The following is a 72,089-nucleotide window of genomic DNA, read 5'->3' as shown; positions in this document are numbered from 1 at the left end:
AAACTAAGGTGTAGTCCCAAGAGGGGGGTGAATTCGGGTTTAAAAGTTTCTTTTAACTCTTTTTATAGATTCACAACTTATTGTAAGTTGAGTATTCATACAAGGATGATTTGAATTACAATATCAACTAAAAATCAATGTTCACTTTTAAAACTTTAAGAATGAGTAAATTGATCTTGCAGCAAAGTCAATTAACACCCGACCAAAGATTTTGATTCAATAAAGACAAACCAATGATTCAAAAATATAATACTCTCAGCTTTTGAATAATTTAATCAATAAATGAATTAAAAACAAAATACTTAACCAATTGTAAGAGCTGCAGTACTTCCTTGATTCAACGTTTGGAAAAACTCAGCTTAGAGTTTAAATAAAGCCCTGTATGAATGAATATTGGTGCACTTCTTTTAACCAATATTTCTGCAAACGATTAATCAACGTACTCCCTTTGAGGTTTTTACAAAAGATTGATCAATGTACTTTCTTAAATTAAAAGTTTTCCCAATCTCAAAATTTCAGCTTCCTACACTTGAATACACAACCACACAATTTATAAATGCAAAAAAATTAAAGGGAAAGGGTCGAGCCCCCTCTCTAAGCGATACCCTACGCTCGGTTACAACGATCCAATAAACCTGAACCATCAAGAAAACAAAGAAACAAGAAAAGATTCTTGTGTTCAAGAGATGCTCTTAGAAAGAGTTGGTTAGTACAATTTATAGCACTAATATACTTCAAAGTAAATATAAAAAAAATGAGATTTGAAGCTCAAGAATGTTTCACCTGAATTCTTCTCTTGATATGACTCAGTAACTTAGAGGTTTGAGCTCAGAGAAGAGTGATCAAAGACTCAATATATCTCAAAAATTATCAGTAAGAACGTGTGAGCAAAAGAGCTTTGAGAGAGAAAGAGCAATATGGCTTGAAAACATATTTTCAATTCATGGTACTGATTTGATTTGAGAAATCATATATTTATAGGCTCAAAAAGTGTTTAATTCGTGTTGCCCAAGTTGCTTGGAGTTTTTCCTAAGTTTATGTGAAGTTTGGGGCTTAAGTAATATAAATTTGAATTTTATAAACTTTAAAAATAATAGACGTTAACGAGGGTCAGGCGCCTGACAATTCAGAGGTTAGTTACCTAGACCTACACTGCTTGTTCAAAATTAGTTTAGAAAAATCTTCAGGCGCCTAGGGTCTAAAGTTTAGTCCCCTAAACAGTTATAAAATATTTTTTTTTTTCAATTTATTTTCAAAACTCTTAGCCATCTTGCTTTGTTACTTTTTAAAATATTTTTTCAGGGTTTTCAAAATAAGGTTTCTAAGTCCATATCAACCGCTATTGAGTTTCAAAGCATTTTAAAATGATATTTATAATGAAGTACTTACATAAGTCATCCTAAAGACATAAAATCTCTCTAAGCTTGAAGTCTTCATAACTTTGAATCCTCTTAGACTTAAGCTTCAATACTCTTTAAGTTGTTGCATGCTTTGAACATCTTTGTCCTTTTGAGCTTTCTTTTGATCGCTTTGTTGAAGAAGTATGACTTTATGGTACTTGTGATATTGAACTTTCATTTCTTTGATCCTTTTGAACTTTGTCATACAAGGTTTCTTGAAATATCATCACTTAAACAACAACTTGTTAAATTAACCTTTAATTATTATCATCAAAACAAGATTCGAAAGTCATGTTAGGCCAACAATCTTCTCCTTTCTGATGATGACAAATAAGGAGCAAAGATGAGAGAACCTTGATAAGGCTCCCCCTTACAATAAGCATGCCTTTTAACAAATATGAAAAATGATGATTTCAAATATAAGTAAGTTCAAAACTCAATAAGTCACAATCAAGTATATTATGTTATAATGCATTATAGCTCATGTCAACATATATGCTTATGGTCTCATTCTTCTTATGTTCTCATTTTTTTCATTATGGCTTTTGCTCCCCCATGCTATATCTCATGCCAAGATTATGTGTTTTACATATTTACCACGCTCTCATGTTCTCTCAGTTGGTCTCTAAGATACTCTCTTCTCATGTTTGCTCTCCAAAATATCTCTCCCCCTTTGAAATCAATCAAAAAGAAATGAGGAGCATAGTCACAAGGAGTCTTAGGATAGCACATAAAGAGTATAGTCATATAATCATTAAAAATGACAAAAAGTCATAAGCAAGGGAGTTTCAAGCCAAACTAAAAGAAAAGAACGAGCAAACAAAGCAACAAAATGACTAAGTCAATACATAGAGAAGATTGTAATACAACACAAATTAGATCAAGCATCAGCATCATCATCATTATCTTCATAAGCTTCATCTTCTTCTTCATCACCCACCTCACTACCTTCTTCAGATTCTTCATTCGATGAAGCATCACTATGAGGGGCAGAGCTGGTATCCATAAGATCAACACTCTGAGATGAGCTAGCCCTATACTGCTCTATGCGAGTTAGGCACTAATCAAGTGAAGAACAAGTAGTGTGAAGTGAGAATACATTCTCCTGAAGGGATTGAAGACTTGAATGCATATCTCTGCTGAATGTAGAAAACTCATGGTGAAAAGGTACAAACCAGGAAGGCGTATCAGCAATAGGTCCTTGTTGTTGTTCTAGAGGAGGAGGTACAATTATTCGCCTTTGAGGTCATCCTCCTTTCAAAAACCAACCCTGAACATGATTTTCATATCCCATTTGCTTGAGGGTTGTGGAAGTGAAAAGGTCGTACTGTGTACCCTTTATGAACAATTCAGTAGAGGTAGTAACATTGAGTTGAGCAAAGATAGGGTTTAGAACACCACCATAGGGAAAAGTGACTTGACTAGCTTCTAATTTTGCCCACATCCACTTCAGAATTAAGCTAGATAGATCGAGTTTATTCCCTTTCAACATGCACCATAACACAAAATAGTCGACGTTGGAGAGGTGATCATATGAACCAGCTTTTGGTAGGATGTTGTTTGTGATAATTTTCTAAAGTATTTGAGCTTGAAGATTCAGCTGCTTGTACATTGGAGGATGGCCAAAGTAAACAGGTTCCTCTACCATAATCAGTGGCAAAAATTTTTCGGGGGTGAAACCTTACTCTAAAATCTATGTTTAAGCAAAAATGGACATTAAAATTGACCCGGGGTAATATGAAAAATAGGAGCCAAGGTTTGTGGAGTTAAGACTATCTTCTTTCCTCTAACCTCAGTGGTTAGGATATTTTCTCCATGTATCATATTTGCATAAAATTTTTTTACTAAGTTAGGATACAATCCTTTGGATTGATAAACTACAAAATTCTTCCAACCGATATTCCTAAACATAGGTAGGATTTCCGAAAATTCTAAATCAAAGGAGGTATCTATGACCTTACTAAAAATTGGTTCCGTAGAAAGAAGAGGAGAACGGTATTGATGTTTTGATTAAGGAGTTATGAGCCATTGTTCGATGTTATTATCATCTCTCCCTGAAGAAGGTCCTCGACTTGTTGTAGTTTGGTGCGAGACATTTTTTATTTTGGAGGATGAAACAAATAAGCCAAGTGAAACCCTAGAATCCATGGGAAAAGGTGTAGGAGAGTGATTGTGAGCTTTGATTCGAGGGATTTTAAGCTAGGAGTCGAGGGAAATCAAGAGTAGGAGCCTCGGGTGAGTGATGGAGTAGGGTTTAGTAGTATGGAATATGAAAAGTTAGGGTTTTTCGCGCTAAAAATATATAGAACCTGCGAGGTCGAGCGCCTGTAGATTTGGCTCAATCGCCTAACAATTTATGAAATTAATTTTTCAGTAGGTAGCAGCACCTCAGTCACCTAAGGTTTGATGGATCAGGCACCCGAGCCTCCAATTTACACTATTCAGTTGCCTGAGCTTCCAAGCTTAGTCGCCTGACTCCCTTAATCTTTTAAAAATTCTCTTTTTACTCAACATTAAGTCTTCTTAAACAACTCCCTACTATGTAACAAACCTAGTTCTCTTCTTATGGATATAAATCTGTCTTTGGGAAGGGGTTTTGTGAAAATGTCCGCTCATTGGTCATTTGTATTTATAAATTCAAGTAATATGTCTTCTTTTTGTACATAATCTCTTAGAAAATGGTGTCTTATGTCAATGTGTTTAGTTCTTGAGTGTGATATTGGATTTTTAGAGATTTTTATTACACTTGTGTTATCACACTTAATTGGTATGGCTTAATATTCTAGATTATAGTCCTTTAATTGTTGTTTCATGTATAAGGTTTATGCACAACAACTTCCAGTTGCTTCATACTCAGCTTTAGCGGTGGATAAGGCTACAGAGTTTTGTTTCTTAGAAAACCAAGATACTAGGGATCATTCTAGAAAGTGACAAGTCCGGCTTGTACTTTTTCTATCAATCTTACAGCCTGCATAATCGGCATCCGAATAACTAATCATTTCGAATTCGGTGTCCTTAAGATACCAAAGTCCTAAATCTATTGTACCTATCAAGTACCTTAGAATTCTTTTCACAACTATTTGATGTGATTCTTTGGGTGCTAATTGAAATTGTGCACACATAAATACGCTAAATATTATGTCCGGCCTACTAGCTGTTAGGCATAACAAACTTCCTGTCATACCTCTATAATATATCATATCCACTAGTTTTTGTTTTTTCATCTTTACCGAGGCTTATGGAAGTACTCATGGGGGTACCTATGGGCTTACTACTTTCCATATCGAATTTCTTAAGTATATCTTTTATATATTTGGATTAATTTGTAAAAGTTCCATTCTTTGCTTGTTTGATTTGTAATCCTAGGACGTAGTACAATTCTGCTATCATGCTCATTTCAAATTCCTTTTACATACATTTAGCAAATTCTTTACATAGATCATCATTAGTTGCACCAAATACGATATCATCTACATAAATTTGAATTATAAGCATGTCATCTTTCTTAGTTTTGATAAATAAGGTACAATCAACATTTCCTCTAGAAAACCCCTTTTCTAGTAAGAATCCACTAAATCTTTCATACCAAGCCCTAGGGGCTTGTTTCAAACAATATAAAGCCATAGTTAACTTGTACACATATTCAGGTTTTTGAATGTCCTCAAAGCCTGGTGGTTGTGCTACATATACCTCTTCATTTATAAAATCATTTACAAAGGCACTTTTTACATCCATTTGATACAATTTGAATTCCTTATGAGATGCATAAGCTAAAAGCATTCTTATTGCTTCCATTCTAGCTACGGAAGCAAATGTCTCACCATAATCTATTCCATCTTCTTGGTTGTATCCTTGAGCTATAAGTCTAACTTTATTTCTTATCACAATTCCATTTTCATCCTTTTTATTTCTAAATACCCACTTAGTTCCAATGATTGAATAGTTATCTAGTTTGGAACTAATTTTCATACTTTATTTCTTTCAAATTGATTTAATTCTTCTTATGTGGCTATTATCCATCCGTCATCAATTAGAGCTTCTTCAACATTCTTTGGTTCATCTTCAGATAAGAAAGCATAATGATTACATAGATTTTTTAAAGAAGATCTTGTAGTTATACCTCGTGATGGTTCTCCTATTATTTGATCTTTCGGATGATTTCTTACATATTTCCATTCTTTGGGTAATTCAGTATTTTCAACAACATAATTATTTGATTTTACTTCATTTTATTCTTCTTTTGCTTCTACTATGTCTAAGTCTTCTGGTTTTTGAGTAGTTTGAACTTTGTCACCTTTTATTGATTTATTGAAAGGATTTTCTTCATCAAATGTTACATGAGTTGATTCCAAGATTGAACGAGTTCTTTTATTGTATATTTTAAAAGATTTTCTCTTTAATGCATACCCTAAGAATATACCTTCATCAGATTTTGCATCAAATTTACCTAAATCATCTTTATCATTTAATGCAAAACATTTGTATCCAAAAACATGAAAGTAAGAAATGTTAGGCCTTCTACCTTTCCAAAGTTCATAGGGATTTTTATTTAAACTTGATTATATTGAAACTCTATTTATCATATAGCATGTGGTATTTACCGCTTCAACCCAAAAGTATTTTGGTAGAATATGTTCATTTAGCATCATTTTTTCCATTTCTTGAAGAGTTCTATTCTTTCTTTCAACAACTCCATTTGGTTGTGAAGTTCTAGGTGCTGAAAAATTTTGATTAATTCCATATTCATTACAAAATTTTTCAACTTCTTTGTTATTGAATTCTCTTACTTGATCACTCCTTATGTTTGAAACACTATATCCTTTTTCATTTTGAAGTTTCTTGCATAAATTCATTAACATGTTACAAGCTTCATCTTTGGAGGCTAAAAATAATACCCAAGTAAACCTAAAGTAGTCATCAACTATGACAAAGGCATATTGCTTACCTCCTATGCTTTGAGTTCTAGTAGGACCAAACAAATCTAAATGAATAAGTTCTAAGGGTCTACTAGTAGAAATATGTTTCTTCTTTTTAAATCTTGTTTTAATTTCCTTCCCAAGTTGGCAAGCGTCATAGATTTTGTATTTTATGAACTTTGTGCTTGGTTACCTTTGACTAGCTTCTTCTTAGATAAGTTTGATAATAGATTCATGCTTGCATGTCCTAGTCTTCTATGCCAAAGCCAACTGACTTCATTCATGGCAGCCAAGCATGTTACATCTTGAGAGATTAGATTTTCTAGGTTTATACAATATACATTGTTGACTCAATAAGCTGTAAATAGAATTTCATGTTTTGTTGGATTTTGAACTATGCACTTACCTTGCTTAAAGACTATGTCAAATCCTTTATCACTAAGTTGACTTATGCTTAAAAGGTTATGTTTTAATCCATCCACTAATAAAACATCATCAATTGTAAGGGAGGGTTCTTTAACAATTTTACCAATTTCGACAATTTTACCTTTAGCGTTGTCACTGAAGGTTACATACCCTCCATCTTTATTAATTAAGGTGGTGAACTTTGTTCTATCCCCGATCATGTATCTTGAACATCCGTTGTCCAAGTACCATTTTTCCTTTGATGGAGTAGTCCTAAAGCATACCTACAAGGAAGGATTCATGGTATTACTTTTGGAACCCAAACCTTTTTAATTCTTTTTAAGTCATATCTAGTTTTAGTGTTCACTTTCCATTCATTCTTGATGGACAATTATACTTTATGTAACCCTTATTCCTACACAAGTAACAAGTCATGTTTTCATGTATATTTTTAGATGATGTATTTGCATAGTATTTTGCTTCTTTTACAAAGTATCTCATAAATAAGTTCTTCTTCCTTTTGTTTTCAATTCCATTGTAACCAATTCCTTTTTTATTACTATTCATCCTTTGTTGTCCAACCATCTTTTCAAAATTTTCTTTTCCTCTAGTAAAATTGTAAATGATCTTATCTTTGTCTTCAATTTTAATTCTAAGTTCACTTACTTTTAAGTCTTTCTTGCTTTTATCGTTTACTTGCAGTTTGATCAATTCTTGAGACATGCTGTTTATTTTCTTCATTAAGTCATCAATATGAGATTCTTTTTATTTTTTAGCCGATTTAGAAGATTCTAGCTGATTTTTAATATTTTCATTTTGTTCTTTCAAAACTATAGTCCTTTTAGTTACTTTAATGAATCTATTATGTAAGGTAAATAGTTCAACTTGAATTTCTTTGTATGAGGGCATACTATCACATGAATCATTACAAGACTCTCCACTAGATTCTTCCGATGAACTATAGTAAGAGTTTACCTCAACATTTTGCACCATGAAGCACATGTTGGCAACTTCTTGTTCTCTTGATTCATTCTCCGATTCGTTAGAGCCTGTATCATCCCATATGGCTTTCATTGCCTTCTTTTTCTTCTTTTTGTTTTTCTTTAACTATGGGCAATCAGGTTTAATTTGTCTGACCATTTTGTAATTATAACACGTAGGAGGTTCATTCTTGCTTTCTTTCACGTTTGTTTCTCCTTTGTCAGTTTTTTATCCTTTAAATTTCCAAGGAAATTTCCTATTCTTTTTGAAAAATTTTCCAAGTCTTTTGGTAATAAAGGCTAGTTCTTCATCATCTAATTTGTTGTCTTCATTTTCATCGCTAAAACTTTCTTTAGCAGCCTTAAAAGCTATTAATTTTTTATTTTTATTATTGTTTTTCAAATTTCTTTCATTTATTGCCATCTCATATGTGAGAAGGGATCCAATTAATTCATCAAGGGAGGTATTTTTCAGATTTCATCCTTCCATGATTGCCATGGCATTTGGTTCCCATATCGGAGGGAGTCTTCTAAGTATTTTTCTAGTAATTTCATATGTTGAATAATTTTTTCCTAAAGCATTTAAGGAATTTATTATATGAGTAAATCTAGTATGCATGCTAGTGATAGTTTCATCTAGATTCATCCTAAAGGCCTCATACTCACTAGTGAGCAAGTCTATTCTACTATCTCTAACATCTATAGTTCCTTCATAGGTTACCTCTAACTTGTCCCAAATTTTTTTGGCTGACTTACATGCCATGACCCTAGTTAACTCATTTACATCTAAGGCACAATACAATGCGGTCATGGCTATTGAATTTATGTGCATCATTTTATAGTCATTATCATTCAAGTCTCATTCTTTAGGAACTTCTTTACCATCTAATAATTTAGTAGGAATGTAGTCACCATGTTTGACAACTTTCCATGCTTTCCAATCCATGGTTTGAATATATATTCTTATTCTTTGTTTCCAAAAGGTGTAGTTTACACCGCAGAAAATAGGGGGTCTAATTGAGGATTGTCCTTCAGCCAAAGGGGATACACCTAGGTGTGCCATCTAGACCTTTATATAGCTTCTAATTAAGATTTGATATAACTTAACTCTGATACCAATTGAAAACTAAGGTATAGTCCTAAGAGAGGGCGGGTGAATTGGGTTTTAAAAGTTTCTTTTAACTCTTTTTATAGATTCACAACTTATTGTAAGTTAAGTATTCAAACAAGGATGATTTGAATTACAATATCAACTAAAAATCAATATTCACTTTTAAAACTTTAAGAATGAGTAAATTGATCTTACAACAATGTTAATTAACACCCAACCAAAGATTTTGATTCAATCAACATAAACCAATGATACAAAATGTAATACTCACAGCTTTTGAATAATTCAATCAATCAATCAATCAATCAAGCACAAGATACTTAACCAATTGTAGAAACTGCATCACTTCCTTGATTTAGCGTTTGCAAAAACTCAACTTAGAGTTTAAATAAAGCCTTGTATGAATGAATATTGGTGCACTTATTTTAACCTAGATTTTCGCAAACAATTAATCAACGTACTCCCTTTAAGGTTTTTGCAAAAGATTAATCAACGTACTTTCTTAAATTAAAAGTTTTCCCAATCTCAAACTTTCAGCTTCCTGTAATTGAATACACAACCGCACAATTTATAAATGCAGAAAAATTAAAGAGAAAAGGTAGAGAGTGACACTGAGTTTTTACGAGGTTTGGCTTATACCCAACTTACGTCCTCGCCTTAGGTAGGACCACCTAAGGATTCCACTATTGTGTTCCTTTGCAGGCAGAGCAAACCATTACTATCCCTCCTTTAGGGTGGATCCCCCTCTCCAAGCGATACCCCACGCTCGTTTACAATGATCCAATAAACCTGAACCGTCAAGAAAATAAAGAAACAAGAAAAGATTCTTGTCTACAAGAGATGCTCTCAAATAGAGCTGGTTAGTACAATTTATAGCACTAATATACTTCAAAGTAAATATCAAAGAGAATGAGATTTGAAGCTCAAGAATGTATCACCCGAATTCTTCTCTAGATATGAATCAGTAACTCAGAGGTTTGAGCTCAGAGAAAAGTGATCAGAGACTCAGTATATCTTAGAAATTATTAGTAAGAATGTGTAAAGAGAGCTTTGAGAGAGAAAGAGCAATATTGCTCGAAAACAGATTTTCAATTCTTGGTACAATTTGATTTGAGAAAGCATGTATTTATAGGCTCAAAAAGTGTTTAATTCGTGTTGCCCAAGTTACATTGAGTGTTTCCCAAGTTTATATGAAGTTTGGGGCTCAAACAATAAAAATTTGAATTTTAAAAACTTTTAAAATAGTAGCCGTTAATGAGGGTTGGGTGCTTAAAGCTTCGGGGTCAGTCACCTAATCCTTCTAAACACAGTATAAATTTTTCATTTAAAACAGGGTCAAGCGCCTGAGGATTCAAGGGGTAGTCGCCTGGACCTACACTGCCTGTTCAAAATCAATTCAGGAGAATCTTCAGGCACCTGAGGTCTAAAGTTTAGTCGCCTGAACAATTATAAAATGTTTTTTTTTTTTTCAGTTTAGTTTCAAAACTCTTAGCCATCTTGCTTTGTTACTTTTAAAAAACTTTTTCTGAGGTTTTTAAAATAAGGTCTCTAAGTCCATATCAACCCCTCATGAACTTCAAAGCATTTCAAAATGATATTTATAATGAAGTACTTATATAAGTCATCCTAAAGACATAAAATATCTCTAAGCTTGAAGTTTTCATATCTTTGTTTCAAATCCTCTTAGACTTAAGCTTCAATACTCTTTAAGCTTTCACATGTTTTGAACATCTTAGTCCTTTTGAGCTTTCTTTTGATCACTTTGGTGATGGAGTATGGCTTTATGGTACTTGCGATCTTGAACTTTCATTTCTTTGATCCTTTTGAACTTTATCATAAAAGGTTTCCTGAAATATCATCACTTAAAAAACAACTTGTTAAATTAACCTTTATTTGTTATTATCAAAACAAGATTCAAAATCCATGTTAGGTGAACACACCCCACTCAGTTAGGACCTCGTATGCCTGAATTGTAAGCTAAGTGCTTAAAATGAACTAAGTTTACTAAGTTTGTTTGTATTCTACCTTTACTTTTAAGTGGAAAAAAGCTCTTGGGGAGGAGATTTTAGGCACCGTCAGCTTCAACATGTCCAGGTTAATGTAACAGACAATAGACATGTCAGAACTGAACACATTTAGTTTTGACCTCGTATGCCTGAATTGGACACCTGGGTGCAAAACCGTGAGCTAATGTTCCTATGTTTGTATTCTATCTTTGGTTCTAAGTGGGGAAAAAGCTCTCGGGGAGGATTTTTTGGGCACCATCAGATTCGACACGTCTAGGTCACTGTGACAGACATGTCAGGATTGACCACACTCGGTTTAGACCTTGTCTGCTTAACTTGGACACCTGAGTGCTTAAAATGAAATGAGTTTACTGAGTTTGTTTGTATTCTAACTTTGCTTCTAAGTGGGGAAAAAGATCTCGAGGAGGAGGTTTTGGGTACCACAAGATCCAGCACGTCCAGTTCGATGTGACAGGCATTTTGGGACTGACCCAACTCAGTTTGGACCTCGTATGTCCAAATTGGACACTTGGGTGGTTAACTTCAACTAAGTGTACTATGTCTGCCTCTAAGCACATAGTTTTTTTTTTTTTTTTTTTAATATAGAATATTTTAGCATCGTTAGCTCCAGTACATCGAGTTCAATGTCACAGAGGTGTCGAGACTAACCGCACTCAGTTTGGCCCTCGTTTGCTTGACTTGGACACCTAAGTGCTTAAAATGAACTAAGTTTGTTTGTATTTTAACTTTACTTCTAAGTGGGAAAAAAGCTCCCGGGGAGGAAGTTTGGGGCACCGTCAAATCCAACATGTATAGTTTGATGTGATAGACGTGTCAAGACTGACCCAAATCAGTTTGGACCTCGTATGCCCAAATTGGACACTTGGGTGGTTAAATTCAACTATGTTTACTAAGTTCACCTCTAAGCACATAATTTTCAATTGGCAAGGAATTTTTGGGCACCGTCAGCTCTAGCACATCGAGCTCAATGTCACGGATGTGTCATGACTACCCATACTTGATTTGAACCTTATATGCCTAACTTGGACACCTGAGTGTTATAAATGAACTAAGTTTACTAATTAAGTTTGTTTGTATTCTAATTTTACTTCTAAGTGGTGAAAAAGCTTCTGGGGAGGATTTTTTGGGCACCGTCAGATCGGACACATCCAGTTTGATGTGATGGATGTGTTGGGACTGACCCAACTCAATTTGGACCACGTATGCCTAAATTGGACATTTGGGTCATTAAATTCAACTAAGTTTACTAAGTTCGCCACTAAGCGCATAATTTTCAATTGACATGGAATTTTTGTGCACCGTTAGCTTTGGCACGAGCTCAATGTCATAGATGTGTTGGGACTTGCCACACTTGGTTTGGACCTCATATGCCCAACTTGGACACTTGAGTGCTTAAAATAAACTAAGTTTATTCATTTTGTTTGTATTCTAACTTTGCTTCTAAGTGGGAAAAAGCTCTCAGGGAGGAATTTTTTGGGAACCATCAGCTTTGGCACGTCTGGGTCAATGTGACGGACGTGTCAGGATTGATCCCTCCTTGCATGCGCACATGGGTGGATTGCTTGTGAAGAGGATTACATTTTAGCAGGGTCACTAGGAGACTATCTTCATAGCAGTGGACAGATAAAAACAATTGCTAATATTATTTAAGAAGCAAAACTGGATATATATCAGGTGATGTTGTGGCAAACCTCGCTAGTGTGCTTGACACCACAAATGAGAGTCTGGATGAGTTGAAGATAAAACACAAAGAGCAACCCATATCCCTTTAAGTAGAATGCTTGAAGAGAAAGGTATGAAGACTAAGGTGTAGTCCCAAGAGGGGGGGTGAATTGGGTTTATAAAAGTTTCTTTTAACTCTTTTTACAAATTCACAACCTTTAGTAAATTTAGAAAACACACAAGAAGTGTTCCAATTTTAATTCTGAATTTGATCAACCTAATAATTCAATATCAACGCAATACAATGACAATCAACCAACCAAACAATCAATTAATCAACCAATGTATAAGCTACAACACTTTGCAATACTCAGCATTTGCAAAAACTCAAAGTAGAGTTTGAACGAAAGCCCTATATTGATTTGGATTAAAGCCCTGTTTAAAATTTTGTTTTCTTCCTTTCAACTAAGGTTTCCGCAAATGATTAATCAACATACTCCCTTTAAGGTTTTCGCAAAATATTAATCAACGTACTCCTCTAAATTAAAACCCTTCTCAATCTTAGCTTTTAGCTTCCTGCACTTAAATACATACCACATAATTTATGTATACAGAAATTTAAAGAGAAAGGGTAGAGAGTGAGACCGAGATTTTTATGAGGTTCGGGGTTATACCCAACCTACATCCTCGCCTGAGGCAAGACCACCTAAGGATTCCACTATACCGTTCCTTTTCTGAGCGGAACAAACCGTTTACAATCTCTTTAAGGGTAGAGCCCCCTCTCCAAGCGATACCCCACGCTTGGTACAATAATCTAACCAACCTTGAACTGTCAAAGAACTACAAGAAACAAGAACAAATTCTTGGTGTACAAAGACACTCTCAAAACAGAGCTGATTAGTACAAGTTAGAGCACTAATACACTTCAAATCAAATGCTGATTGTATTTCTTGGTGTCTAAAAATCCTTGGGTTTAGGGAGTCTTTATAGAGTTTTATAAAGTAATTTCTTGTTTCCCAAGTTTTTACAACATTTAGAATTCAAAAATTTATTTTTGGAAATTTCCCATTGCTGTTTAAATTTTGAAACTTTTGCTGGTCAGTCAATTAGGGCCTATTCTGTTTGAGGGTCAGTTGTCTGGGTCAGTCGACTGGGTCCATTTTGTTTGAGTAGAAATTCAGTTAAAAAAATTGTCAATCGACTGGACTTTGTGGTTTGTCGGCTAAGTTGTCAAATTTTCACAATTTTCAATTTTTCAATGCTTTGAATCCTTAATTTTTGAAAAACTCAAATGTAACTTTAAAAATATTTTTTCGGGGTTTTCAAAAATTGTTCTCTAAGTCTATAATGTATCCTAGAGAGTTTCATATATCCGTATTGATATTGAATGAAGAACTTGCCTAAGACTTCTTAAACGTAAACACTTTAAGCACTAAGTCTTCATGCTTTTTCCATTTCCTTGAGTCCATCTTGACTTTATGTCTCAATATGCTTCAAGCTTCATTAGAGTTGTCTATCTTTGAATCCAAGCTTCAATATTCATTTGAGCTTTCATCTCTCTTTAAATCCAAGCTTCAATATCTGGTAAGCTTTCATTTGATTGTCTTTGAAGTATAAGCTTTCTCCTTTTGTTGGAATTAATGTGATCCCAAGAGGGCGGGGTGAATTGGGTTTTAAAATAATTTTGGCTAATTTAAACAATTCACTGATTCACCACAGTATCATATCCCATTCAACATGTATACGTGTATGTAAAGCGAGTTTAACAATAAAAACAAACATAGACGTGTGCAGTATCTTATTTAACTCAAATGTGCGTATGAGAATAATTTCGACATTAAATAAACATTCATACACATGCTGAAATTAAAGTGCAGTAATTTAAATAAGATAGAAAAAGCAACACTAGATTTGTTATCGAGATTCGGTTAAACCAGCCTACATCCCCGTCTTGGGCTTACCCCCAAGGATTCCACTATACCTGCTCACTTAACCGGGCAGAGCAAAAGCCTTTTACATCCTCTCCTTACGGGGCGAGGAAACCCAACCTAATTACTAGGCTGAGCCAAACTAGTCTGACTTGCGGGGCTGAGAACCTGGGGTTTTGCTCTTTCAATGATTTTTGCACAACTATAATGTGTGTGAAAAATGAGTACTATGTTCTCCAACAAAGATCTATGCAAATGAAAACTACTGGGAGAATCTAGGAGTTAAGCCCAAGAAAAGTATTTGTGCAATAAATTATTTTCTCCCAAAAGAATATTTATCAAAGAAATAATCTAGGAGAAACCAAAGTTGTGCTCTCAAGAAAGTGATTTTCAAAGACGAATAATATGTGAGAGTGTAAGCATGTATATATAAAAATGAATGCCCAAAATGAATATGCTCTCTTCCAAAATGATTTTGAAATAAGTAGATGGAAAGAGAGTTTGAGAGTTTAGTTTGAAAGCTTTTACCCCAAAGAAGAAAGTTTTGCAATAAAAATGGATTGGGAGAACTTTGATTAACAAATGATTAGAGAGAAACTTAGAGTTAATCAAAATTACTAATCTGGAGTAATGAGGGCGTATTTATAGAGTTTGTGGAAAATATGACCATTGGGGACACGCTCGGTATTTTGGAAAAGTTTAATTAAGTTTAATGACGTTTTAAACACTTAAAAAATATTCCAACCCAAGAGCACCGGTCGACCAGGAGACTTTCGGTCGACCGAAGTTCATATGGCTCAGTCGACTAGGCCAATTTTGAACTTCAGGGTCGGTCGAGGGCGATTTTTCCAAATTAGCGCGGTTTGGTCGACCGGAGGAGGTGATTTTTCAAAACAGTGAGGTTCAGTCGACCGGGACATTTTGAACTGAGAAGTTCGGTCAACCAGGTTATTGGGGCATTTCCCGAGGACCCTCGGTCAACCAGAGCGTTGGAGTACATTTTGGGCTCGGTCAACCAGGTGGTCAAAAAGTTGACTCCAAGGGAGTTTGGTTGACCGGGGCCTAAATGAACTACACAATTCGGTCGACCGGACTATGGTCAACTAGTTGACCTAGTCCACGTTCGGACGACCGAGGCATTTTGTACATGGTAGTTCGATCGACCGAGTGTGCACATTTTGTGCATTTTAGTCCTATTTAAGCCAACGATCACCCTATTTCAAATGGCCAAGTATGGGTATGCATAAGTGAGTGTCCTAAGATCATTTCTAGGTCCTTTTTGAAGACACCGAAATAATCCGGTGTCGGTCAACCAAAGGTTGACCAAAGTTTTTTTAAACTTCGTTTTAGCCCCGATTTTGACCCTAAAGCTATTCCAAAAGCTTTGTATGATTTTAGTCTTTTTAGCAAAAGGTTTTTGGTGAGATGTGCTGGTCCCTAAGGTCTATCTATGGTCATTCTGAGCATTCAAACACATCATGCAGATGCATGCAATATTACAGGCCAAAGATAAAAAAATAAATGCATATACAAATTAAAAACAAATGTCTTCATCTTTTTGCTCTTCTGACTTCACGGAATGTGCTTGATCATATAGTCTTTAAGTCTTGCAAGCTTTCATCGTCGTTGCCTTATGTTTGTGTTAAATTAATGGACCTATTCACATGCTAAGTACACACATAAGAAACATATGCATTGTCAACATTAAAACAGGGATTAGACTCAAAAAGTCAACACCTTTGATAAGGCTTGTGAGTATTTTGAACATTTAATCTTGAACTTATATGTTTTTTTCCTAAAACAATATCACTTTAACAAACACATGTTAAATTCCCTTGATTTCTTATCATCAAAATAAGATTCGTAAGCCTTACTAGGCCAACTATCTCCCCCTTTTTGTTGATGACAAATAAGGAGTAAAAAATGAGTGAACCATGATAAGGCTCCCCCTTACAACAAGCATACTCGTAACAATGTCAATTATATATCAAAAATCATATCTCATAGCTTCATATGATATCTCAGTGTTATTTTCATCTCATAGCTTCATATTTTATCTCATACAATATATCTCAATGTATATTATATTCATTTTTACTCAAGACTTTTCTCCCCCTCTTAACATCAGTCAAAAAATATCAAAGTAAAGTCAAATGCAAACACTTGAAAGCACAAAAGAGATAAGCATATTCATCCGGGTGCATACAAAAGTGTCAAAAAAAACCATCGGGAGATATAAAAGAAATAAAACATAGAAACATAGTATCATGAAACTGAAATGCAAAGCATAAAAAGCAATAAAAAATCAATCATATGCAGCATTATCATCATCATTAGTTGCATCTTCTTCATCTTCTCCAGTGCCTTAATCATCACCTTCTTCCTCTTCTTCAGTTGTGTCTTCTTCTCCATCACTTGCATCATGACTTGTAGGAGCAGAGCTAATATCCATAGGATCTATACTGCGTGAAGAACTAGCCAAATGCTTTTCAATATGACCAAGTTGCTGATCAAATGATGAATAGTTGGCCTGAAGAGAAGAAAAATTCTCTTGAAGAGATTGGAGTTGAAATTTCATGTCACTGCTAAAGGTGGTGAATTGATGATAAAAAGGACTAAACCAAATAGGGGTAGCATCAACTAGAGGTTGTTGTTTAGGAGCTTGCCTTTGCCCTCCACTACCCTTTAGAAACCAGTCGTGCTCATGTTTTTCATATCCCATTTTCTTGAGCGTAGTATAATTAAAAATATCATAATGGGTATGTTTGATAAAGAAATCAGTAGGTGAGGAAACATGCAGATGAGCGAAGATCATATTCAAAGTTCCTCCATAAGGAAGAATGACCCTGCGAGCTTCAATACGGGATATCATCCACTTAAGAACTAAGCTTGATAAATCAAGTTTCTTGCGTTTAAGCAAACACCGTAGCACAAAGTAGTCCAGGTACGAGATATAAGCATGAGAACCAGCCTAAGGGAGGATATTGTATGTAATGATCTTTTGGAGTATCTGGGCTTGGAGGTTTAAATGTTTGTATAATAGAGGATTTACAAACAAAACAGGTTCGTTAACCATAATTAATGGAAGAAATTCTTCAGGAGTAAATCCTTGTTTTATTATCCATGATGATCCAAAGTGAGGACATTTGAAATCTCCTTAGCTTATTTTGAAGATAGTGGCCAGGGTTTCAGGTGTAAGAGCAATTGACTTGCCCATTACTTCGGTAGTAATTACGGAGTCTTCTTTACCCAAATTTGCATAGAAAATTTTCACAAGTTTGGACAAGTGGTCTTTGGCTTGATAGGTAACAAAATTTTCCCAACCTAGATCATTGAACATGGATAGAGTGTGGGGAAAATTTGCTGTGAAAAAGGACATATCAAGAATTTTACCCAAAATCCGATATACTGCACGAAGATGATTTCTGCAGAGACTCTTGGTATTTGAAGTGAAGAGCCATTGTTATTGACTTTTTGAGTATGATTCTTGTTTTGATGCTAACAAAGTACATATATCTTATGTGTGTGTCTAGTGTTTTGAACAAGTTTAAAATTCAGAATGTACACACAGAAGAGGAAGATGGAAGCCAGAAAGCTCACATCAACTGGTATTTTCCACGAAAAATAGAAGAGAAAAGAAGAAGACATTTGTTTTGTAATTGTATTGCATTTAATTTTTTTCTTTGGTCTTTAATAGTGCATGCATCTACATTATATGGATTATATGCTTAGTTGGTCATAGTTTGACCATAGGGAACCGAATGACCGTAGGGCACGATTGACCGGCGCCAGATTTTTAGGGTTATATCTCAAAGGCCTTAAACTGACCTTAGGACCCTGAATATTGCATAAAAATGTCCCTCATAGTCTTGAAAATAAACATCATATAATTAGGGACAATTTAATAAAGGGAAAAGGACCGAATTTCCCAAGCATGGCATGTTCGGTCGACCGAACTCCCACTAGGTCAACAAGTTGACCTCTTGGTCGACTGACCAGAAACATGTAGTAACATCCTGGTCGACCGAACCTCCATCGGGTCAACAAGTTGACCTCTTGGTTGACCGACCAGAAACATATGGGCAACACCCTGATCGACTCAACCCCCACGTGGGAATTTCCAACGACCCGGTTGACCGAACCTCCTATGGAACAAAAATGGGGTAGAAAAAGGTAAGAGAATCAAAGAATGATAATATAAATTAACAAAGGGATTCTCCAACATTTTCAAGGTGTTTAAGGCTTGTATTTATGGGCAAATATCACATATAGCCATTATGTAGCCGTTGGGGGAGTTAAAATATTATAATATTTTGAAAACTAGCTGTTTTTGACCCTAAAGTTATATTAAAACCTTTGTAAGATTTTATCCTTTTCTGAAAAAGGTTTTGTATGAGTGTAGGTACCCTAAGGTCAGTGTACGGGCATCTGAGCAAGCAATTCATATCATGTAGATGCATGCATTATTATCGACCAAAATAATAAAAATTAAATGTATGTACAACTTAAATTAAGTGTCTTCTTCTTTTTCTCTTCTAGTGTCATGGAAAACGCTTGAGTGTGTGATCTTTACGTTCCTTCTAGCTGCCATATCCATTACCTCATATGTGTGCTGAATCATGAACCTGTTCAAAAACGCTAAATGCACACATAAGATACAAGTGCTCTATTAGCATCAAAACAGATATCAGACTCAAAAAATCAACAATTTCCCCTTATGATATTACTAATAAGTTATGGAGATTATGCTTGCTAAAAAATAAAATTTAACATGAAAGTTCAAGCAAGCTTTGTTTTTTGGGTATACATTTAAGCATAGAATATTTCACAACATAACCAAAAAAACCAAAAACAAAATTAAAGAAATTATGGAAAAACAACATATTATCACTTAAGATTTTCAACAAAATCATTAAACTTTAATGCTCATAAGCCACAAAGTATGCAATATAGATCTAAGCAAAAATATGGTGAGCGCAAGGATATAATTTTAAGTTTGAACGCTCCCCTTTCGATTTAAATACATGATTAGATACATTGGAGTGCTTATATTGATTTTAATTAGGAAAAATTCATTACAAGAGTATAGGCAACATGTTTAAATCATTAAAAAAATTACTGATTATAAATCAAGTAGTTTAATCAACTAGTAAAATCCCTATAGAATTCACATGCATTGGATAATTGAAATTAAGTCCTACAATAACATTCATACATCCTAGAACAATCCATATCATAGTATGATTCTATGACAGACAGGATATGATGTTCATGGGTCCATAAAAGATTAGGATTCCAAAACAAAAACAATAATATATATGAATCTACAAGAATAATAAGTTTAAGCTTTTATTTTCTTTTAAAACGATGGGGCTTGCCTCCCCGACATAGTCTCAAGCACACATAAGTGCATTTGCATTTAAGGATGAATTTCATTTAGGCACATCCATCATATGTTCACCCTTCTTAATATTACTTAGCATGTAAGAGATCATAGACATTTATCACACAAGGTATTCCAAAATACTATTCAGACTCAAAACAAAAACAATAAGTAAATGATGCATGTGAGTCCATGGGGCAAGTGATTTTGTTCAATTTTCTTAAGAATGGGGCTTAAACTCCGTTGTATATTTGCATGCATACATACTTGCATTAAGTTCAAGGATGATGTTTATTTAAGAGCAGTCATCATATATTCATCCTTTCAAAGGATTTCAGCATGCACCAAATATTTGTCATTCAACACATAGCATGACATATTGCATTTCAATTTAAAATGTAATAGCCAGTCGAGGCTATGCTCAAGATTATGCAATATTGGTGCAGATGGGGTTTAATAGATGATAACACAACTCAAAGAGTGTGTATGAAATGAAACCTACCCTTATGTCATGCATTTTCCCTAGTTACAATGTTATAACATGATGATTAACCATTTAGGTTTAGAGCGAACTTCATAATCCAAGGATTAGAACCAAATGGTGTGCATGAACTAAACTTTCCTAGACTTAGAGAATTTATCTAATTTTGAGCATTCTAGGAAAAATCAACGAATTATTAAAAATTGTGCATGTTTTTCAATATAACACACAACGTTTAGGATTCAACATGCACTAACTTATTAAATTATTTTGCATGCATAATGATATTCATAAAATTCAACCAGCATGCAATGGATTTTAAACCACAATCATTTAGCATGCAAAGGCCTACATTCATCAATAAAATCACCATGCAAATGATATTTTAACATGCATCAACAAAAATATTCAATAGTGAAAAAAATGCATTTAACAGTCCGAGTGACCACTTTAAAAATAAAACCATATGTTCAACACGGTCACCAATCTAACACTACATAAAACTTGTAAAAGATATTTTGAATTTAAAAATCAGCCTTAAGGAGTTATGATCTCAGTTAATTGGATAGAATGTATGTTTAAAGTAGATCAATGAATTCAACATGCAAGGCCCTAATCAGCTACCATTATGCAATTTCGCAATACTACATCAGCCATGCAGTTGGCAATCAGAACAAGCATACATCACAATAACAGATCATGTCAAAAATATAATTCATCCATAAAAATTAAATTTTAAGCAAAGAATGGATATTAAGCATTTAGTTCAAATTAGAAGCAGTTCAGAAGCCAATAAACATAAACTATCCATCAAGTAATATATCATTTAGCAAGAAAAGGATAGTGATTAGCAGTTCAAAGATAAATCATCCATTATGAAATAATAATATATTTCTAAAATTAAGCACATTGCGGTAAAGAGCTCATTGGATGAGATTTTAAAATTCCTGCTCCCCCTCAGTTATGCAGCCAAGGAATTATATATTTAATTAGAAGTATTTGGTATAACTAATATTTTCTTATATGGGGATGAGCTTATGAATTGCTTAGATTTAATTTAGCATTTGAAAATGATTAATCATTTAAGTTCAGTGATGAGTTTAGGATTATACATTTCATATCATAAGATCAATTTCCTAAAACTCAATACTATATGATGGATAAATTATGTTATATTTAAGATTTTTAGATTTAGGCGCATATATAACATTTAAAATTGTTCCCACTAATTAAGCTCCTTTGTTCATTAGAAGGGTACTTACAAATATAAGCATGCAATAGCTAATATATTCATATTTAAGCGAACAGATTGGATATTATCAATTAGGATTTTCATATTAGCTTATTTTTCTTATAATCTTAGTATAATAATAGTGTATATTGAAATTTAAAATTTTAAGCACAAAACACTATTTAAGCATTTAAAGCATTAGAACCCTTCACATGCTATATCCTAAATTTTATGAGTTATTAAAAAATATTTCTTTGAAATGCACCTCATAAGATAGCATGCTATTATTGCAAACTACATCATGATTCCTAAAAGATTCAATCACAAAAAAAAAATCACATGAATCATGGCATGAAATTTTTAATGAAGTAGAAGGAGAAAAGATATACTTTCTCAAATGACTCCTTTTTAGTTGTTTAAGCTCAGAGTGGTGTTCTCCTCTCTCTTGGTTTTTCCATACTGCTTAGTTTTCCCAAAATTTCTTTAGCACTAAAACAAAACATAATCTCTTTCAAGAGCATTAGTAACTAAGGTACAATAAATATATGCATTGCACACAAGATGATATGCATAAAAATCATGTCATGCTTTTTCATTTTATTTTCAATGTTGGGAAACTATGCATTTTAAAAATATTTTCATTTAGACATAGTTTCTTTTGAAAAATAATTTCCAAATCCCCCAAACAATTGATTTTACAAAAATCATTTTCAATATCCAAATAGTAAAATCTTTATAATAAAAGTTGTGGAGGAAATGCAAAGGATTTCCCTGAAAACAAGGATACACCAATATGAGCCCTTGCAATCTTTATGCAAAAACGGTTAAACTTATTGTAACCGGGCTCTGATACCAAATGTGATTTTAGGTGTGATCCCAAAAGGGGGAGGGGTGAATTGGGATTTAAAAATATTTCGCTAATTTGAATATTTCTAATTCACCACGTCATATCTCATTTAACATAAAATGCGTGTATAAAAAATAATTATGACAATAAGTAAACATTTATACACAAGTGGAAATTAAAGTGCAGAAATTTAAATAAGAGACAGAGAGAGATAGTATTTTTATTGAGGTTGGGCCAGTCCATCTTACGTCTCCGCCTTGGGCAAACCACCCAAGGATTTCACTAAGTGCTCACTTTAACGGGGCAGAGCGATGCCACTTACAATCCTCTCCTTACGGGGCGAGAAATACCCCAACTCAATTACCAGACTGAGCCCAACTGGTCTCACTTATGGGGCGAAGACACCCGATCTCAATTCACGATCTGAGCCACAACCAACACTCCTTGCGAGGTGGATATACCTCAGCAACACGTTACGGGCGGTGCCAAAACCCAACTCAATCTCTATGCTAAGCCTAATTGGTCTCACTTATGAGGCAGAGACTCCCCAGCTCAATTTACAGGCTGAACCCAACTGGTACAATAAAATAATTTTGAACAAAAAAAATACTTCTTAATACACGTTAAAAACTAATATGCACTCTCATATGAATTAAACATGAACCTCAATAGAATTATGATGTTTATCTCAATAATATTTTTCAATAAAACGTGGGAGTATGGAAAATGATTCTCTCGTTAAATAAAAATTACCTTAACAAATAATCAAGCCTTTCAAGCATAAACATATATAATTGAATATGTGCTCAAGGGCTTTTACAAAAAAGCTTTTCAAGAAAAGTGTGTATCAATAAATACATGCTCAAAGCTATCTTGTATTACCCATAGAATTTCTCCAAGAAAATATTTTCATGAAAAGGAGTATGACATACTAGGGATTTCTTTCTAAATGATTGACCTCAAAAGCAAGTAGGCTTTCAAGAAAAAAATACATATGAGATTATCTATATGCTCAAGCCTTTACTTGAATAACAAAAATAATTTCTCCAAAAGAATTTTCAAGAATAGTAGGAAAATTTAGTCTTTGAAGGACAACAATAATAAAAGACCTTCGAGCTAAATACATACATACATAAATATATATATATATATATATATATTTATTTATATGAAAGATATATAAGCTGAAGCCTTTTCAACATAAGACCTCCAAAATATTTGTCTCCAAAAATATTTTTCAAAATAAAGGAGTAGGAGAAATTTAAACTTTGATTTTTCAAAGCAATGAGGAGGCTTTCAAGCTATATATTACGATCATGAATGTAGCTCAATCTCTCCAAATAAAAAGCCCAAAAATATTTTCCTTAAAAATGATTTTCAAGGAGTAGGAGAAGATGAGGATTTAAGAACAAAAATGGGGTAGAAAAAGGTAGGTGTAACGTCCTCAAAATTCTCACCATTTTTTCTATATATATATAACCATATCTACGCAGTGGTTATACAAGTCATACAACCATATATACTAAACAATATCAGAATTCAGTACATTTAGACCATTGCCATATACAATAACTCCCTTTAGTGTCATCTACCCCAAAAATACAAAACCCTATCACAAACTTACCCTACAACCAGAGTAACCAAGTCAACTCTCTATCCGCGAGCCAGATCTGCTCACCTGGCTCACCTGAAAAGTGGTAAAGTAATGGGGTGAGATGACGCTCAGTAAGTGGAAATATGCTATTACTAGTGTGTGGCGACCGAGTCATAAAACTATAATAATAGTATTTAAAACTGCATGATCTGGAAAAACTGTAAAACACATGTATAGTAGCTTAAAACATTTGTATTGTCTAAATTTTCTATCATTCATATTGCCTTATCATACTATATACGACAAAAGCTGTAAAATTGTACACATATACATATACATTACTGTGCTCTTTCCCTATGACTCTATATGTCATGATTTGACCCCTCATGATAGGGTTGTGCGGCCTGTATGTGAGACTTAACCTGGTCGGCCCTCCAGGTAAGTCATCATACTCTACACTACCTCATCCTAGGCAAACTGCATCCACTCCTAAGCTCGGGACTGGCTACTACCTCGTCAAACTGGCCACCTCAACCCAATGAACTGGGGAGTCGCACCCTCTCCAAGCACAGTTTCACAGTACCCACACACTATCTGAGATATGTGGTTACACTCTACCTGTATATAGCAATGGTACCGTACTCTACAAACAGTATCTGTCTGTAATATTTCCATAGGGATCTGATACTATATAAATATATATATATATATATATATATATATATATATATAATCTTCACAGTTTTCATCATGTTTCCAAAATAACCATAACACTTTAACTTTGTACTGTAAATATTGTAATATCCGAATAACTGTAGCATCTTGATGCTATACTGTATAATCTATATATATACTCTATCTGTATACTCTGATTGTTATGGCATTTAGGAAAACATAGCTTTCTATAAACATTGTACTTACTGATCTCAATAAACATCTGTATATAGTTATATTTTTATCTATCTATGTAATTCTCTAAATAAAAACTGTATATATATATATATATATATATATATGCATACATCTGTCTGTATAATATATGACAATATTTGTATACGTTGTATGACTTGATACACTAGAAGAATTGTATAATATCTTTATGTCAGGTAATATGTACTCAAGCCACACATAGTTTAAAAAAACTTAGATTCTATAAAACTACATAATAACTTATACACACACACACACACATACATACATACGTATATATATATATATAGAATTGTATAATAACTCTATATCAGGTAATATGTACTCAAGCCACACATACTTAAAAAAAACTCATATTCTTTAAAACTACATAATAACTAATACACACACACACACACACACAATATATATATATATATATATATATATATGCATGTGTGTGTGTGTGTGTGTGTGTGTGTGTGTGTAAAATTTCAGTTAAATAAACAAATTTCCTGACATAGCATATTTCCCTTACTTAGTTTCTGAAAAGCCCTCATTGAACTCTAGCCCTACACCCGTAGGGTTCTCCACTCAACACCTTGAAAACGACATCCCCCATAACAAAATGTCAGTATTTTCCTACATACAACATTTCCTATAACTGCAAGGAAAGCAGATTCTGAATAAAACACCTTACTTTGAATTTGGAATGAATTTCAAACCAACTTCCCCCACGATCAGCTTCGGTAGACTTGCAAAGAACTTCACTAGGAGCATCGTGGTGGCCTCAAATCTTCAATCTGGTAAGAAATGGGGCCAGAATCGAAGAAAGAAGGGGAGGGAAACGTAAAGAGAGAGAGTGGAGAGATTTATGCACTGAATTTTCCTCAAAAAATTTGGGTTTCAACTATTTATAGGGCCGGATTCATCGACGAGACGCGTCACCTCATCGACAAGTCTTGTATAAATTTCATCCACGAACATGCATCCTCATTAACGAGTTTCAATCTACCTTAAACCCTTTCTCGGTATCTTCTCGTCAAAGAGGTGTGGCTTCATCGATGAGGACTACTTATGTGCTCATCGATGAACTCCCTATTTTCGTCGACAAGGCCCTCTGTAAAAATCTTCCAAGTTATTACATTCAAAGTGCAATATCCTCGACGAAAACGAAATGTTCGCCGACGAAGTCTGCTGCCTCCTTCTATTACTGTTTCCATTTCCCTTCCTCTTTATTATTTAAATACCATTATTCTTCAGGTCGTTACATTCTCCCCTTCTTATAAAATTTCATCCTCGAAATTTACAATTCATATAACTCATCATTCTTTAAAGGCAAAACGGTCTACTTATTTTATTACTTGCCCTCACTTATGGGGAAGGAATACCATGGTTACATTTTATGTTCTGGGAGATTACATAAATAAAATTAAAATCTACTTATTAACTAAATAGTACATGTACCTACAAAAGAAACATTACCTAACTATTTACATTATCTGATTACTTTTAGAACAAATGTGGGTATTTATTTTTAATTTCATCCTCGAGTTCCCAGGAGACTTCTTCCATAATAAGGTTCCTCCACAAAATCTTCAATAGCTGAATTTCTTTTATATGCAATTCTTGTGTCTTTCTATCTAAAGTATGTACTGGCATCTCTTCATAAGCTAGTGAATCCTTAAGTTCTATCTCTATATAACTGATTATGTGGGACGGGTCTGGGACGTATTTCCATAACATAGCAACATGAAACACATCATGAATTCGAGCCAAAGCCGACGGCAAAGCTAGCCTATAGGCAACTGACCCTATTCTCTCTAGTATATCAAAAGGGCCAACATACCTAGGGCTCAACTTGCCCTTCTTTCCAAACCTCATAACTCCTTTGAAAGGAGCTATCTTAAAAAATACTCGATCTCACACATCAAACTCTAGTTCTCAGCTATGAGTGTCTGCGTAGCTTTTCTGTCGACTCTGCGTGGTACTGATTCTTTCTTTAATTAGTCAGACCTTGTCAAACACCTGCTGTATTATTTCTGGACCTTAAACTCACCTTTCTCCTACTTCATTCCAGAAAATAAGAGATCGACACCTCCTACCATAAAGTGCTTCGTAAGGTGTCATGTCGATACTAGCCTGATAGCTATTATTATAAGCAAATTCGACCAACGACATAAATTGAATCTAACTGCCTCCAAAATCAAGCACACAAGCATGAAGCATATCCTCTAGTGTATGAATTATCCTCTCAGTCTGTCCATCTATCTGGGGATGGAAAGCAGTGTTGAATGCTAACTGTGTACCCATAGCCTCCTGAAAACTCGTCCAAAATCGTGAAGTGAACCTAGGATCTTGGTTGGAGACTATGGATACCGGCACACCATGAATGCGAACTATCTCCTGAATATATATTTCTGCTAATTTGTCCATGGAATAACCAATTTTAATCGGAATGAAATGAGCGGTCTTCATTAAATGGTCAACAACCACCCAAATCGCATTCAACCCCTGTCGCGTTGGTGGTAATCTCGTAACAAAATCCATTGAAACGTGATCCCATTTCCATTATAGAAAAAACAATGGCTGCAACTACCCTGCTAGTCTTTGGTGCACAGCTTTAATTTCCTAGCATGTCAAGCACTTCTATACAAAATCAGCTATCTCTCTCTTCATTTCACTCCACCAGAAGTACTCTCGCAGATCCCGATACATTTTAGTGCTACCTGGATGTACAGTGTATAGGGATCTATGAGCCTCCTCTAATATAGTTCTCCTAATCTCGGTATCTAAAGGAACACAAAGCCTTGTACGGAACCGTAGGGTTTCGTCATCTGAAATGCTGAATTCCTCACCCTGATCATCTCGTACCCTAGCCATTACCTCTGCCAACTTTGCATCATCATCGAGCTTTAATCCTCTCGTATAGCGTAGGCTAAACCACTAGACTGACAATGACTGCATAAGGACTCTCCTCTATCAATTCTATGCTAAGCCTCTCTAAATCCATCAGAATTGAGTGCTGAATCTCCATAGCTGCCAGTACGGGTCCCCCTGATTTCCTTCTCAGAGCATCTACCACTACATTCGCTTTCCCTAGGTGGTAACTAATCATGCAATAATAGTCTTTAATAAGCTCTAACCATCTTATTTGCCTCATATTCAGCTCTTTCAGAGTGAAGAAATATTTCAAGCTCTTGTGATCCATAAAAATCTCGCACTTTCGACCATATAGGTAATGCCTCCAGATTTTGAGAGCGTACACCAAGAAATATTTCAAGCTCTTGTGATCCATAAAAATCTCACACTTTCAACCATATAGGTAATGCCTCCAGATTTTGAGAGCATACACCACTACGGTTAATTATAAATCATGGATGGGATAATTCTTCTCATATTCTTTAAGCTATCTAGAAGCATACGCAATGACTCTACTATACTGCATCAATACACACCCAAGTCCCTTCAAGGACGCATCACTGTATATCACAAACCTGTCCTCCCCTAAAGGAATAGCCAGTATTGGAGCTGAAACTAACCGCCGCTTTAACTCCTGAAAACTCTATTGACAGTCATCGATCCAATCAAACTTCACATTTTTCCTCGTAAGTCGTGTTAACGAGCCATAAAACCTGAAAAAGCCATCTACGAAGCGTTAGTAATAGCCTGCCAATCCCAGAAGACTCCTGACTTCTTGAACATTTCCCAGACTTTCCCAATTCAGTACTGCTTCTATTTTACTCGGATCAACTAATATTCCTACTTCAGAGATCACATGGCCGAGAAAGGTAACCTGCCTTAACCAAAACTCACACTACTTGAATTTTGCATACAATTTTCTTTCGCTTAATACCTGTAACACTAGTCTCAAATGATGCTCATGCTCCTCAAAACTCCTCGAATAGACCAATATATCATCAATGAACACAACCACAAACTGATTTAAATATTGATGGAACACCCAATTCATTAAATCCATAAATATTTCTGGTGCATTAGTCAACCCAAATGGCATCACTAAAAACTCGTAATGCCCATATCTAGTATAGAATGCGGTCTTCAAGATGTCCTCTGCTCTAACTTTCACCTGATGGTAACCCAACTGTAGGTCAATTTTAAAGTAAACCTGGATGCCCGGGAGCTAATCAAATAACTCATCAATCCTAGGGTGAGGATACTTATTCTTGACTATCAGTTTATTTATCTCCCTATAATCAATACACAATCTCATGGTTCCATCTTTCTTTTTCACGAACAAAACTAGCGCTCCCTAGGACGACACACTGGGCTTGATAAAACCCTTATCCAGCAATTCCTGTAGCTGATCTTTCAATCCTTTCAACTCAACTGGAGATACCGGTGTAGATCCTGACAACAGATCTACAGTAAACTCAAATTCATGGTCAGGCGGCAAACCAAGCAATTCTTTTGGAAAGACATCTAGGAATTTCTTCACTACTAGTATGTCATCTTGTCTCAATTCTTCTTTTGGAAATTCTTTTATGTATGCAACATACTTCTGGCAACCATCTATAGCAATCTCCTCACCTGAATAGCCGACACCAACTGTGGTGACGCACGTACACGTGAACCCACAAATCTATATTCTTGCTCATTCGGGGGTTTGAAAATCACTTCTTTCTGGTGGCAATCTATGCTAGCGTAATAAGTAGCTAGCCAATCCATGCCCAATATCACATCAAACCCCTACATATCTAAGACCACAAGATTGGCTAACAACACTCTCTCCTGAATACTTACTGGAAAATTTCGAAACACTTTCCTGCATTTTACCACGGATCCCATTGGCATACCAACAGATAATTCTACATCTAATAGCTATGTCTCTACTCCAGTTATTCTAACATATCCCGCCAATATAAAAGAGTGGGTTGCACCTATATCAAACAAAACAATAATTTTATATGGTAAAGAAGTAAGGGTACCTATGACCACGTCTCCAACCGTCTCGGCGTCTCTCAACGTCAATGCATAAACCCTCCTCGGCGCGGTATTTCTCTATTGACCTCTGCGGGGCACCTGGTATCCTCACTGAAATGGCCTAGAAGCTGGTACATAACCTTGTGGCATCTAACAGGATCGAGCCATAAGACCGGGCCTCCCACAGCGATAACAGACATTCTCCCCTAGCCGGCACTCACCAGGGTGTCTCCGTCCACATTTAGGACATATGGCAGGAAACTGTCCACTCTGAAATCTCCCATGCTCTACCATCTGTCTTTGACCTCCTCTAGATCTACCTCCTCTCCAAGGGCCTCGACTAGGACCCGCCTAAAAACTCAAAGGCGTAGTCCTCTTCTTCTAATTATGTGTCTCGGTCTCCCTAGGTAGACTCTCCTCTTCTATAATAGTCCTGTCAACCAACTCTGCAAAATCCTAGATCCACAGTACCACCACCTATCTATAAATATCTCGCCTTAAGTTTCTCTCAAACATTCTAGCCTTCTTCACTTCATCAGAGATAATATATGGGCGGAAACACGAGAGCTCGATAAATCTCACCGCGTACTGCTGGACTGTCATTGACCCCTGGGACAGACTCGGAAACTCTGGTACTCGAGCCTCTATGACTGAGGCAATATAGTATCTATCAAAGAAAACGTCCCTGAATCGAGCCCAGTTCTCGGCACTGGTATAGCCCTCTACTTCTCCAATAGCCTAGTAGCTGTCCACCATCTCTCGGCTTCCCCCACCAGTCTATATGTAGCATATAAGACCCTCTGCTCATCAGTGCAGTGAAGTACTGTAAGAATCTTCTCTACCTCCTGCACCTAGTTCTCAACAACTGCAGGGTCAGTCGCTCCAAAAAAAGTTAGCGGATTCATCTTCATAAGTTTCTCTATGGTACATCCTTGAATTGGAGATGGACCTCCCTGCTCTCTAGAGCTATGTGCTATCTCATCCATAACTTGCTGAGCCACACAACGTAGCACAGTATCTGAATCTCCAATGGCAGAAAGACCCGCTCCATCATCCCCACTAGCGTGAGCGCTACAGCCTCCTATGTCCATTTTGAAAATATATAGCACACCATTTCAGAATCCTAGTTCCCACACAGACCTAACTTATTCAACTAAAAATTCAAATATTTTATTAACCATCCCTTCTGATCTTAATCCCAAAATCCAATCCTGCAACCTAAACACAAGAATCTACAGTAGTTTACTATGGTTTTCCTGGAATCGTCACCCCAGGAAAAACACAGAAACTACCAAGAAAGTCTTGTATTCAGATCACAGAATAAAACCTCAATTCCTTTCCCAAATTCTAGTATTGTTTCCCGTTGCACTCTAAAATCCGCAGAACCTAGCAAACTAGGTTTTGACACTAAAATGTAACGTCCTCAAATTCTCACCATTTTATATATATAACCATATCTACGCAGCAGTTATACAAGTCATACAACCATATATACTAAACAATATCAGAATTTAGTACATTCAGACCATAGCCATAAACATTAACTCCTTCCAGTGTCATCTACCCCAAAAATACAAAACCATGTCGCAAACTTACCCTACAACCAGGGTAACCAAGTCAACTCTCTATCTCTGAGCCTGATCTACTCGCCTAGCTGGCTCACCTAAAAAGTGGTAAAGTAATGGGGTGAGATGACACTCAATAAGTGGAAATATGCTATTACTAGTGTGTAGCGACCGAGTCGTAAAACTATATTAATAGTGTTTAAACTTGCATGATTTGGAAAAACTGTAAAACACATGTATAGTAGCTTAAAACATTTGTATCGTCTGAATTTTCTATCATTCATACTACTATATCATATTATATACGACAAAAGCTGTAAAACTGTACATATATACATATACATAACTGTGTTTTTTCCCTGGGACTCTGTATGTCATGATTTGACCCCTAATGACAGGGTTGTGCAACCAGTAGGTGGGACTTAACCTGGTCGGCCCTCTAGCTAAGTCATCATACCCTACACTACCTTAACCCGGTCAAACTACATCCACTCCTAAGCTCGGGACTGGCTGCTACCTTGTCAAATTGGCCCCCTCAACCCAGTGAACTAGGGAGCTGCACCCTCTCCGACCACAGTTTGATGGTACTCACACACTATCTGAGATATGTGGTTGCACTCTATCTGTATATAGCAATGGTACCATACTCTGTAAACTGTATCTATCTGTAATATTTCCACAGGGATCTGATACTATATAAATATATATATTATCTTCACTGTTTTCATCATGTTTCCAAAATAACCATAACACTTTAACTTTGTACTGTAAATACTGTAATATCCGAATAACTGTAGCATCTTGATGCTATAATGTATAATCTATATATAAACTCTGTCTGTATACTCTGATTGTTATGGCATTTAGGAAAACTTAGCTTTCTATAAACATTGTACTTACTGATCTGAATAAACATTTGTATATAGTTATATTTTTATCTATCTATGTAATTCTCTGAATAAAAATTGTATATATATATATATATATATATATGTATATGCATACATCTGTCTATATAATATCTGACAATATCTGTATATGCTGTATGACTTGATACACTGGAATAATTGTATAATAACTCTATATCAGGTAATATGTACTCAGGCCACACATAGTTTAAAAAAAACTCATATTCTGTAAAACTACATAATAACTAATACACGCGCGCACGCGCACATATATATATATATATATAATTGTATAATAACTTTATGTTAGCTAATATGTATAATAACTCTATATCAGGTAATTGTATAATAACTCTATAATAACTCTGAATAAAAACTATATATATATATATATATATATATGCATACATGTGTTTGTATAATATCTGACTATATCTATATATGCTGTATGACTTGATATGCTGGAATAACTGTATAATAACTCTATGTCAGGTACTATGTACTCAAGCCACACATACTTTAAAAAAACTCGGATTTTGTAAAACTACATAATAACTAACACACACACACACACACACACACACACACATATATATATATATATATATATATATATATAATTTCAATTAAATAAACAAATTTCCTAGCATAGCATATTTCCTTTACTTAGTTTCTGAAAAGCCCTCACTAAACTCTGGCCCTACACCCGCAGGGTTCTCCACTCAACACCCCTAAAACGGCATCCCTCAGAACAAAACATTAGTATTTTCCTACATACGACATTTCCTATAACTACAAGGAAAGCAGATTCTGAATAAAACACGTTACCCTGAATTTGGGATGAATTTCAAACCAACTTCCCCCACGATCAGCTCTAGTAGACTTGTAAAAAACTTTTCTAGGAGTGTCGTGTTGGCCTCAGATCTTCAATCCAGTGAGAAATAGGGCCAGAATCGAAGAGAAAAGGGGAGGGAAACGTAGAGAGAGAAAGAGAGTGGAGAGATTTCTGCACTAAATTTTCATCAAAAAATCTAGGTTTCAACTATTTATACGGTCGGATTCGTCGACGAGTCTTGTAGAAATTTCGTCAATGAACCTGCATCCTCATCGACAAGTTTCAGTATGCCTTAAACCCTTTCTCAGTATCTTTTCATCGATAAACTCCCTGCATTCATCAACAAGGCCCTGTGTAAAAATATTCCGAGTTATTACATTCAAAGTAAGCCTGCTGCCTCCTTCTATTACTGTTTCCATTTCCCTTCCTCTTTATTATTTAAATACCATTATTCTTTGGGTTGTTACAGTAGGAGAATGAAAGAATGATAAACTAAATTAACAAAGGGATTCTCCAACATTTTTAAGGTTTTTAAGGCTTGTATTTGTAGGCAAAAATCTTATATAGTCGTTATGTAGTCATTGGGGGAGTTAAAATATTATAATATTTCAAAAACTAGTTGTTTCTTTCCATTGGGATGCTTTCCTAAGATGGTCGATTGACTGGGGCTAAGCCCTAGTTGGTTGAGGCTTCAAAAACGTGAGCTTCAGTCAGTTGAGGCCAAGCTTGGTTTGTTGTCCTCTGGTTTTCTGTGCATACTCCCTTCAGTGTTTTGACCATAACTTCTATACAACTCAAAATTGGGCATTCTTGGTATCAATAGAAAGCTAAGAGAAAATACCACAACTTTTATATTGAACACTTTTTAAGATAAGAAGTTATGGATTAAGAAAAAAAAAAGCCCATCAATGAGATGGAAGAAACATGAAGGGAGTTTTTCTATTGCAGACACCTTTCAGTATTTTAGCCATAACATCTTCTATGTAACTTAAATTTTGACGTTCTTGGTATCAAAAGAAAGCTAAGGAAGCATCCCACAATCTTCATGTTGAACATAGTTTGAGAAAAGATCTAATTGAGTGAGAAATTTCTCATTTCTACTATTTGGTCGGCTAGCCGATCGACCGACCCCTTTGAAAAATTTAGTTTTTGCCTTCTTTTAACTTTAAAACCATTTGAAAACCTTTGTATAAGTTAGGAATTTCATGAAAAATGTTTTTCATGTTACTTGGAGGTCCTATGGTCAATCTAAGGTCATTAATTGAGCTTCAAATAAATCATATGATATGCATGCAAATTCAACTCTAAATTACTATTACAACTCAAAGAATAAATTAAATCTTCATTCTTATGCTCCTTGGAATACACCAAGGTATGATATTTAAGTGCATTTACGGCTTCCATTTTGCATTATCATTTGTGCTTCTAGAACTATAGACCTATTCAAACACTCAATGCACAAATGAGATACTATTGTTTGTCGTAATCAAAACAGGGATCAGACTCTAAAAGTCAACACCTCATTTCTTTTACATTTTGAAAACTTAATCAATTTAAGTTTTAGCAATTGTTCAAACATTTCTAGAATATTTGAATCAAGGAATGGATACCATTTCTCCCTTTTCTCCTTTAAACTAGGACGTATCCTTTCACCATTTGGTCAATAGTTAGTTTTCCTTTCTCCATTCTTATTTTTAACAGTTATTTTAACGGGGGTAGTGTTAAAAAATATTTAATCTTTGGTGGAACTTTTTGAAGGCTTAGTATCTTTCTTTACTTCCTAATTTTCTTTCCTATTATCAACCATAGGGGGACTTTGTTGGCTTAACAAGGCTTAATCTCGTTTTGATGATAACAAACTAAGGTATTCTAATTGTGCTTTCAAGTAAAATTTCAGGTATTATCTTCCTTCAAACACAAAGGTTAAACTTGGTAAAGATTGGATGAAGTTCAACTTAAATTCACAATTCATAAAGAAAACAAGTACATTGAACTATTGACAAAGCTTGGACAAAGTTAAAGCTTCTACACATGAAGACTTAGGATTTATTGTTGTTTAGATATTTTGAAAGTCTCATGTTAAGCACTCTTAAACTTCAAAATTGTTTATAAAGCTCAAAAAATATTTCTACAATTCCAAAATTCTTTTCAAAGTAATAATAACAAGTTTTGGAACCAAAAATATAGAAAAAAAACTGAATTACAGAGTGTTCAAGCACTTGAGAAAAATGCTTAGTCGACTAAATTGCTAGTGTCAGTGTAAAGAAATCAGAATAGTGCTAGTACAATCGACTGAATGGAATTCAGGTCACTTGAGCAGGGTCAGACAACTCAACTCACAAGTTTAGGTGTCTGAATCACTGTTGTCAGTTCTAAAGCACATATTTTTAAATGGTTCAGATGACTAAATGCATGGTTTAGGCGACTGAAGTTCATATCTTAAACTTACGAATTGCATTGATTTCTTTCCTATGTTGAGAGATATGGTTTCCAAACTTGTGGGAAACTATAAGATTTCTTCCTAAGCTATATAAGGCTTATTATATGGATATTAGGGCACCAATACTCACGAATACACACTGATATACATTCGTTATACATTGATTTATACTCTAAAAAGCTGATGTGTGCATTCCTCAAAGCCCTAAATAGATTTCTGATTCAATCTTCTAAAATTATCATACCACAAATGAGAAAACCCAACACGGTAAAAGAAAAACCTTTTTCTTAGCAACTAAAATCATACTGTTGGGAGTCCCAGCCTGAAGTATATAGTCTAAAGGGGGGTGAATAGACTCTTTTCGTAGAATACATATTTTTCTACAAAATAAAAACTCTTGGCAAGATATAAGAAATTATATCGCAATATAAATACAAATCATGCACAAGATATAAAATAAAGAGTGTAAGGGAGAGAAAGAACAACTTCGGTATTTTTACGTGGTTCGGCACCAAGCCTACGTCCATGCCTTAGCACCAAGCCAAAGATTCCACAATCCACTATAATCACTCCTTCCACAGTTGAGCAAGCCTTACAAACTCGAGAACAAATCCCTACCACTCACAAAGAGCCTTTACCAATTCGGTTCACATAGAACCTTACAACTTGGTTCACAAAGAACCTTTTACAAGAAGATGAAAGATTACAAAGAATGCTCCTTACAATGAGCAAATATGATTTACAACTCAAACCTCACACTATTCTCTCAAGAATTGAATCAAACACAATAAGTGCGCAAGAGAGAATGAGCACATGTAATGAAGAACTAATATGCAATGTGCTAGGTTTTGTATAAAATGATGTTTTTTAGTAACAATGATCAAAGATGTTCAAAACCATGTTAATACAAGTCTAATAGCTTGTATTTATAGCCCAAGATCCTTAAGAGCCGTTAACTAGCCGTAGGGGGGAAGAAAAGATATTTTATTTGGTAAACTAGCCGTTTTCCACCCGTTAGCGTCATTCTGCCAATTGGACTCGTCGACTAGGCCCCTGCACTCGTCGACTAACCATATACTACACCTCATCCACGAATCCCATGTGTTCATCGACGAGGTCCCTGAATTAGAAAAAGTCATCAAAATAAAAGTTGTGGAATTTTGTCTTAGATTTCTAGGGACACCATGATCATCCCAGTTGGACGTTTCTAGAAAAAGTTATGCCCAAAATACCAAAAGGTATTCAGGACTTAAGGCTGCACTACGGTAGTGACTATTGCTTTGTTTTTCCTTATCAAAAAGTGTTTTAATGATTCAAAACATCCTTGGACAAAAATTATATGAAATGTATTAAGTCTAATGAAGATTAAAATTTATCCAAATGAGTTTTCTTTTGAATATAAGATATCTTGATTAATAAAATACGTTTGAAAACCCATTTTGATATCTTATATGCTTAGTATGTCCTTTTATAAATATACTTTACTTTCTTTGAACCTTTAGGACACAAGACTCGTTTTGATAAAACTAGCACTAAGTATGATGATGTTTCAAATACTAAGATGTTTGAAAACTTGTCTCTTTAGAAAACATATTTGAGTTTAGGATTCATTTAACAAACTCTTTAAGTTTAACTTTGAAAGCCATGAAAAGTGAGTTTGTGTTTATGTCTTTAATGCAATCATATATGCTTATGTGTCTTAGTATCTTATACAATGGCTCAAATCTTACTCAAAAATCATGCAAGACACGCACCACAAGAGTTACAATACATACTCACTCACACAACCCTTATTACAATTAATTTATACACAATAAAAACTTCAAGATGTGCTTTGGTGCTTTCGAGTCAGCGTCCTTCCGATCTTTCCTATTTGATGTCTACTCCGTCCGATCTTTGCTTTTGATTTGGTACCTCCGTGTATCCGACACTTTGTACCTGTACTAGATAAGATCTGCAAGGATGGAAAATACTAGGAACAATAAATAGGTTAATATCATCAAAATATATAAACCAAGATAGTGTAGCTGTCAGGGCTAACATTCTCCCCCTTTTTGATGATGTCGAACCTATTAAGAATCTACTTAATCTTTGCATTTTTGTTCGTTCTTACTAAGGCTTATTGTGCAAAGATAATCTCACTTAGAACCACTAATGGGTTGTTATCATCAAAACAAGACAATTAAGCTTATGTAGCCTCTAAGAATAACACATACAAATTGGTTTAAATCATTTAAGGTCAAAAATAGGGCTAAACCTTATTTTTTTCATTGACCTCGGTCAATTGACGAGTTCAAGCTATAATCAGCTCAGTCGACTAACCACACCTTAATCTAGAAGTCAAAGTTTGACTAGGCTCAGTCAACCAACCATCTTTTGAACTTGGTTTGCACAATCGACCGACCTCAAAACTTGGCTTTTCTACATTCCCCGACTGACCGACCTTTCAAGATCAAAATAGCCTCAACCGATCAGCCTACAAGGCTCGGTCGACCAGTCATTTAGCCAGCCGACCAAACTTACAAAGAGAAGAAAATCGCCCTATGTCAGCCAACAAGCCTTTTTCTGGGCCGACCAAACCCATTGAGAAATTCAAATTTGGTGTGTAAGGTCAACCGACCGACGCTAGGGTCAGCCGACCGACCCTCTCGTGTTACAATATTTTTTAGCGCTTAAATGCAATTAATTTTTAATTAAATAATTTTGAAAATGCCCTCCATGTCCCCAAATGGTAATATTTTCATAAGCTCTATATATACCCCCTTCATTAGCACAATTAGCAACTTTGAATAGCCAATTTTTTTTTTCTCAAAATTTTTTGGGCTAATTTTTAAATCAAAATTCCCCCACTCTTTTTATTGTAAAAATCCTTTTGGGGCAAAAACTTTACTCTCTTTCACTCATTCATTTGAAAAACATTTTTGAAAGAGTGCATTTATTTTATTTGGGCATTTATTTCTTTTACATCAAATGAAGTTACTCTCACTTAATCTTTTTATTTGTAAATCATTTTTGAGAGTACTCTTAGAGTTTTTCCCACATTATTCTCTTGATAAATTTCTTTGGGAAACTCTTTGTCGCATATGAATCTTGCACATCCATTGCAAGATTCATAAGCTCATATTCTTTTGGCAAAATTATTTTTGAGCATAAACTCTAACTTCCTTTGAACTATATTTTCTATATATCATTTTTGGGAAAATTATTTGAGGAATTAAGATCTTTGAATTTTTCATTGCATACTCCATTTTTTTTAAAGATCATATATATGTAAAAAATAATTTTTGAAGAGCAAATACCCCAGGTTCTCCTGTTATTTCTTGAAAAATGTTTTAGGGAGAAAATTTTATTAAGGTAAAATCTTTGAAGCACTTATTATATACATCATATTTGAAAGATTGAAAATATGATTTTGAGAATAGCACCCTTACTCTCTAAGCTTATTTCATATCATTAGAGAGTGCATTTTAAGAGCTTTATTGTTATACATCCTTGCTTTGTTATAGAAGTATTTTGTTGTATGAAAATTATTTTTTGTTTTTGTGAGTTCGGTTCATCCTTTGAATTGAGCTAGGGAGTCTCTGCCCCATTAGGGAGACCGATTTGGTTCATCTCATTAAATTGAACTAGTGAGCAGGGTTATTGAAATCCTTGGGGGTATGCCTAAGGCGGGGACGTAGGTTGGTTTGGTCAAACATCGATAACAAATCTTGTGTGTCTCTCTCTCCCTATCTCATTTATTTTCTACACTTAAATTCCCACACATGTATATTTGTTTATTTATTAGTATTTTTATTTAAATACACACATTTAAGTGAGATATGCTCCACTCGTGTATGTCTGCATTCCTTGTTTGATTTTTTTTTTTTACATACCTACGTGTATTTTGAATGGGATATGTTATGTGGTGAATTCGCGTAAATTTAATTTAGCTAAACAAATTTATATATCCAATTCACCCCCCTATTAGGATTACACCAATTACATCACTGTCTTAAGAACAATCACAGTCCATGGCTAGACATATAGATCATTCTGCTTTGGAGTTTGAGAGATGGGTGCTAGTTTAACAGGGCGAGTTGTTTAGTTTGACTCATTGGCTAGGTCAATTACTATATATTTTGCCCAGGCAAGGTCATTTTTATGTTTGCGTTTACTCATTCTACTTGATGGCCATTTTTCGTTGCTCCATTATAAGTCTTTGTGAATAAGTCTTTGCAAAAGGTTTTTGCCACTACATTTGAAGCACACTACCCAAGTAATTAGAAAAATCATCACTAATAGTTTTGACCTTTTTCCCCGTCAATAAATGCATTATTAGTGACGGTTTATGAGAACCTTCACTAACTAATATAAAACTATTGGTGATGGTCTTTGTAAAGACCCAAACCCAAGAAATAAAGGAAAATAAAGAAAAGAAAAGAAAAATAAATAAAAGGAAGAGAAAAAGAATGGAGATGGTTTGGTTCAGCACCAAACCGTTGATGGTTTGAGGCCATCCCAAAAAATCGTCGATGGTTACAACAACCGAGAGCATTTTAAGTGCCAAATTGTCGACATTTTCATCAAGCTCAGGAAAACCATCAACGGTTTCCCAATGGCCAGCTTCTCTACAAATAGAAGTGAGCTCATTTTTAGGAAAAATACACTTCCTCTCTCTCTCTCTCTCTCTAAGTTAGGGCTTCGACTCTCTATTTCTCTCTCATCCCTCATGTGACTCTCTCTCTCCTCTGAGCTCACCTGAATGAAACGCCCCGAACCCTTTTTCCCGGGTCCGGCGCGTTATACCTAATAATCCATAATTAACATAACATACGCAGCAGAAAACATAATCGTAATCTCCATATAACATAATACCAGAGCTTACTAATTCTAACTATAATCCATATTAAATCATCCAACACCTGCATTTCCATAAATCTACATAATTCCCAAAATAATTCAGTATGTTCACAACTTTCTTTTCTCCACAGACTTAAAATATAAGGACGTAAAACATAAATTTTTGCATCTCATAATTAATATAGAAATATACCCTTTACTTTTTATATTCCCTAATAACGCTATAAAAACTTCGAGCTCTCAAAGCTCGATCTCGAGGAAATCTTGAAAAAAAAATACATTTATATTCAAGTGAAAACACATCTCAGTAAGGGAAGAAACCATATATTAAAGCAGTGTGTGGCCAACATGAGTTTATATATAACATAATATTTAACATTTGAAAATCCTTAACATAATTTTCAAAAGCATTGTCTGATCCTAATCAAACACAAGCAAATGTTTAACCCACAAGATTTCCCGAGGATAGGGGTGATTACCCACCCATATAAGTAGCACCCCTCTGCTCTGATACATTTGGCAACCCAAAGGTCACAATTTAAGCATATCAGGGCACTCACCTTACTCAGTAAGCCCTTAAGTGAAATTAATATCGTACTCATGCATTCAACAATAGTTTATCGGCAAAGGCCCTAAGGATAGGGAATTTTACCCACCCATACAAGTAAGTTCCCTCTGCCCTAGTACGTTATGTGGCTACTGCCACATCTGTAGCTACTATTGCACTCACCTTACTCAGCAAGCCCTCAGGCGAAAGGTACGCCTCGCCCAATCGTAACATGTTCTATGTACATATGTACTTCTAATATCATAACACATCATTCTGTTCTGTCATTATACATTCATGCACATTCATTCCTGTTCACAACTTAACTTTGCATTTCGTTTCACTTTAAGTGACTTTTTCCCATTTACATCATTTGCCATTGTCATTTCATTTCATTGTCATTTCATCAGTCATTTCATTGCATAACATTTCATTTCATTACTTCGTACTACAGCTGGTCTTTAGCCATCATCAGTTAGTCTACGTAGAAACGTGCTAAATCTGCTAACACAGCTCCTTTTAGCTGTCATCAGTTAGTCTACACAGAAGTGTGCAAGATCTGCTAACATGGCTCTCTTTCAGCTGTCTTACATTTACATGGTTGCATTTAACATACACAGGCAACATTGTCCATATCATATTTTATTCTCATTGTTTTACTTACTTAGCCTGCATCTCATATATTTAACATATATTTGCACAGAATCTCATGTCACACAATTTAACAGTAAAATTCATACATTACCTGTAAAATAAGCCAACCAACATTTAATGTTTATATACTAAAAATACCTTTCATTTTTTACTTAATTATCCTGAAAATATTTCCCACTTTCATCAGTTTATTTTCGCATATACATATATAATAAACAACCCTAAACTTGGAAAAAATATAATTTAAACAGTTGGTATTTTACCCATATCAAAACATATACATGTACATATAACAAAATTTATTTTTTTTCCATTAAATTCATAAAAATTCTGATTTAATATATATTTTTCCCCTTACTTGATTTCTTGAACTACGCCAACAGGGACTCCGAAAAATACCTGCGGCGCTCACCCGGACCCTGAAATTAAATTCCTAATTTCAATAAATTATTCTTGAATAAAATATTATTTAAATATTTCCTAGGGTCATAATTCCTAAATAAATAATAAAACCCTTAAATTTAGCCAAATTGCCAAATTTCCCAAATCCCACTCTCACTTTGGAGTAGGGCCTAAAAAATCCCAATTGACAAATTACCTACGTCAAAATGACGATAACGATGGCTAGGACCCTGTGGTGGTGTCCGTTTGTCGATTTACCACATATTAACGGCGAAATTGAGAAAATGGGAAAAAATTACCTTTCCCCAGGAGCAATGCCTAAACCGTTCCCATGAAAAATCTACTCCAGTAGAAATGTCGGCAGCGGAACCAGGATTCCAACGGCACCTTCCGTTTCCCGATCCGTCGCAAACTCGCCAAGTAATTGAGAGAAGGAGAGAGATGCAGACGGAGTGGCTGAGTGTAAGAAAATAAAATTGCAGAGGGGTGGGAGGCGTGCTGCGCTGTTCCAGCTCCTTCTTTCTTCTTTCTCCTTTCTTATTTCTTCTTCTTTCTTCCTCTTCTTTCTTCTTTCTTATCTCTTCTGTCAGTACTTTATATATATATATATATATATAGTAATATAATATATATATATATATATATATATATATTAAACTTATACTTATCATATATATATATATTATATATTACTTTAAATTATATATATATATATATATATTATCTTAATTATATATATATATATATATATCTTATTTTAATTATTTTTTTTATAAATCCAATACAATAATATTTAATTTAACAATTAGTTATTTAATTATTTAATTTATCTTAATTTAATTTACTTTCTTTATTTTTAATTTTTTTTCTCTTTTCCCACGTCATTCCTTTTATTTATTTATCTGTTATTTTATTTATTTATTTTTTCTAAATTATTTTAATCCTTTTAAATTTTCGGGTCTTTACAGTAGCTCTCGCTCTCTGATCATCTTTCTCTCCTTTCTCGGGTGGCCGAATCACTTCCCGTGGTGAGTTAAGGAAGCAAGAGTTCTGTATTCCCAATCATGTTAGGCATGTTTTTAGGAACAGGTAAGGGGAATAAATTACGCTAGCTTTTTATTAAATTTGAACCAATTAAACTAGATTTTGTGATACTAGAAATGTTATACTAGTTGTATTTCAAAATCCAACTAATTGAAGTTGAGTATGGGTATGGGGATTATATTATATCAAATTAATTTGGAAATGGAACCATTTTAAATTGAGTATATGGATACAAGAACATCATAAGGTATTTTCTAAATGTAATATATGTATGACATCGATGGTTTTGGTGGTTATACACATATTTTGGGAAAACTAAGGTGAGTAGGGTTGATCATCTCTGTTTTCCTGCAAACTACATATTTTGAGTAAAATTAAAACAGTAGAGGTGATCATACCCTAGGTTTCATTAAAGTATACTGAGTGTTATATGATATATTCTCCGGTCATATTATTAGGGTTTGATATAACATTTAAATCGTGTGGAATGAGATTAATTCTTCATAATAAACTGGTTGTGATTACTGCGGTTAATAAACTTATATGTTTGGGTGATTTGTTTTGTGTGGTTACTCGTGTATTCCATAATATAACGTTGGCAAGCCTGAGGAGTTCATTATATTGTCCTTGACATAAATTGCGATATAAAGTTTGCAAAATATTAGGAGTTTGTTATATTGTCATTTATATAAAGGGGTAAAATGTTGGCAGTGAGTGAGGAGGTAGTTTTACTGATTTACTATGAATTGGTCATTGTGAAAGAGTAACAACTGTCTATTGTGAAGTGCATGTTGAGAACAATGGGGAGGGATGCTTAGTAAATAGATGGGAAAAACGGGGAGGGATGCCCTAAGAACCATGTGAAATAAAGTATTTGTGCATTATCCTTTCTGGGTCTAAGTAAATGTATTGTGGTTGTGGATGTGTTGTGGTATTACGTACAATACATGTATGCAATTTTCTGTGTTATGATTGATGATGTGTGTGTGAGTATAGCTCATGAGTGTCCTTATAGTTATAGTTGATTAACAAATGGTTATATTTTGTATACACCAAAACTCATATTAGCCACACACTGGTAATAATTTATTTCGTCTTACTGAGAAGTGTCTCGCCCCATTATACAACTCATTTTTTAGGTTCTTCGCGAGATCATGCTTAGAAAGCTTGGGAAGGGTTTAGTTTTTGTAGCTGTGTGTGGTTGTAAGATATGAAACTTTATATTTTTATTGTAAATCCTTGTACTGTAATAATGCTATTTAGAGATGCTTATATTGGTGATAATGTAGAACTCTAGTATTTCATTTGAAGATGTTTAATTATTTTCTGCTGCTTGGATGATATTTATGGTATCAGAGATCTGAGAATTGAACACATAACACCTCGGGCCTCACTCACGGATTCGGGGCATTACAATTGGTATCATAACCTTAAGTTGTTAGGTTCTACAAAATTTAGGGATGAGTAATACTAGAGTATAGGAATGAATGACGAAGATGGTAGGAAATGGTAGATTAGATGTTAAAAGGTTTAGGATTCTGTCTCGTGACTTGGAAGTGGAAATACATTGATGGCTTTCAGTGATATTTCTGAAGCAGTCGACGGTTTCAGAAAAGCCACAACAAACCATTGACGACATTGTTTCTAAGCAGAGAGACTGGAACTTGAAAAAATTAAAATTGGAACGTTAAGTTGGTTGTGTATGTCGTAAGTTTTGTAGTGATTTGAGGCATGTTCCTTGAAATGACTAGATGTACACAAGAAAGGGCTAGTAGGGCAAGAGGTGTAATCCATTAGTTCATGTTAGTAATTAGTTTTGATGAAGATGTTTACAAGTTTAACTTAACCCGGTTGGGTGCATGATGGATTTTATTCGGAGTTATATTTAACAAATTTCGAGAATAAAAATTTTATAAAGGGGGGAGAATGTAGATACCCGAACCCATGAAATAAAGGAAAATAAATAAAATAAAAGAAAAATAAATAAAAAGAAGAGAAAAAGAATGGAGATGGTTTGGTTCAGCACCAAACCGTCGACGGTTTGAGGCCATCTCAGAAAACCGTCGATAGTTACAATAACCGAGAGCATTTTAAGTGCCAAACCATCAATGGTTTCGTCAAGCTCAAGAAAACCGTCGATGGTTTCCTACGGTCTAGATTCTCTATAAATAGAAGTGAGCTCATTTTTTAGGAAAAATATACTTCCTCATCTCTCTCTCTAAGGTAGGGCTCCATTTCTCTCTTTCTCTCTCATCCCTCACGTGACACTCTCTCTCCTCCGAGCTCACTCAAAGCTGCTCTCACTCTCCGATCATCTCTCTCTCCTCTCTTGGGTTGCCGGATCACTTCTCGTGGGGAGTTAAGGAAGCCAAGATTCTGTATTTCTGATCTTGTTAGACATATTTTCAGGAACAAGTATGGGGAATAAATTATTTCAGCTTTTTATTAAATTTGAACCAATTAAACTAGAGTTTATGATACTAGAAAAGCTATACTAGTTATATTTCAAAATCCAACTGATTAAAGTAGAGTATGGGTATGAGAATTATATTATATCAAATTAATTAGGAAATGGAACCGTTTAAAATTGAGTATGTGGATACAGGAACATCATATGGTATTTTTTAAATGTAATATACGTATGAAATCGATGGTTTTGGTGGTTATCCACATATTTTGGGAAAACTAAGGTGAGTAGAGTTGATTATCTCCGTTTTCCTGAAAACTACATATTTTGAGTAAAATTAAACCAGTAGAGGTGATCATACCATAGGTTTCATTAAAGTATACTAAGTGTTATATGATATGTTCTCTGGTAAAATTATTAGGGTATGATATAACATTTAAATCCTGATGCATGAGATTAATTCTTCATAATAAACTTGTTGCGATTACTGCAGTAAATAAACTTATATGTTTGGGTGATTCTTTTTGTGCGGTTATTCGTGTATTTCACAATATAACATTGGCAAGCCTGAGGAGTTCGTTATATTGTCCTTGATATAAATCGTGATATAACATTGACAGGATATGAGAAGTTCATTATATTTTCATTTATATAACGGGGGTAAAACGTTGGCAGTGAATGAGGAGGTCGTTTTACTAATTTACTATGAATAGGTCATTGTGAAAGTGTAACAACTGTCTGTTGTGAAGTACGTGCTGAGAACAATTGGGAGGGATGCCTCGGGAACCATAGGAAGTGAAGTATTTGTGCATTATCCTTTGTGGGTGTGAGTAAATGTATTATGGTTGTGAATGTGTTATGGTATTACGTACAATACGTGTATGCAGTTTTTTATGTTATGATTGATGATGTGTGTGTGAGTACAGCTCATGAGTGTCCTTACAGTTGTAGTTGATTAACAAATGGCTATATTTTGTATACACATAAACTCATGTTAGTCACACACTGGTAATAATTTATTCCGTCTTACTGAGAAGTGTCTCACCCCGTTATACAACTCATTTTTCAGGTCCTTCGGGAGATCGGGCTTTGAAAGCTTGGAAAGGGATTAGTTTTTTGTAGCTATGAGTGGTTGTAAGATATGAAACTTTATGTTTTTATTCTAAATCCTTGGACTGTAATAACGTGTTAGCTTTACCGTGATCCCAAGAGGGGGGTGAATTGGTATTTACAAAATTTAACTCATAGGTATTCCTCCTAATAGCAGTATGTTCACAATCCTATGGTCAATCTAGTGCAAGTCATATAAATATGTTAGAAATTAAATAAAGCAGATTAATTAACAGCACATGCACCAGAAAGCACTAAAGAGAGGGTGACATGCCAACATTTTATCGGGGTTCAGCCAACTACCTACGTCCCCGCCTTGGCTAACCAGCACAAGGATTACCACAATAACTTGCTCACTTAAACGGGTGGAGCGGCACCTATACAAACAAGGTCAATTAGCACAGGGCTGACCTCAACCTTCACACCAATCCTTACCGGGCTGGATTACTGCCCCCTCAGGCTACGTCTGGAATCACTCAGATATACAATCAAATGGTACAATATAAGAGTGCTTTCACGTAAAGCACATTTGTACCCAAATGTGTTCAATCACATACACCACGGATGATTTAGAATGTAAGCTCAGTGTGGTCTAAATATTCCAACTCTCAAATATGTTTTCTATCAGTGTAGTGAGTACGTGAGAGTATCAACAACAATCTGTGTATTTCAAAATATTCAATCAAATGTGCCAACACAGAATATCAAGCAAGCCTCAAGAATATCAATCAGCAGAATATCTCAATCACGTGAATATGTATATACTTGGATTGCAAAATAGATAATCTTTGTATTCAACAAATAATATGTGAGTGAATAAATATTGCAACAAAGACGTTTCACCTCAAAAACAAATATCTCCTCAAATGGTTTTCAAGATAACGAACAATAGATATTTGTAAATGATTTTGAAAATATTTCGCAACCAAAAGCAAATACGAGCTTCTCAAGATGTTGCAACGAATATGCAATCTCAGAAGATCTAGTAAAGTCTTCTTAGGATAAACTTATTAGCAAAGTCCCCTAAGAATCCTTTTGGGTTTGGCTCTCAATAAAAATGAATCAATCTCACAGCAAAGAGAGAGAGAGAGAGAGAGAGAGAGAGAGAGAGAGAGAGAGAGAGAGAGAGAGAGAGAGAGAGAGAGAGCAAACCTTCCTATTTAAACACTCAAAAACACTTATAGAAGATTTTGTAACTTTGGAAGGTAAGCTAGAGTGTTTGTAGAGAGAATATGAGCAATAGGAAATTTTTGGCTTGAGAGAATTTGATTTTCTAATCTTGTCTTCATTTTCTCAAATGAAAGGGTATATATAAACATCCCATGATTTTTGACTGTTAGGGACCTATTAGGAATTGTTAGAAAAGTTTAATGACATTTTAAACATATTAATTCTGTTTAAAAAATTAACTGCGGTAACAACCCGAGAGGTCCGGTCGACCAGAAAGGTTTCGGTCAACCAGGACTCATATGGTTCGATCGACCAGGATATTTTTGAACTGAGTGGTCGGTCGACCGAAAGTGGGCAATTTCCTATTTTTTCGAGGTTCGATCGACCGAACCATTTTGAGCTAGCTGGTTCGGTCGACCAGACCGTTGGGATTTTTCCCGAGGACCCTCGGTCGACCAGGTAGTTGGAGTTCATTTTTGTCTCGGTTAACCAAATGGTCAAACATTTGACCTTGGGGGGTTTCGGTCGACCAGCAGTTTTGAACTGCAATGGTTCGGTCGACCGGGACCTTGATCAACTGTTGACCTAGGCCCGTTTCGGTCGACCAAGGAAAAATGAACTGCCTTGGCCGGTCGATCGAAAGTGCACAATGTGTGAATTTTGGTCCTATTTCAACAACCATTTATGCTATTCAAGTTCCTAATACATGCAAGTGCAAGTGTGTGTGTCGTAGGGTCATTTATGTCCAAAACTAAGACACCAAAAAAGTCTGGTGTCGGTCGACTGAAGGGTAAACCCTAAGGTCTTTCTACAGTCACTTTTAGTTCGTATTTTGTTTGAGCTTACAAAATAAATCATGCATGTGCTATGTGAGCTTATTACAAACCAAATGTCCTAATTACTATTACAAACAAATTTCACTACTGAATATTACAATTAAGAACATAAATTTTTCTTCAAGCTTTGAGCTTTCACGTGCCATCAATGTATCTGCTAATATAGACCTGCACATGAACTAGATATTTATTAAATACATGAGTATTTGTCATTATCAAAACTGGGCGTAACCTATAAGGTCAACATAACGCTATTTAGAGAAGCTTATATTGGTGATAGTGTAGAACTCTAATATTTTATTTGAGGATGTTTAATTATTTTTTGCTACTTCGATGATATTTATGGTATCAAAGATTTGTGAATGGAACACATAACACAATGAGCCCCACTTTCGGGTTCGGGGCGTTACAGTCTTTCTCCTCAAGCATTTTACTTAATCAAGGACATGTTCTTCTTGTTGTATTTTATCTTCAACTTATTGTGGTGTCAAGGACACTGGCTAGGTGTGTCACAACATTATTTCTATCACGTTTTTCTTTTCTGGACAATATCTACAACTGTTTTTATTTGTCCATTGCTACGAAGATAGTCTCCAATTAGCTAGCTCTTCTGAATTGTAATCATCTTAACACGCAACCCAACCATGCATAAATATTTGAACCAACCTGTGACTTTTGTGCATCCTGGCCATTCCTTTTTACTGTGATCAACAGTTTCAAAAGATCTCTCCAACTCTATTGCATTTAAAAAAACCAGTCCAATCATTGTAGAACTTTGCCACAACTTCCATGGTCTGTACACGGTCATTCCAAAAGGTATGAAGTTGAAGAGGTTTAAATTTAGAGAATCTTTTCAACCAATATTCACTATCAATGACAACTCTTCCATCTTTTTTGTCCACTATCTTAAGAACAATCATAGTTCATGGCTAGACATATAGATCATTCCGCTCTAGAGTTTGAGAGATGGGTGTTGGTTCAACAAGGCGAGGTGTTTGGTCCGACTCATCGGCTAGGTCAATTACTAGGTATTTTGCCTAGGCAATGTCATTTTTATGTTTATGTTTGCTCATTGCACTTGATGGCCATTTTCGTTGTTCCATTAGAAGTCTTTGTGAATAAGTCTTTGCAAATGGTTTTTGGCCACTACATTCAAACCACACTACCCACGTAATTAGAAAAATCATCACTAATAGTTTTGACCTTTTTCCCCGTCAATAAGTGCATTATTAGTGACGGTTTATAAGAACCGTCACTAACTAATATAAGACTATCAGTGATGGTCTTTCTCTTCAAACATTTTACTTAACTAAAGACATGCTTTTCTCGTTGTATTTTATCTTCAACTTATCCAAATTCTCATTTGTGGTCTCAAGCACACTGGCTAGGTGTGTCACAACATTATTTCTATCTGTTTTGCTTTTTGGACAATATCTGCAACTATTTTTATTTGTCCATTTCTACCAAGATAGTCTCCGATTAGCCGACATTTCTGAATTGTAATCATTATCATGAGCAACCCAACCATGCATAGATATTTGAACCTAGCCGTGAATTTTGTGCATCCCGACCATTCGTTTTTACTATGATCAACAACTTGGAAAGATCTCTCAAAGTCTATTGCATTCAAAAAATCAGTCCAATCATTGCACAACTTCATCACAGTTTCCCGAGTTTGTACACGTGCATTCATCCCGCCAAAAGGTATGAACTTCAAGATGTTTAAATTTAAAGAATCTTTTCAACCAATATTCACTATCAATGATAGTTCATCCATCTTTTTCATCTGCTATGTTAAGAACAATCCCAATCCATGGCCACACATATTGATCATTTTGCTCTAGAGTTCAAGAGATGGTTGCTGGTTCAATAGGGTGAGATGTTTGGTCTGACTCATTAGCTAGGTTAGTTTTTAGGTATTTTGCCAAGGCAAGGTCATTTTTATGTTTGTGTTTTCTCATTGCACTTGATGGTCATTTTCGTTGCTCTATTACAAGTCTTTAATTTTTGAATAAGTCTTTGCAAATGGTTTTTGGCCACTGCATTTGAAGAACATTGCCCAAGTAATTAGAAAATCTTTCACTAATAGTTTTGACCTTTTTCCCCATCAACAAATGAATGATTATTGACGATTTATGAGAACCATCACTAGCTAATATAAGACTATTATTGATGGTCTTTCTCTTCAAGCATTCTACTTAAGGACAAGCTCTTCTCATTGTATTTTATTTTCAACTCGTCCAGATTCTCATTTGTGGCATCAAGCATACTAATTAGGTTAGTCACAACATCATTTCTATCTTGTTTTGCTTCTTGGACAATATCAACAACGTACTTTTTTTATCAGTCCAGTACTACGAAGATAGTCTCCGACCGGCCAATCCTTTTAAATTGTAATCATCTTCATGAGCAACCCACTCATGCATAGATATTTGAACCAAATTGTTTCTTTCATGCATCCCATTCCTCTATACTGTGATTAGCAGTTTCATAAGATGTTTCAAACTCTATTGCATTTAAAAAACCACTAAAATTTTCATTACAGACTGTTAGTGACGGTTCTAAAAACCATCACTAATACAAGACTATTAGTGACAATTTATGAGAACTGTTACTACTAATAGACTATTAGTGACGATTTATGAGAACTGTCACCAATATTATTAACCTTTTTCTAATCAACAAATGCATTATTAGTGACGATTTTATAAATTGTCACTAATATTCTTGTGCATTATTTGTGACAGTTTTATAAATCATCACTAATAAAAGACTATTAGCAACGGTTTTAAACCGTCACTAATAAGTGAACTATTAGTAACACTTTAGAGTCGTCACTAATACCCCAAGAAATGTCGCTAATATTTTCCCACAATAGTTTGAGCGCGAAAAGTGGTTTCCTACAATAGTTTGAGTAGGAAAAACTGTTTTTAGTGATGCTTAGAATTTCGTCACTAATAGTGCAAGTATTAGTGACGGTTTTGACAACTATCACTAATACTGTACCTTTAGTGACAAAATTCGAAATGTCACTAAAAATCAATTTTTTTATAGTGAATTAATTAAAAGAAATATTATGCCTTTGACCAATTATGAGGATCGATCCTCTTCTTGTTACTTAAATACTAAAAAACAAAACAAAAAGCTCCACCCATCATTGTCTAGTTGTACAAATAAGATCCACTATAATTAATTCCCGGCATATTTGGCCAATAATAAACTTCCTATAAAGTCATTTAAAATAATGCTCCCAAAATATTCTACATTCGTTTCGTTTGGATTTTATAAAACTAAGTTCTAACATCTGAGGTCTCATTTTGCACACTGGAAAGGCTATGAAAATGAGGGAATGAAATACATATAATTATTTATCATTGCTGCAGCATAATTTATACTCAAATCATTAATCACGAGCTAGCTAACTAGGTGGCTACCTACTATCTGATACTTACATATAACTATTAACTAGTGCAATAGTAATAATAACATAGAATAATATATACCTAATCACAAGCTTCTACAGGAAGTAACATATTGAATTTGTGTAACCACTGACGTTGACCCTTTTCATTTGCTTCTTGCCGATCTTATTACGCACGTAGGTGATGCCGGCAGAGAGAGAGAGAAGGGTTGGCAGGAGGCACCAACTGAATCCATTGTCCCAAGCGTTTCCCTTAAGCAAACCATCTAGCGAGGGAAGCAGGAGTGAACATTGAGATTTTCTGATCTGGTACTAAGTTAATTAGAAGGCATTTAACAATTCAACATTCACAAAATAAAGTTGCTCTTATCATGTTATTGTGAAGAACATCAAGGATGCCATTCAAATTTGTCGCCCTCCAAGTTGTGGAATCTAGGCTCTAGCACTAGGGTTTTAGCTTGGGGTATCATGGTTTTAATTCAATTCCATTTTATCCAAAATATATGATATAAATGAACCAAGCTTTCCATTTGTTTTTTTAAATATATATATATATAGACCCAAATTGAATCGAAATTTGACAATCCAATGAAAACTAGCTCAATTAGTTTATCAGTTTGGATTATTTTTCTTAATCATTTTTCATAGTTTATTATAAATGTTATGCTTTGCTCAAGTCAAAGTGAGTTTAGATAATACTTGAGATTTTGCCCAACTTGCCCTAACTGGTCCAAGAGCAAAAGGATAAAAATTGGGAGTTGGCTTAAGCCCAAGACAACATGAATACATGCAATAGGTAGGAGGGTTTTTATATTAAGAGAGGGAGTACTATTGCCTTCGTATTTTTGGTCAATATGGGACAAAGAGACTCATTCAAAGTGGGCAACAAAGCATGAAACATGCAACAGTATCGACAAGTTGACCACAAAAGGTAGCTAGCTCAATTTTCCTATTTAGTACATTTGTGACTTGATTTATTGTCTTGACTTGTGTTTGAATTATAATCTTATACTCATGTCTGGATCTTCCATCCTTGGATAGCCCTTACATTCTCTAAGTTTATTCGGATTCAACCTTGATCAATAATCTCCTTTGCACAAGAGCATAGTGATATAGGCTATTCCATTCTCCCTTAGCCTACAAAAAACCATTTGTAAATGCTCTTGATGCAAACTTTTTTAGAGTAGAGTTGTAGACAATAATTTCATCAAGCTATTCCACAACAAATTCATTGAAGTAATCATGAAAAACGTCATATTAATTAGCATTTAGAAAATTGATGGTGCATTAGTTAATGTGAAGAATAGAAATAAGAACTCAAAAGCCTATGAAAGTATTCTTCTACTCATGGCCTGCAATACTCATCTTATAGTCGGCTGGCCGCAAGTCAAGTTTAGTGAATTACTTACCATAAATATATTAACAAAAAAAATTAGTAATCAAAAGACGGAGCTATTGTACATAATAAATTTTTTAAAAATATTTACTAATTTCTAGTCATAATAATGTATTAATTTATTATTAAATTATAATCCGAAAAATAAATTACGTTCTCATCCTGTTTCTCTTTTAAAAGAACATTAGTCCTTCAACATTGAGGATTATGTATTTTGATAGTATATGTTTTGTTTCACCCAATGCTGAGAGTATATTATAAAACCTTTGTTAAGTGTTATATGAATGGACTAGAATTTTTGTTAAATATTATAAATATATTTTAAACGTTTTTTTTTGGTATTAAAATATGTCACGAAAAAATTGAACGTTTTAATTTGTCAATAACTACAATTAAATCATCTGCAAATGCTTAATCCTTAGGCTATTGTTCCACAGGAATTCATTTATGCTTGTAAATTACTTTTTAAAAAGAAAACACACAAATATGATATTAACAGATACTTATAAATCTGTCAGCAGAATGTCCAAATACTAATTGGTATTTATTGGTAAAGCACTTCATATAAATCAACAATGGACTGCTTGTCCATCAGTTTTCTTTCATAAAAGCATTTCATACCGATGATAAAAATGAAAATAAAGTAATGCCTCACTGTCCTTAAATATTATTGACTTTTGGGCATTCTTTCATTGACGAATGTACACTTTCTCAGTAAATCTATTTGTAAAATCATTTGCCAATTCCCCAGAGCCATTGGCTCTTTTCACCATTAGCCAAGCCTGTCCCGACATTAGGACAATTTCTTTTAACGGCAATGGACTATCAGAAACTCACAAATTTCTTGCAGTTCATGTTGTGCCAGGTACCCCACTTGTGTCAAATACCAGTACTACAACTATTGCTATTGAATATATAAGAAAATTAAAGTAATGCATAAACTAATAATAAAACAATAAAAAGAACAAGACAAGAAATTTACGAGGTTCGGTATAAAATTATCTACGTCCTCGGGCGCCAATGATCAATCCACTACTTTTTGACAAAGTACAACTTTGAGGTGTGTTTTACAACTGAAGAGTTGAACTCTTTATATAACTTTAACTTCAACTCTAAAAAACACTTCTCTCCAATGTGGGACAAATAATATAAAAAATTCAAAACAACCTTTTATACTAAGGTGGAAGTATTCTACCAATGTGTGACAAAAACAACAAATCTCCACCTTGACGATAAATTCAACAAATTTTTCAATCACCGACATTTTCTGGAGTTCCACATCATCGGCGCCTTCCAAAATTATTCAGACTTGCAGGATATTGATCAAGTCCAAACAATATTTGAACTTGATTGTTGTCACAATCTTGGTCAACATATCTACGAGATTTTCAGTTGTAGCAATCTTCTGAAGAAGTATCTTCCATCCATCAATAATATCCCATATAAAATGAAACCGAACGTCTATGTGCTTCGTTCGTGCATGGTAGACTTGGTTCTTTGCCAAGTGAATAGCACTCTAGCTATCACAGAATACAACCATGTGCTTCTGAACAATTCCCAAATTTTCAAGTAAACCCTGGAACCAAATAGCTTCCTTAACAGCCTCTGAAGCTACCATATACTCTACTTCTATTGTAGACAAAGTAATGGTAGACTGTAAGGTAGACCTTCAACTCACTGGACCATTAGCAAATATAAAAATATATCCAGTAGTTGATTGACGTTTATCCAAATCACCTGCAAAATTCGAATCCACATATCCAACAACACGTTGATCAATAGTATTATTTTTCTCAAATACTATACCAATATCAATCGTATTCATAATATATCTCAAAATCCATTTCACAGCTTGCCAATGTCCTTTACCCGGATCATGCATATACCTGCTCACCATACTAACAGTTTGTGAAATATCAGGTCTAGTACAAACCATTGCATACATCAGACTACCCAATAGCACTTGCATAAGGAACGTATGACATATACTTACGTTCCTTATTTGATTTAGGAGATAAAGCAGCACTAAGTTTGAAATGAGGAGTAAGAGGAGTGCTTACTGGTTTTGACTGCTCAAACATGCCAAAACTCTATACTACCTTCTTCAAATACTGTTTTTGAGACAAACCAACTCTTCCTCTCATTCTGTCTCTACCAATCTCCATGCCAAGTATCTTCTTTGCTTCACCAAGATCTTTCATCTCAAACTCTTGATTTAACTGACTTTTCAACTTGTTGATTTTTTCCCTATTCTTTGAAACTATCAACATATCATCAACATACAAGAGTAAATATATAAAAGATCCATTTTGTAGTCTGCGAAAATAAAAACAATGATCATGTTTATTTCTGATGTACTTCTAACCCATCATAAACTGATGAAATCGTTTGTACCACTATCTTGGAGACTGTTTTAAACCATACAACGATTTACCCAGTTTACATACCCAATTTTCTTTTCCAGCAACCTGAAATCCATCTGGCTAAGTCATATAGATTTCTTCTTCCAAATCACCATGTAAAAATGCAGTTTTTACATCGAGTTGAACTAGTTCAAGATCAAATTGTGCTACCAAAGCCAACAAAATTTGAATGGAAGAATGTTTAACAACTGGAGAAAATACCTCATTATAATCAATGCCTTCCTTTTGTGCATAGCCCTTAGCTACCAATCTAGCTTTGACGCGAACATTATTTACATTTAGAAATCCTTCTTTCTTTACATAAACCCATTTACAACCAATTGCTTTCTTACCCTTGGGCAGCTGGGCTAGCTCCCAAGTTTGATTCTGATGAAAAGACTGCATTTCTTTATCCATTGCTTTTTTCCACTTGTCTGATTTAGAGTTCCTCATTGCTTTTTTGAAAGTGTAAGGAACATTATCATCCACAGCTGGAAGTGCATAGGCCACCATATCAGTATACCGAGCAGGTTTTCGAATTTCTTGTCTTGGCCTTTAAGAAACAATTGATTCTTGTTGCTGTGAAGATTCTCGAATTGAAATCTCCTCTTCTTGTACGCTATTCCCTACCGTAACTGGAGAGTTACCTTGTGTAGTCTCATTTCCCATTGGGTTTCCCAAAATTGTCTTAACCTCCACCTGTTGTTGAATACCACTGGTCTTCTCTTCAACTCGTGACTCCTTGCATATTGTTTTCTTCATCATCACAAGTTCATCAAAAGTTACATCTCTACTTAAAATCATTTTTTTCGTCTCTAAACACCAAAGACGGTATCCTTTGACTCCTGCACTTATCCCCAAGAATACTGCTTTATTGGCTCTTGGATCCAACTTAGATTCTTTAACATGATAATAAGTCATAGTACCAAATACATGTAAAGAATCATAATCACTAGCATGCTTTCCAAACCATACCTCATAAGGTGTTTTTCCTCCTATTGTAGATAATGATAGATGATTGATGAGATGACACGCATATCTAACAGCCTCAGCCCAAAACCTTTTGTCTAACCCAGTAGTAGACAACATACATCGAACTTTCTCCAGCAAAGTCTGATTCATGCGCTCTGCCACCCCATTCTGCTATGGTGTATTTCGAACTGTGAAGTGTTGAGCAATACCTTCATCCTGAGATACCTTCATAAACGGGTCACTCGTGTATTCACCATCATTATCTGATCTAAGTCGTTTAATCTTTTTGCCAATTTGAGTTTCAACTAATTTTTTCCACTTAAGGAAAATATCACACACTTCATTTTTATGCTTCATAGAATACACCCAAACTCTTCTAGAAAAATCATCAACAAAAGTAACAAAATAATACATACTACCTAACGAAGCCGTTTTTGTGGGCCCCCATACATCTGTATAGATGTAGTCTAAAATACCTTCAATTTGGTGGATTGTTGTGCCAAATTTCACTCTAGTTTGTTTTCCCAGAATGCAATGCTCACAAAATTCAAGTTTGCACACCTTTGCACCCTTTAACAAACCTCGCTTAGCTAATTGTTGCAAAGATTTTTCTCCTGCATGTGCTAATCGCATATGCCATAACTTGGTTGTATCTGAACCTGCATCTTTCTAAAAAACAACAGCTGCTGAGCCAATAACTGTACTACCTTGTAATAATATAAGTTATTTTTTCTTATTTCTTTCATCACCGCCAACGCACCTGATTTAATCTTTAAGGTTCTATCTTTCAAAGTGATAATGAACCCTTTAGATTCTAAGGTACCCTGTAGACACCCCATTTTTATCCCGGCCCAATATATTTATTATCATTATTATTATTATTAGTATTTTTAATATTATTAGTATTTTTATTATTTTATTTATTCTTATTATTATTATTAATTTTCATTAGTTGTATTATTATTATTATTATTATTATTTTTCATTAGTATTATTATTATTACTTTTATTTTTATTTTTACTTCTATTTTATTTATTCTTATTATTATTTTTAATTTTTATTATTTATTAGTATTTTTATCTTTATTACTACTATTATTATTATTATTATTATTATTATTATTATTATTATTATTATTATTATTATTATCTTTATTATTAACATTATTTCTATATTCACTTTATTATTATTATTATTATTATTTTTACCTTATTATTATTATTATTATTATTATTATTATTATTATTATTATTATTATTATTTCCTTATTACCATAATAAGTAGTTATACTCATATATATTGTTTCCAAAAAGAAAAATACCATAAAATACAAAAAACCAAAAAAGGAAAAGAGAAGTAGGGTTTCTAAATTTTTTTATAAAGGGTCTCTTTTGGCTTCTTTAAGGAGGGGGGGCGCTGCACACAGCCGGGGGGCACAGGCGCGGCACAGCAACAGCGCAGCACAGAGGCACAAAAAAAAAAAAACCTAACCATCTTCTTCTTCCTCCCTCATCTCTCTCTCTCTTTCGTCACTCACCATCCAACCTCGCCCAGCCTCTGCAGAGTTTATCTACAGCCACAGGCACAGCAGCTCCGGCGACAGAAGCACCCAGCCACCACTCGTCACAATCCGGCAACCCTCTGCACCAGCCACGCTCAACTCCGGCCATCCAATCCTCGTCGCAAACCACCCATGTAGCAACCCAGCTCCGGCCAGCACCCAGACTCCCACGGCCGCACCCGTCGCTGCTCACAGCCATCCTCTGACAGTGCTGCAACCACTGCCTAAACACACGAATCCAGCATCTCCACAGCTCCGGACTGCCACACCAACACTGCTGCCCCTGCAACTCCCCATCCTCGGCCACACCTTCTGCTGCACAGCCGAGCCACCTTGATCTGCTGCTAGTCCACAGAACCAACCTCATCTCCATCTCCAAATATCCCACCCAACCACCATCTCTGGCGTTTCCACGGCAACTCTGGCGGTGCCTCCTCCTCCTCGCCCGCAACGCTGGCCACGAGCCTCCCAATTGCACCGTGCTCCCTGCAGATCAGCACCATCTCGACCACATAGCTACAGAGCCAGCCACACCGGACCCCTTGCTGCCAGCCCTTCTGTTGGTAAGTTCTCGTCGCCGCCCAACATCCCCGGCGGTACCCCCATGGTAAGTCCCCGGTGAGTCCCTCTGTAAATACAGGCACACACACGCTTTAGGTTTTAATATTTAAATTTTTCTTTATTTTATTCTTTATATATAAATTAAAATTGTTATTGAAGGTTTTTTTTTTTATGTTAATCATATTGTTATTATTATTTGTATATTGTTATTAGTAAATTACTTGGATATTATTATTGCCATTATATTAATTGTATTAACGTAATTATATTGATTTTAGTTGTGTTGCATTAATTGTTGTATTATTATTATTATAGAAGTTTTATTGTAAGAACTTGTTCTAATATTTAAAGTTTAAATTTTTATCATATTTGTTACATATATAATATTGTGGTGAGATCTTTTAGCTGATATTCATGTTTATATTGTTTCTTTTTGTATTTATTATTAATAAATTTATTACTGTTATGAAATATTAATCGTCAGAGTTTGTGTTTAAAGGTCATATATTTGTATTCATTGTACATATTAAATATTTAATATTATTGTATAATTGTTGTCGTATTTTTTTTAATATTAAATATTCATGATTAGGTTTTTTGTTGTTATATTCACGTTGTGGGTTTTTATTATTGTTGTGGCAATCTTAAGTGTTTGATTTTCATATTTAGGATTTTTTTTTATCATTATTGTATGTTTAATATTTGTGTAATTAGGGTAGTTTTTTTTATTATTATTGTTATACTTATTTATTTAACATTGATATTTAATAATTGATATTCATGTTTGTATCTTTTGTAGTATTTATGATTATATTTGTAGAATTTTCTTGTTAAACTTTTACTGTTATAGGATTTTTAATATTTGTTAAGTTGATATCCATGTTTGTATTTTGGCTATATGTATTATTTAATAATCATTGTTGTCATTGCAAAATTGTTATGGTTAAAGTGTGTCTTGATATTTAATTTTAAATTTTTGTTGTATCCATTGTAAATGTTAAATGATATATTATCAAGCTAGGGTTTTTACATGTTTAGTAGTAAGGTAATATTACATATTTAGTAAATTAGGATCTTAAGCTTGGTGTTTTATTGATATTATATGTAAATTAATAATTTTAGTTATATGTATATCACATATTAGCATATTGGTAAATATTACATATTTAGCATTTTTTATTTTCTTTTTAATATTATATATTTAGTGATTTAGGGTTTAATGGATATTATATGTTTAGTAAATTAGCATTTTAATCACATGTTTAGCATCAATTATTTTTTTTTTTGTATATTAATATAGTTAGTATTAATTATTAGTATCCTAGTATTTTTAGTATTAACTATTTTTAGTATATTAATATGTTTAGTATTAATCATTATTAGAATCTTACTATATTTAGTATTAAGTATCTTTAGTATATTAATATATATAGTATTTAGTTACTTATTTTGACATTCATAATATGTTAGTAGGTATGTGAGGCTTATTACTCTATTACCATATATTAAAAACCTCCCACGTTAGTATTTTCCTATAAAAAATTTAATACAATTTCAAAAATTGGGGGTGTATTTTCTTAATTATTATCCCTATGATTTTATTGCGGGGGTATGAGCCTTTGGGCTTCACGTACCTTAAGCTCTGAGGGAATATATATATGTATGTATTATCTTTATTTATTTATTATTTTATTTATTTATTATTTTATTTATTTATTTTTCACATGTATTTATAAATTCATAAAAAGGGGTAATTTAAAGAATTATTAGATTAACTTAGGGATAATTTCAAATTAATTAGGTACCGTTCGTAAGAACGGGCGCGTAGGGGGTGCTCGTACCTTCCCCTCGCGTAATTGAACTCCTGACCCCAACTCTGGTAACATAGACCCGTTCTATCCCTAACGGGGTAGTAATTATGCGTTCTAACCGCACTAAAGGTTAGTGGCGACTCCGATATTTCCCTATTTTTCCTTGAAAATTGAAAATAATTTTAATTTCGCCGCCCGGGGCACACGCGCTCCTGGGACGTCGCGACATACCCAATGAAATCAGATTCTTCTTTAGGCTTGGAATATACCTAACATCAGTCAAGGTCTTAATAGTTTCATCTTGACATTTCAACTGTATTGATCATATTCTAGTTGTTTTACAAGTGTTATCATTTCCCATAAAAACGACCCCATCATCTAATTCTTCAAAATTAGAAAACCATTCCCTATTGGGACACATGTGATAGGAACAACCAGAATCCAAAATCCACTCACCAAAATAATGTGACGAAGATGTTCCAACAAGAGAAAAAACTAACTCACTTCCATCATCATTGGCTATATTCGCATTAGAATGTGCTTTTCCATTATTCTTCCGTTGTAATTTAGGGCAATCTTTCTTCTAATTCCCTCTCTCACGACAAAAGGCGCATTCATCTTTAGCAGGTCTCTCACGAGATTTACTCCTCCCTAGAGATTTACTCTTCCTTCCAGGCATACGACTCTTAGAACGTCCCCTTATTCTTAGTGCTTCTGCTGTTTCCTTATGGACCCTCTGATCCTTCTTTCTGAATTCAGTACTAATCAATGCAGTACAAACAGCATCATAAGTAACTTTATCTTTCCCATACAATAAAGTGGTGGTCAAATGTTCATACTCATTAGGGAGAGAATTCAGTAACAATATGGCTTTATCCTCATCTTTCACCTTTTCATCCAAATATAACAAATCAGCTAAAATTTTATTGAAAGCATTTATGTGGTCATTAATTGAAATACCTAGTTGATACTGGAAGCGAAACAATTTCTTTTTCAAATAGAGCCGATTTTCCAGCCTCTTGGTCATAGATGTATCTTCCAATGTCTTCCACAATTTCTTTGCAGATGTCTCCCTCATAACGCAATATTTTTTATTTTTAGCGAGACACAGACGAATTGTATCATATGCCTGATGATTGATTGATCTTTTCCCAATCTCTGTCACCCATATCTACCGTTTATCATCCAAAGCAATATCTTGTTCTTGTTGATACAAGATGTCCATCACCTCACATTGCCACATACCAAAATTATTGGTACCATCAAATTTCTCCACCTCAAACCGAGCATTAGCTATCGTCTTCGATGATGATGTTGAAGCTGAAGGGGTTGGAGTTCGTGTGGATAGAGTTTCTTCTATTGCTGCACTAGTTTCTGTCATCTTCTATATATTCAATAGGAACCAACAAAGCAAAAGGGCTAGGATGAATAGTACATACCAATTGTGTCTACTCTATTTTATCCTATGAAATTCCACTTTGACCAGGCCGACCTCTAGGGAGCGACTGAGCCGCAATGGTCTCTGAGCACTCGCTTAGACAAGATTTTTCTTAGGCATCAAACGTGGAATCAAGGATCCTAAAAGAGGAACACCTCCGTATCAACACTATTCAACCTAGCTCTGATACCAATTGTTGTGCCAAGCACCCCACTTGTGCCAAACACCAATACTACAACTATTGCTATTGAATATATAAGAAATTTAAAGTAATGCAAAAACTAATAATAAAACAATAAAAAGAACAAGACAAGAAATTTACGAGGTTCGGTACAGAATTACCTACGTCCTCGGGCGCCGATGATCAATCCACTACTTCTTGACAAAGTACAACTTTGAGGTGTGTTTTACAAATGAAGAGTTGAGCTCTTTATATAACTTCAACTTCAACTCTAACAAACACTTCTCTCCAATGTGGGACAAATAATATAAAAAATTCAAAACAACCTTTTATACTTAGGTGGAAGTATTCTACTAATGTGGGACAAAAACAACAGTTCAATATATATATACTTTTAAATTCTTTTCTTTGGCATTATCACAAATGAATCTTTTCAATTAGAAAATTTCACTATGTAATACTGCATTTGAGTGCATGAGTTTCGGATCTTAAATTTGAAATTGGGTAAATTTAACAACTTTCAATACAATTTTTTATTGGGTCCCGAATTCAAAAACTATCTAAATGTAGGGCAATATTTTTTGGTCGGAGCAGTATAATTATTCTCCTTCAACAATCAATTAGCCCTTCTTCCAGCAATAATTTTAGATCTAATATTGACTACGTCAATATCCTTTCTCAAATTTCCTCATTAGACATTATTATGTACATTAATATTTGTTTTGCTTCACTTTATAGTTAGTTTAACGTGTGTTTTTGTGTTAATTTATTCTATTTGAAAAAGTTCAATTATAATTGTGTGAGATTTGACTAATTCATTACTATGCTACAAAATCAATGTATGATACATTCATAATTACAATTATTTTGCTAAAGTATCGAACATCAATTTTTTTATATAAAAATGTTGGTTTAATGATTGTGCACACCTTCAAAAGTATTGTGGAGGCTAAATAATCCCACACATGGTGCAAAAGAAGTGGACACACATTGGGATATGGCCTCGCTCGACTAAGAAGGTCAAGAGTGTGTCCTCAAGACATGAAAACACATAGACCCAATGACACGAATATCGTCCAATCATTAGGGCGTAAAGGTTGCCTAGTCATTAAGCAATTTTCACATAGTTCTCAGGCAATAGATGTCACCTAGTCATTGGGTCACAGAGGCCACCGAATCATTAGGAGATAGAGGCTTCTAATCATCAGGAGATAGATGTCTCTCAATCATTGGGTGACAGAGATTACCTAGTCATTAAGCGATAGAGCAGACAAGCATCAAGCATGGTCATTCATGGTTGAGGGTTTTTTTTTGGCCCAACAATGCTAAATCTCGTTTTGATGATAACAAATCAAGGATACTTAACATGTTTGTTTGAGTAAAGTTTCAGGGCTTAAATTTCTTCATAAGATCAAATTCAAGTGTTTGAAGAGCTTGAATGAAATATGCACTTAAAGCCATGAGCTATGATGAAGTGAAAGCATATTGAAGAATTGGTTAAAACTTGGACATAGCATGAAGACTTAGATCTTAGATAGTCTTGTCTTGTAAAAGTCTCATGTAAGTACTTTACAATTCAATATTGATGTTTGAAGCTCTTAGGAAAAATCATTGACTTAGAGACCTATTTTAAATCATGGAAAATATGTTCATAAAGTCTCTTATAAGTTTTCCAAGTTCAAAGTTAAGTTTTGAAACCAAAATCTTGAAAAGCCAAGAAGAAGCAAGTAGGATAGGCGACTAATGATAAATCGTCAAGCGATTGATGTGTTGCTCACTCTGTTAATAAATAGACAGAACAGGATTAGGCAACTAGCTCCTTAAGTCCAGTTGACTGACTCAACACTAACTTTTAAAATGCGTTGATTTTAAAAAAGCTCAAGCGACCAACCCTCGGGCCTTATTCGACTCAAGTCCATGTTTTAACTTTTAAACAACATTGATAAAGTTTCCAAAAATGATTTCTTGGCTTCCAAACATAAAGAAAACTTGGGGAAAATGGTAAGAAACCCTTGTGCACTATTTATATGTATTATTCTCGCACATTTGGGTAACACACAACTTACATACAATTCAAATTTTTGAGCTATACTGCTGAAAGCTATTCTGAAAGTGCTGCTGTGTTCTTTCTAAAATTTCTTATGAATTTATGATTCAAACTTTCAAAATCCACAATCTTTAAATAGAATACTTGTGATACAATCTTGAGCTTCAACTTCTTTATTGTTTTTTTATTGAAGTATATTGATTCTAACATTGTACAAATCGTCTCTTTTGAGAGTATTTTATTTTACGTGCAAAGGTTGTTCCTTGTTTTTGTTTTTGTCACTTCAAGATTATTGAATCATTACCTAGACAGAGGGTTGTTCTCGTTAGAGAGGGATCTCCAACTTAAACGGAGAGAGGCGTACTTCATGTGGTAATGAAGTGGAAAGGGAATCCTCACAGCATGTTGCTTGAGGCAATGACGTAGGCCGCTAGGCGAACCTTGTAAAAAATATGGTGTTCATCTCTTCTTCCCTTAATCTTTTTACTTTCTTACAAGTATATAAATTGTGTGTATACTTATTTAATTGTTGAGAACTTGCTTAATATTGGGAATTTGCTGGAATACTGATTTTGATTATATTTGAATCAAGGAACCATACTGATTGTATTTGTTGGATTGAAAATTTAGAGTAGATTTAAATACTAAATTTCTAAACACCATATTTGAGGTAAATCTTGTGAAATTGATTATTTCATTGAAGGAAATTTTCAGGGTACTTAAAATCAATCTTTAGAAATTTTATATTGATATTTTCATTGATAAATACTAAAATAAAAACTGACCTTGAAAACTATTTATCTATTGAAACGTTAAGATTTGAATTTGAAATGTGAAATCATATTTACATTCATATATTGTTGGTTGGTTTAATAAGGTGGCTGATTAGAATTTTTGTGATTGGGTGAGTGCATCAAATCAATTTAAAAAGGGAGTAATATTTAACTAAATTTTTTGTAAAGAAAATTTTTTATACCCAATTCACCCCTCTCTTGGGAATACACCTTTAATTTCAATTGGTAACAGAGCCTAGGTTGTTGTAAATCTTAAACTAGAAGTTGCATAAAGATCCCTATGGCATAGGTAGGTGTATCCTCGTTTGGTGAAGGCCAATCTTCATCTAAACCACCCATCTTCAACGGTGTTAATAACACCTTCTAGAAACAGTGAATGAAAATATTTTTACAAACCATGGACTCAAAGGTCTAGAAAGTTACACATGGTGACCTCACTCCCACTAAAAATATAGATAACAAGGAAATACCTAAAGAGAAAAAAGAATTGACCAACAATGATATGAAGATGCTACAGATAAATTCAAGTTTAATGAATGCACTATATTATGCCCTAGATGCCAATGAATTCAATAGGATCCTAGGATGTAAATAAGCTAAAGAAATCTTGGATAAGCTTGAAGTTACTTATGAAGGAACGGTTGACGTGACAGATAATAGAATTGACATGCTCACCAATGAGCATGAGGCGTTTAGGATGAACCTTGAAGAATCTATCACTAGTATGTATACTAGGTTCACCCACATAATAAATTCCCTTAATGCATTAGGGAAAGACTACTTTACTTATGAGATGATTCGAAATATCCTTAGAGGACTTCCACCAATTTGGGAACCTAAGACCACTGCCATAAGGGAAGGCAGATATCTGAAGAACACTTCTTCAGATGAATTAATAGGATTGCTCCTCCCATATGAGATGGCGATAAATGAAAGAAACACTAAAGGTAGTGAAAAAATAAAAAAGACAATAGCTCTAAAAGCTACTAAAGAAAGTTCTAGTAAGGAAGAAGACAATGAATTAGACGACGATGATATAGCCTTATTCACTATGTTTGTTGGCTTTTTGAGTTTGATCTCTGTTTTGATGCTGACAAACCACCAGCATCTTATGTGTGCGTTTAGTGTTTGAACAAGTTGTCATTTTGGCACGAATATAAGATACCACAAAATGGAAGCCAGCAAGGACATAAAGCCCACACACTCCTAACGAATTCCACTGAAAATGAAGAGTAAGAGAAGAAGACATTTTGAATTTAATTTGTATTGCATTTATTTTTATTATTTGGTCTGTAATAATGCATACATCTTGCATGATATGTTTTGGATGCTCAGATGACCGTAGAATGACCTTAGGGACCCTTTGGTTGACTTTCGGTCAACCAACATAAGGTTTTTTGGCCTTAGATAGACCTTAGGTACCTACACTAAGGACATAAGTTCCCTACATCACTTATCATAATTAGGGGAATCAAAATAAGGCTAAAATACACTTAATGGGAAAAGATGAGACGGTTCGGGCGATCGAACCTTTGCCGTGTAAAGCGGCCCGAGCGATCGAACCAGTCAACATGTTGACTTAGTCTTCGGGCACCCAAACCTATTTTGAACGTACCTTCCTCGGACACCCAAAAGCCTGTCAGGGCACTTTCAACTACTCGGGCGACCGAAAGTTTACGTTCAAAAGGAGGCTCGAGTGACCGAATTGGCTAGTTTGGTTAACTGAACTTTGCAGTAGGCACCCGAACCGCTGAAAAAAAGTTTCTGACTTTGGTTCAGCCAACCAACCCTAGAGTTGGGCGACAGAACCATTTAAAAATGCCTTTTTGACTAAGTCTATTCAGGCAACCAAACCTCGGTTCAGCCACCCGAATCTCGCACGTTAAATTATTTTTTATCGAGATTAAATTTAATTAAAACTGGGTTAATTCACTAAACTTATTTAAAATATTTTTAATAATTCCCAGCGGGTCCCCAACGGTAAAAAATTTCCTAAGTCTATAGATACCCCTACATAAGCCAAGATTAGCAACTTTGATTAACTTGAAAAACCTCTCAAATTATTTGTCAATCAAAGTTCCCCCAAAACTTTTTTATTGCAAAACTCTTTTATTTGGGGCAAAAATCTTTGTACTCTCCCAACTCTCTTTCTTTCATTCATTGAATATTTTTTACAAGAGAGTATTTTATTTGGGCTTTTACTTGCTTTGATTTGCACATAAGATTTTCAAACGCATGTAACTTTTTTGTGTGCGCAAAATCACTTGAAACCAAAACCCTAGGTTCTCTAGTTTATTCCTAAAAAATATTTTTGGAGAAAATTTTTTATTAGGGTTTGAATAGATTTACACACCCTTACTCTACTGAGCATTATTGCATATCATTTTAGAGTGTATTTTATGAGCTTAAGTGTGTACATCCATGCTTATTCTTAGAAGCTTCTTCATACGTACAAAAACGCTTTTAATGTAACAGTTTGGTTCAGCCCGTTAATTGAACTGGAGAGTCTCAGTCCCGTAAATGAGACCGGTTCGGTTTAGCCCGGAATTGAACTAGGGAGTCTCAGCCCCATAAGTGAAACTAGTTCGGCTTAGCCTAGTAATTGAGTTGGAGTTTTCCTCACCCCGTAAGGAGAGGATGTAAAAGGCTTTTGCTCTACCTGGTTAAGTGAGCAGGTTTAGTGGAATCCTTGGGAGTTATGCCCAAGGCGGGGACGTAGGCAATATTGGCCGAACCTCATTAACAAATATGTGTGTCATTCTCTCTTTATCTTATTTAAATTCCTGCACTTTGATTTTGGCATGTGTATGAATGTTTATTTAATGTCAAGGTTATTCTCATGCACGCATCTGATTTAAATAAGATACTGCACACGTGTATGTTTGATTTTATTGTCAAACTCGCTTTACATACACGTATATATGTTAAATGGGATATGAACTGTGATGAATCGGAGAAATGTTTTAAATGAGCAAAAAATGTTTTAAAACCCAATTCACCCCCCTCCCTCTTGGGATCACACCAATTCCAACAATTGGTATTAGAGCCTGGTTGCAATAAGCTTAATCGTTATTTGCATAAAGATCAACGACTCATTTTTCGATGTATCCCTATTTTGAGGGTCAACACCTTGCAAATCCTCCACTGGCTTTATTGCGTAGATTTTACCATGTGATTATCGAAAATGTTTTTGTAAAATCAAATGATTCGAGGATTTGGAAAGTGCTTGACATGCTTATCATATTCCATTGAAAATGCTTTAAATTTACAAATTTCCCAAAAATTTGAAAATGAATTGAATTGGCATGACGTGTGTTTTAATGCATATCATCTGTTGTGCCATGCATACTTTTTATGTGCCTTAGTCACTAATGATTTTGCAAGTTTCTTCTTTTGAGTGTTAAGGCTCTTTGGGAAACATAAGAGGTATAAGAAACCAAAAGAGATATGAACACCACTCCGAGCTTAAATGATTAAGAAGGAATAAAAATTAAAGGTATATCTATTCTCCTTCTAATATATTGAATAACTCATAGTATGATTCACATGATATATCTTGTGTTTGATTTATTTGTTGTTGTGAATCATATGATATTTGTATTAATTTCATGTCATGATTTGTATGATATATCTTGTATTAAATCTTTGTATGAATCATGATAAATCTTTTATGATAATAGCACGATGTCTTATGAGGTATATCTCAAGGAATTTTTTATATACTCATAAGATTTTAGAAATTGTTATACATAGGGTTAGAATACTTTAAATGCCTTAATAGTGTATAATGCTTAAAATTCAAAACCTTAATATACACTATTATCATTTTGAGAACCCAAAGAAAAATCTAGCCAATGTATGAGTTTTAATGATCTTATCCAATCAAAGCTTAATATATGTACATGTAATTATGATTGGTTAATATATGCTAATATTGGCTAGTGCATGTTTATATCATTATCATTTGTTGAATTAAACCTCATAAGTATGCTTAAATAAATTTCATTCAAATGGACAAAATGTTTTAATTATTATATGGTTTTTGGTGCTGTGTGCTGTAATTTGAAAAAAATCTTAAATATAGCATGTTTTGTCCATCACACAGTATTGAGTTTTAAGAAATTGATCTTATGCGATATAATGTATAATCCTAAACTTATAATTGAGCTTAAATGATAAATCATTTTCAAATGATAAATTGAACTCAAGGAATTCATAAGCTCATCCTCCCATTTGAAAATATCAGTTATGCTAGATACTTAATTGAATATAAAACCCTTTAGCTGCACAATTGAGAGGGAGCAGAAAATTTAAAAATCATCCAATAAACATCTTAAATTAGTGCTTATAATATTTGGACGACTTTTGTTGAGCTAAATGCAAATATCCATTTGTGCTAAATGTATACACTCTATAATGGATGGATATTGTTTAAATTTGATCTGATGTGAGCTGAATGCCTATGTCCATTCTTATTTAAATGACTATAGTTTCTCATGAATGGAAAATTTGTTTTAAATAAATGCATATATCCATCTTTTGATTTAAGTTCAATTATATTTGATAGATAACCTATTTGTATTGAATGCCACTATCCATCGATTACCTAATGATTATATCTTCGTATGGATAGTCTATATTTCATTTGATTTATTGATTGAACTACCTGATTCCATGCTTAGTCTAGAATGCCTCCTACATGGCGGATGCAGTTGATGAGAATTGCATGCTGGTAATGGAAATAGGTTCTCGCATGTTTAAATTGGATTATTATTTGTTGATTGCGTGAATCTTTTAGGTTTTAGGTACATGGAAAAATGGGAAAATTTCAATTTAGAGACGAAATGCTGCCGAAATTTCGGTAGAATTTTTCTCATAAATGAAACCATGTGTTAGGATAGATTATTCAATGCATGCTAAAATATTTTTTGAAAGGATGAGTGAATCATAAAAGAATTTCATTCTTCATCCTTGGTTATTGGTGCATGTTGAACTGTCCATTGGTGCATGTTAAATGTTTCAAATGTTATATGCTAAATTGAAAAACATGCACAATATTTGTGTTTATTTCCTAGGATGCTAGAGAACTAAATAGATTTATACATGTTTAATCCTATTGGTTTGCGCTGAACTGAAAACATGTACATATTTTATGGACCTAGGAGAAACTTAGTTCATGGACGCCATTTGATCCTAATCGCTAGGTTATACTCTTAATGTAGGACCCAAATGGTTAGCCCTCATGTTACATAATTCAAGTCCATGAAACTAGGAGAATTGCATGACTCAGGGGGAGCTTTATATTCCAAGCACACTCATCGTGTTTTGAGTTGTGTAATACCTTTTGATCCCCAATTGCGTTACCCTTGAGCATAGCCTTGATTGGCTATTGTGTATTTAAATTAAAATGCAATATGTCATGATGTGTGCTAAATGTTCAATATTTGTTGTATACTGAAAATCCTTTTGAAAGGATGAATTATTTTTATGAATGCTCTTAAATGACTATCATCCTAAACTTAATGCAAGTATGTATGCATGCAAATATACAAGGGGAGTTTAAGCCCCACTTTTAAGGAAAATGAACTTAATGCCTATAATCTCCTGCATGCTAAGTAGTATTTAGAAGGATGAACATGTGTTGAGTGTGCTTAAATGAAATCCATCCTTGAACGTTAATGTACTTATGTATGCTTGAGACTATACCAGGCAGGTTAAGCCCCATCCTTGAAAAAGGATTAGAACCACTTGGCCCTTGGACTCATATACTTATTCTTTCTACTTTTTGAGTCCGAAGCCTTTCTAAATACCTTGAACAGCATATCTTGTCTCTACTGAATATCTTTGATATGGATTGTTCCAGGTACACATGAACACTATGCATGACTTAGTTCTTAATATTTAATACATGTGTGTTTAGGGACATTTTACTAGTAAATACAAATTGTTTAACCCATATCTAGTAAAATCTATCAAAAATGAAAATTTATTGCTTATACTCATAAATGAATTTTTTTTTTTGTATAAGTAGTTAAAAGAATCTAAGCACGTATTCAAATTGAAAGGGGGAGCACTTAGAAATTATTTTTCTATCTTGTTGTGCTCACAACATTTCTTGCTTAGATAAATGGTTTTTGAACTCATTATGGCTTGTGCGTAATTGTAATGTCTTCATTGAATATAATAAATGAAAATGTTTTGTTTGCCACAGTGTTTTAGGTTTTGTCATATGATCCTCATTCTTAAATTTATTTAATATCCTTAGATTTATATGGCTGCATTTTTCTAGTCATACTTTGTGTCAAACTTAAATGCTTAACCAGGAAAATAATGCTTGCTTGAGTTTTAAATTAAAGTTTCTTTTTTCAACAAGCATTGCCCCCAGCTTTTTATCGAAAATCATAAGGGGATATATATATATATATATATATATATATATATATATTTACTTATATACATTTATAAAAGCAAGAATTGAACTTATATAAAAGATATTTTTTGTCTTGCTTGTGTGCTTAAATGCCTTCATGACTTGTGCTTTCTCTATATTAAAATTTTATGTCATGAAATCTTTTAAGGGTGTTATTTTACATAACTGATTCATGGATTATTTATGAAATGCATGTGAACTAGTTAGATCGCTTTTATACTCAAACCTATATTTGCTATCATATGTCATGTGTTTTAAACTCATATTTTCCACAGGTCTCATGATATGATTTAAATTGCCGTAATTTGTGGATAATTCTGGTTTGGCCATGTTCATCATGCTTTTTTCTTTTATATTAAATGACTAGTTTATTTTTTTATGAAAAATAAATGTCAAAACCATTAAAGGAGAGTATTTTCTAAACAAATTGATAATCTTTTCAAAAAAGGGGGAGTTCTTTTTGCTAAGTTTGTTTTTAAATAATAAATGTTTTTCA

Source organism: Malania oleifera, chromosome 2 (assembly GCF_029873635.1).
Source record: "Malania oleifera isolate guangnan ecotype guangnan chromosome 2, ASM2987363v1, whole genome shotgun sequence".
NCBI lineage: Eukaryota > Viridiplantae > Streptophyta > Magnoliopsida > Santalales > Ximeniaceae > Malania > Malania oleifera.
This window is presented reverse-complemented; position numbering follows the sequence as displayed.